The 70,266-nt window shown below is 50.5% G+C and overlaps 2 protein-coding genes across 2 annotated transcripts; both read left to right on the top strand.

The window, feature by feature from the left end:
* The first annotated feature begins 15,392 nt into the window (after positions 1-15,392).
* Positions 15,393-41,988, top strand: LOC143692487 (TOG array regulator of axonemal microtubules protein 2-like). The gene is made up of 17 exons (XM_077172719.1): positions 15,393-15,448; positions 20,344-20,390; positions 24,201-24,289; positions 25,226-25,403; positions 26,525-26,686; positions 27,309-27,441; positions 29,113-29,218; positions 29,955-30,190; positions 31,711-31,863; positions 33,056-33,173; positions 34,126-34,229; positions 36,025-36,229; positions 37,405-37,621; positions 38,704-38,790; positions 40,990-41,185; positions 41,327-41,402; positions 41,923-41,988. Exons 1-17 carry the CDS (start codon positions 15,393-15,395, stop codon positions 41,986-41,988), a joined length of 2,229 nt encoding a protein of 742 aa, XP_077028834.1.
* An 11,812-nt stretch (positions 41,989-53,800) lies between these two features.
* Positions 53,801-54,733, top strand: LOC129133322 (olfactory receptor 14J1-like). The gene has a single exon (XM_054653032.2). It carries the CDS (start codon positions 53,801-53,803, stop codon positions 54,731-54,733), a length of 933 nt encoding a protein of 310 aa, XP_054509007.2.
* Positions 54,734-70,266: the final 15,533 nt, after the last annotated feature.

The raw sequence follows: 70,266 nt of genomic DNA, 5'->3' as shown, positions 1-70,266 counted from the left end.
CCCTGCCACGCCCTCAGAGCTGTGCCACGCCCCTGTTTGCCCACAAACTGCCCTGCCATGCCCCTGTTTGCCCACTCCAGGTCACCCTGCTCCCCAGAGGCCTCTTTTAAAGCCCCCATCTCATGCTGCAGCCAAGAAAAACGCCTCTGAGCACCTGTGTGGACTAACAAGCACAACACAACCCACCTGCTAAGTGACACTATGGGGATGCAGCCCCATCCTGCCCCCAGGGAGGGGGGTTTAGGAGCTTAGAAATGCTCCTTGGGCCTCAGCATTGCAGGTAAATGAAACCCATTCTCTCTTCACATGGCAAAGAGGAAAACGGTTCCTGGATACCCACAGCATGGACCAGAGAAAGATGTTAACCCCAGGTGAATGACCTTGTTTCCCCACCTCCACAAGAACCAGCGGGACCCCATTGCAGAGAAGCCCAGGGTCACCAAGGACAGATGGGACACTGCTGGAGCCAAGAGTCTTGTACTCTGTTTGGTCTCTTTCCCACCCCAGTCCTGATCTTCCCCACACCCGTGCACCCCTACTCTTTCCTTCCCCACCCCATCCTCCATCTTCCCCTTTTTCCTTCTCACTCTCCTGTTTCCTATCCCTTTCTATCTGTCTCCTGCCCATTTATTGTTCAATAAATTCCTTGTTGTTGACTTTTTACATGATCTCCTGGATTGCTCATCATTCTCAAAGGAGAACCCAAAATACACATCAACCACAGCTTGAATCACATGCTGAGGAGCCTCACTTTATTTATGCCAACTGATAAGCATAAATCATAATAAATAGAACTTTAGTTAAATTCTACACCATGCACCACATGTCTTTCTCAGATGTGGTTGCAATCTGCTGTAATAGCAATTAAAAGGAAAAGCAATGAGAGCACCTTGACCACTGAAAAACAAAAGGTAATTTGGGATTATCACACTCTCTTTGAAAGTGTTTCCAATCTTGGTGACATCTTGTTAATGACACTTCTTATCCCATTGATGGTAAAGCCACAGCTTTTCTTTTAACAATACTCTATGCCTTATACCCAATTATAGTGCTGATTAAATCCCAATGGAACTGTCCTCTATCTGTTAGAACATACAAGTGTGAGCCCCAAATGGGAGCAAATGGCCAGCTGTGGATGTTGATGCCTGATTGACAGGAACAGCAAGGATTTAGTTGTGAAAATAATACTATTAACAACTAAGACATTTGCCTTGACTCTTAAGAAAACGTCAAGATCCTGTTGAAACCCCAGTGACTGTACTTGCATATGCTGGAAATGGATGTATCTGTATGAGAACTTGGTGTGATTCTATGTTTACAGAAAACACCACCTGAGAGACATGTGATCGCTCTAATAGCGATCTGTAGTTTTAGCAAAATGATGGGATGCAGCTCCCTCACAACTCAGCAATTGCTACAATCCAACTGCACACTGTGTCAAGTTTCATTGCCTGGAGTGAATCTGGCATTAGCAAGAACCTATTGCAATATGATGATCTGAGTCCACGCTGAAATGGATTACAGCATAACAAAGAAACTGCATTACCACCCATCGTCAGGCAGAGAAGATGCACCATGTCCTAGAAAGAGGGAAGAAAGATAGAGAGCATTGCTGGTGGGAAACCAGTTTTGGATGGCCACCTAGAGCAACTGGAATTTTGAATTTAATGTTGCATCCAACTGTAGTTTTGTTAGTTTTGGCTTTATTGTGTTCACTGCTTATAATCATCCTGTATACCCTGACAGAAGATAAACCAAATTATATCTATCAAACATGTAAACCACCTACAATGAACTCACCACATGTAATGTTACATAATTTCACTACTTCTGACCCATAAATGAGAAAACCTATCAATTAATTGTACCCTTACCTCTAATCTGCAATATGCCACATAGTTATGACAAAGACACAAGAGTTTCTTACCACTCAAGGAGATGGTAATGTTTATTAAATGTAGGCACAGGGTAAAGAGACTCAAAGCTGGGCACAGGATATGAGGTGTGACCTCACCACTGCCCAGCACAGAGGGACAGTCAGAGCCCTGGTCCTGCTGGCCACACTATGGCTGACACAGAACACCAGGATGCCCCTGGCATATGCCTGACCATAATTCCACCCTTCCCCACCCACCCTATGAAATAAAGAATGGGCATTTTCCTTGGCCCTCCTTCGTTATTAATATTTTTTAAAAAACACACTTTCTATAGTCTTTCCTTTCTATAGTACCATCCAGATTTCCTTTCCTTTCTATAGTACCCTCCAGATTAAGTTCAAATGGAGCTTTTGCCTTCCTGATGGTCTTTCTACAGGAGGTCAGGGCCGAGGGCTGGGACCCAGGGTGGGCTGGGTGGGAAAAGCCCTTTGGCACTTTGGCTCAGGGCTTCCTTGGGGATGTTAAGGGGAGGAACACAAGGTGGGACAAGAGAGAGCTGCAGAACATTGAGAGAGGAACAAGAGCAGGCAAAGTTGAGGGGCAAAGGCATTAAAAAAGCCTTTGTGCCCAGGGGCATCAGCATGGAAACCGCCAGGCCTCTGGGAGAAAGGGTGGCCATGCCCACAGGCCTTTGTGACCTGCGGTGACATCGGGCCCAGAGGCCATTGTGACCCGGGTGCATGTCATGGGCCTTGGGGCTGCCAATCCCTGCAGCGGCCACTCCCAGGAGAGCAGCTCTCTGAGGAGGCAGCAGCTTCTCTGGAGGCAGCAGCTCCCCTGGGCGGTTGTGGCCAGTGTTCACCACAATGTGGAAGAAGGAGGAGATGAATGCCCATGGCCAGCCCCGTGAGGGGCAGCCACTGCTGTACCAGCAGCGACAGGTGAGGGACAGGGATGGAGGGAGAGCCTGCAGTGGGACCTGGGGGAAGCCCTGGGGCAGAGACAGCCAGGCCTGGCACCAGGCCATGCTCTGCGGAGGGGACAGCACTGGGATGGCCCAGGCACAGCAATGCCCAGAGGCAGCGAGCCCAGCTGGGAACCTGGCCCGGCCTGGCTGCTGTGGCCAGCACCTGCCTTGGGGCCAGGCCTGGGCTTGATGAGGGACACTGTGCCCACACAGTCAGCTCCATCCTGTGCCTCCTCCTGCTTCCCACAGGTGACCCACAGGCAGCCACAGGCGGCACCTCAGGTCACCTGGACGACCATCACGCCCATCCCTGGGCCCACTCTGTTCCCCAAACCCATCCGGTCATGGAGCCCCACCTGGTCCTGCACATGCAGGGGCAGCCAGGAGGGCAGGCGCTCAGTGCCCCACAGCCGTGTCACAGGGCCACAGAGATTGTCCGTGTCGGACTTGCCACCTCTCCACGGCCCTAAGGTGACACTGGCACCTCCAGGCCAGCTCAGTGGTCAAATGTCCAGGATGTCCACTGGCAGTGCCAAGCTGCCCCCTCTGCCAGCAGCACCTGCAGCAGCAGCCTCATCCTCTCCCAGAGGCACAGCCCATGCTGTGGGCCCCATGGCCTGGGGCCAGCCAGAGCGTGTTCCACCTTCTCCATGGGGCACTCTGTCTGCAGGCAGAGCCCAGGGAACGCCTTCCCTGGGGAGCAGAACGGAAGGGCTCTGGCAGGGGTCAGGGGCAAGGCAGGGCCACCGCCTGCCCCCCGTGACACCTGCACGTGGCGCGCCGCTCCGCACTGGGGCCCGGCCGGCCTGGAAGCACCTGGGGCGCTCTGGGAAAGAGGAGGGCATTGAGGTGCAGGAAGGGCATGGTGGCCACACCTACAAAGACCTTTTTGGAGGCCTCAGCCCACACCCATCAGAAGACAGGTCCATTGTGTCCACCTGCAGTCACAAACAGTCAAGCACCCACCAAGAGGTGGATGCAGAGCCCCAGGAGCTGCCCAGTGCTTCCAGCTCAACCAAAGGCTCCACAGAAGAGGCAGCAAAGTGCTCTGAGCTCCCTTCCTCTGCCCAGTTGGCAGAGCAGAGCTCTGTCTCTGGAAACTCACAGCCCTGGGACACTCCTGTGAAGGGGCTGGAGGAAAAGCAAGAGGAGGAAGAGCTCCCAGAAGCACAGGCGGCAGGACAGTGGGACAGCGACCTGCAGAGTTTGTGGCTGGCCCTGTTCTTGAAGGAGAATGAGGTAGAGGCAGAAGCTTCTGCCCTGGCTGGAGATCCCTGGGACGGGGGCCACAGCAAGCTCCTCCTCACATCAGAGCCTGAGGAAAGCTCAGGCTTCTCAGCTTCTCCTTTCTCTGGAGGCTCCTGTGAGCAAAGGGCAACTCGTCAGCCAGCCAAGCATGCTGCACTTCGCAAGCAGCTGTGCATGGGGCCTGAGGATTTGCTACAACTTAGGAGCAAAAAGAGAGAGGAGCTGGAGAAGCTGGAGGAAGAGAAAATGCATGCAGAGCTCTTTGGAGACATCTCCTCCTCCATGAGCAATGAAGAAAGCCCCATGACATCCAGCTACAGCCTCAGGGATCCATCAGGTGCCACCTTGGAACCAGCTGCAGACTCCTTGGTGCCACTCAGCTCTTGCTGTGTGACCAGAGATGTCACAGCAGAGACACAAAACTGCTCAGAGCCTGTGTCTCCTGAGCTGTTTGCAGACTTGGGCTCTGACTCTGAGGACTCACCGTGCCTGGAAACTCTGCTGAAAGAGCTCCTGGAGAAGAGGGAGCAAGAAGTGGCAAGAGAGAGGGCCAGAGAGGTAGAGAGCCCGTTGTCACTCCCACCGCGAGACCGAGAGTTAGAGCCAGTGCCTACATCTCCAGACAGTGACCTCAGCGACCAGGGGCACGGCGAGCCTCTCCGCAGGGCTTTGCTCAAAGACCCGAATGTGTCTGTGGGTTGTGCCCTGCCTGCTGACCCTGCGGAGGAGGCAGAAGAAGCAGGCATGGAGGCTGGCCGTGCCCAGGCCGCCCCTGCCCAGGCAAAGCCCTGCGGGCAGGAGCCGCCGGCAGGAGCTTGCCCGGAGCCTGCCCAGCCCCTGGCACGCAGCGTTCCTGCCCGCCCCGCTGGCAGCGCAGCCGCCCCGCAGCCCCCGGCCCCGCGGCCACGGCGCTCCATGGCCAGGACGGCCCGGCGGGCTCTGCGCCGCCTTTTCTCCTTCAGCTGCCTCAGGGGGCAGCCAGAGCAGTGAGCCCGGGGCCCGCACCAGGACGATGCCCAGAGACGCCGGCTCCCCTGAGCACGCCCAGCTCCCGGGGGCAGCGGCCGGTCCCAGAGCCGCCGGCAGCAGGGACAGACCAACCCCGGGCACACACGCATGGATGGGTGGGTGGTGGCCAAGGCAAACACTTGCCAAAGGTAGGTCCTGCTGCTGGCCCCAGCCCCTCAGCCCCAAGCCAACAGCACGGCAGCCTGGTCAGGCAGAGCCGGCTGAGGAAGGGTGACAGCGCTGCCTCGTGCACTCCACACAAGCTGACTTTAGGCCTGGGCTGCATTGTGGGGGTGCATCCCCACCCTGCCCCCAGGGAGGGGGGTTTGGGAGCTGAGAAATGCTCCTTGGGCCTCAGCATTGCAGGTAAATGAAGGCAAACCCATTCTCCTTTCACAGGGCAACTAGGAAAGTGCCTCCCTGGATGCCCTTAAAATAGAGTGGAGAAAGGTGTAAACCCTGGATGGATGGCCTGGGGTCCTCACCTCCACAAGAACCACCAGGACCCCAGTGCAGAGAAGCACAGGGCGAGGAGGGACTGATGAGACACTGCTGGAGACAAGAGTCTTGTACTGTCCACTGTTTGATCTCTTCCCCAATCCACCCCACCCTCACTTTTCCCTCTCTTTCCTTCTCACTCTCCTGTTTCCAATCTGCTTCAATTTCTCTACCTAACATTTATTGTTAAATAAAATCCCTGGGTTTGACTTTGGTAGATGATCTCCTTGGCACCTTAATTCAATCAGAGCCGTCTCTCCATAAGAACATATTCAATGCTGGTGCAGAGTGGAAGAGTCTGGACTTTAGGCTGAACCTGGAATGCAGTCTGATCCAGTGTGTGTGGATTTATATTTTGTGCTGCGTGTCATGACAGATTTTAGTTCCTTAGGGAAACGCCCCTACCTAAAATATTCCCTCTTGGAGCTTTGTTCAAAGCCATTTGGACGACAGCTGGAGATAGAATTGTCTTTAGAGCTCATGTGGCAATCCCCAAATGTAAGAGGATCTGCTCTTCCTGTGCTCCACTCTCCTCATTAGGCAGTTTCTCCTGGAGGTGCACAACTGCATTTTTGGTGTCCGTGACTCCTGCCAATTCTCCTCCAGAAGATGGCAGGAGGCTGGATTTGCTCTGCAATGTCTTTTGGCACTGACAGCAAGCTGGGCATGTTATTTACAGAGGTTTATTGTGGCATTGCAAGGAGGGCTGAGGGACATTTGCCTGTGAATAGCAGCAAAATTTAAGACTCTGCTGTGTTTTATTTATGGCGTGTTTCCAGATGCTGGGCACAGAAATAATTTGCTTAATAAATAATACAAATAAACAGACACCCAACGCCTCGTGCTCGCAGCCCAGACAGCCACACACAGAGCCACAGCCTGCCAGGGAGCTGGAGGCTTTGCAGCAGTTCTGCTTTCATGGAACCCTTCAGGTTGGAAAAGACCTTCAAGATCATTGGGTCCAATTTTTGAATGAATCCCACCACATCCACCAACCCAAGTGCAATGCCTACTCATTTTTGAGCACTTGAGGGATGATATCTCCACCATTTCCCTGGGCAGTCCATTCCAATGCCTAACCATGCTTTCAGTGAAGAAATTTTTCATAAGATCCAACCTGGACCTGCTGTGTCACAGTTTGAGGCCCTTTCTCCATGTGCTTTTCTTTCCTGGGAGAAGAAACCAACCCTGACCTCACTCACCTCCTTTCAGTGGCTGTAGAGAGCAATAAGGTCTCCCCTGAGCCTCATTTTCTCCTTTTTAAGGTCTTCCTCAAGCCATTACTGTAATGAGTGACCAAGGGCTGGACAATTCCTTTTCCAGCTGTTTTCCTCTCTTACCAAAGCCCCATCAAGTATCCCAGGGCACAGTGAACAGCTCGTGACCCCCAGTGCTGGATGATGTGATTTCAGTATCTTTAGGCACCAGAGTTAACCTTGGAAAAATTATTCTGAGCACTAAAATCTGGGAATTTTAATTTACATTATCAGGCATTGGAACAGGCTTCCCAGAGTAGTGGTGGAGTCACCATCCCTGGAAGTGTTCAGAGGGGGTGTGGATGAGGACAGGATTTAATGGTGTTGACAGTTGGACTGGATGAACTTGGAGCCCTTTTCCAACCTTTGCAATTCTTCAATTCCATGATTTGGGTGATCTCCCAGGTCCCTCTGCCCCGGCTGCAGAAGTGATGTGTGGAGTCACCACTTTGGCCTGGTCTTTGGTTCCTGGAGCTATTTTAGGTGTCCCAAAGTGTCCAATGGGCTGTAGGAGGGAATGGGGCTCCTCTTGGCTCCCTGTCCTGTTGACCAGCAATATGTAAATGCACAGATTGGTTGACTAAAGTTTCAATAAATTCAGTGCCAAGGCAGCTGGATCACACTCAGGCTGTAGAGAACTGGATGATCTTGAAGGGTTTCTCCAACCCAACCCATTCTGTGATTTATTTCACCCTAAACCAGACGTGCACTTTGTTAGGTGATTCACACTCTAAACTCTATTCAGTTTGTTGATTAGATTGTCTTTAATTGATGATAATTAAATCAAGATGAATAAATTACAGACACCCCAAATTATGCAGATGAATCCCAGTCTTCTCCTGTGCCTTCTCCACAGGAAGAATTTAATTAATTTTTATCTTGTAAGGCTAAATAAAAATATCACCATATTCAACAGTAGAGAAAATGAGGTCAATATTCCTCTCTTATGTCTTCATGGATTGAAATGACTGGTTGGGAGAAGACACCAGGCCTGGCTAAGATTGGACAGATAAAAAACATATTGAAGGCATTTTTTCCTCCTCATAGGCACATTCTGGCTGGAGTTCCAGAGCAGTTTTTATTCCCTCCTATCCCTTGGAGAGAGCACATTTTCTCCATCCATAAGGATGAAGAAAGAATCGTGTCAAGAGCAGAGGGACAGTGGTAAATGGATAATAAATATTTTTACATGAACTGTTCCAGCTATGGCTGGGGTGAAATCATTCCAGGAGACAGCAGGAACAGCACAAAGTAATCTGGAATCTTCAAGAGTGCATGTCCTGGGATACGCAAACACAAAACACATGTTACACCAGGACAGGAAACTTCAAATGCTGCTGTTTAAAGTTTAAAGGCGTGTTGGATAGAAAAAGGAGACAGAGGGTGCTGAGAAATTCCTAGGAAAATGAAGAATAGTAGAGAGAAAGTAAGGAGACTGGAGAAACAAAGAAAAAGAGAATAATTCCTTTTTTAAACATTTGGTGTCTATTCTGGAGCCTTTCTTCTTCTATTTGAGGTAAATATTTAAAAAGATCTAAAAAATGGAGGAATATTCAGCATTGCCACGGGCTGGCACAGGAGGGGAGATTTCCCCTGGAGAGAGGCTCCTATTGCAGGCAGCTGCAGATCCCTCAGCTTTGGCTGCCCAGCAGCTGGAAATGCAAGTCCAGGAGCTCTGTCCATGGCCAGCCCCAGCAGGTGACAGCAAGGACAGGGCCCTGGCAGCTCCAGGACATTTGCAGGGAGCGCCTTCAGCAAGTGCTGGGGGCTGGGACTGGGTGCAGAAAAGGCCCTGGGGGTCTCTGCAGCCAGGCTAAAGGAACAAAGTTTTGTTATGAATAAGAAGCTTGACTAGGCCAATATTCAAACAGCAATCAATTTATTATTTAATATGGTAAAGTATGAGCAATACAGTGCTGGCTACCATGGGGGAAGTTTTCCCTCCAACTGCACACCGATAATTGAGGGTTACAGGTATTTATAGGGGTACTCATTGTTACAAGTTGCGGTGAGGAACCAACCACCAACAAGTGAGTCCAAATAAAATGTAATTTATTAATTGATAGAGCAAGTGATAATAGGCAAATTACAGCACTGGGTGCAGACAACAAAAGGCTTGCACCCACCCGGGAGTCACCGCTCCACCATCGGCCCACGCCACTCGGCAGTTCAGTCCTCCTTTTTATCTGTTGTTGTTGGGTGTCCTTCTGGCATTCTCTGCGTCTGCACCGAGAGTTGCTAGGGGGTCTTATTCTGCCTTCTGGTGGTCGTCTGGACGAAGGCTCCGGTCCTCTTCCTCGAGGTCTTACAATAGCCTTTACCATATATAGGCACATAGCTACATATAGTTACACATTTGCTTAGTTAGCCTTTCAACATATTAGCTTCTGACAGTTTGTGGTTTAAGCCTTATGACAGTTATTTTGCAATATATTAGCCCGTTATATTCATCTTGCAACATATTAGCTGGTTACGTCTATCCTTGCGGTTTTTTCTATTACTGGCTTTTCCCCCTCTTAGAGTCTTTTTAGACACTTGATGAACAAACTAAGACATTAACTCATTACACTCGTCAGCTTTTTCAGCAGTTTCTATTTCCAGTTTTTTTACTTATCAGCAATTTTTATTCCAAATTATTACATCACAGTTCTATACACTATTGTGATTTGAATTTCTCAGGATGTATTTTCAAAGGAGTATCCCCAGATGGTGGCGGTCCAGTTTCCAAAAGAAGAAAGACGAATCCCATCTGGTGGAGTCCAGCTCCCCAGATGTGGGTCCACCTTTTAATTGCAGAGACTATAAATCTAACAACAGTGATGTCCAGCTTCCCTTTGGTCAAAACCATAAATCCTTGAGGTGATGGTCATCTTCCTTTCTCAAACTGTTTTTCTCTGCTTCAATAAGGTGTGAGATAAGCATATTTCCTATATATATATTCCAAAGCTATAGTTTCAAGGATACAAGTAATATTCTAAAATTCTACTTCAAAAGGTTATTATTGCAGAGCTTTTTTATGGATTAAATGCAAGCAAAAAGCAACATCCTTAACACCTTAATTCCAATGCTCCTAAATCAACCAGGGTTGATTGCAAACAAAAGATAGGTTCAGAGGCCTTTTTCCATGCTTTATTTTCCTCAGTTATTATTAGAATTTGCAACTATCCCATTGTTGATGTCCACACATTTCGCATTTGCAAGTACACACTTCGCCTGTTTGTACTTGACATGAAACACAGCTTTGCATCTCACAATGGTAGCAGCCAAAGAGGATCCACTCTGGTGGGCTGTACTCCGGCGTTCCTATGGGACATGGGTGCAGCTCATCAGGCCCATGCTGCTCCCTCCCTCCCAGCCAGCTCCCGTTGCACAACAGCCAGCCCCTGCCCTGCCAAAAAGCAACTTGGCTGCAGCTGGCTGAGATGGATTCCCCCTCCTTCCTTCCCTCCCTCTTTCCCCTGTGCCAGCCAAAAGGGGAACCTCTGCTGCCTGTCTGGGTGCCAGCTTCGGGCTCACCTGACGTCCGGGTGTAGAACGTGTCCTGGAGGATCGTGCCGCAGCCAAAGTCGATGAGCTTCACCTTGCCCATGGCCAGGTCAACGAGGACATTCTCGGCCTTGATGTGGTGGTGCAGGACGCCGCGGCTGCTGCAGTGCCGCACGGCCTCCAGCACCTGGCGGAACAGCCCCCGCGCCACGGGCTCCGTCAGGAACCGCCGCTTGTGCAGGAAGTACCAGAGGTCCTGACAGCGCTGCGGATGCTCCATGACCAGCACGAAGCCCTTGAGCACCTCGAACCAGTCCAGGAACTGCATGACGCTGCGGAAGCCAGGCCGTGACACCATCCACAGCAGCGCCAGCTCCAGGGGCACAAGGGCGCCCTTGCGCTGCGGGGGGACTGCAATGCTGTCAGTGGGGCCGATGTTGCACCATGCCTCAGGCAGCCCCTGCCCTGCTGTGGCTCGCCATGGCCCCCCGCTCACTCCACACTCACTCCCCTCACAGCGTTCCAGCTGCTGCCCTGCCAGGCCTCGCCTCAGCCCTGCCCGGAATGCCCCGCCGGCTCCTCCCGCTGGCCCTGCTCACTCACCAGCCGCGCCCACTCCGAGATGTGCTCCTGGGACACTCGCTTGCTGGCTGCCACCCTTGGACCCGGCCCCATCTCTTACCAGGGTGCTGTCGGCAAGCCAGGTCCTGGAGTAAACGCTGCCGCAGCCGCCGCTGCCCAGCAGCGGGCCCTCCCGGTAGAGCTGCTCCAGGGGAGGCCTCTCCGCCCGTGTGGGCGGCACCGCGATCCCGCTCTTCTGCCTGGGGCACCCGCCCGCCCGGTGCACTGCTGCTTGCCGAGCCGCCCCGGGCTGCAGCGGCTCAGGGCCGGCGGCTGAGCTGGCGAGCGGCGGAGCTAGAAGCGGGGAAGCTGCCGGCCCCGCTGTCGGCCATGGGGCGGGAGCCGGGCGGCAGTAGGGCAGCTGTGGGCAGAGCCGCGGCAGGGGCTTCGTTCGGGGCCAGGGCCCTCGCCAGGTGCAGCCAAAAAACCGTGCTGCTCCGCCAGCACCAGAGCGAGCGGCTCTTCCAGCGGCACCAGAGCCAGGATGGTGAGACCCCGGCTGAGGCGCAACGGTGGGCCGGGCAGGGGCGGGCACAGGGCAGCCCCGCTGAGGGGCGCCTTGCGGGACGCGGCATCAGCCGGACTGGGAGAGGCAGAACACGGACGGCAGGGGATGGGACGGGATGGAAGTAGAATGAGTGTGAGAGGGAGAAGGGGATGGGGAGTGAGTGAAAAGTCGAGCGGAAAACCGATCGAGAGAAGCGCTGCTAATGCTGCCGCTGATGCTGCTGCGGAGCTGCCGGAGCTCACGGCCATTCCTCCATTGCTCCCACGAACCCAACTGAGGAGCCGCTGCGTGCCCCAAAGAACGAGAGAGAGAAACAAACAAATCACACCCCAAAGTAATTCCTATTAGAAAGGTAACCAAATAAAACAATGTAGCAATAAAGAAGAGTGTTGGCTTGTGGCTTCTTTCTTCTTTGTGTGAGACGAAGCATTTCATGGGGAAGAATATCCTCTTCTGACAATTTTGCCAGAGTGGACAGGAGCAGAGCATTTAATTTTCAAGTAGAAAAGGGAAATCGTGTCAGTAACGTCATCTCTTTTCATCCTCTGTTGACATAGTTGCAGGCTGCCAAAAGACATGGTCTGCAGTGTGAAACTTGGGGCCAAGTTTCTTTTTCTGCCAGAGGATGAGGAGGGGAAGAATCCCAGAATCATGGAGTTGTGGCATGGTTTGGCTTGGAAGCGATCTGAAAAATCCCATGGCTGCAACCCCCCTGCTGTGGCTGGGGACCCCTTGCACTAGACCGACTTCTCTAGAGCTCCATGCAGCCTGGCCTTGAACACTGTCAGGGATGGGACACGCACACCATCTCTGAGCAACCTGTTCCAGGAGAGTATTTTTTTGGAATCCCTTACCTAAACCGACTCTCTCCATTTGAGTCCATTCTCCCTTGTCCTGTCTTTGCCTGCCCTCATACTAAGTCCCTGTCCAGCTTTCTTGTAGGTTGCCCTCAGGTACTGGAAGGCCACAGCTCGATCAATTCTAAGTCTCTTTCCCAGGCTGAAGAAGCCGAGCTGTGTCAGCCTTTCCTTGCAGGAGAGGAGCTGCAGCCCTGGCACCATCTGGGTGTCCCTGCTGGGCCCCTGCTGCAGCGTGTCCATGTCCTTGCCGTCCGTGCCGGGGAGCCCGGCAGAGCCAGAGGCAGTGCTGCAGGTGCAGGGTCAGCGGCGGGGAGGAGACCCGGCCCTGGCAGTGGCTCCGGGAGCAGCGATTGGCGCTGGGCCGCCCGCACTGCAGAGAGCCGGGGCCCTTGTGCCGGCCCTTGTGCCCAGGGCGCCTTTCCCCGCCGCCCGCCCGCCCGCCCGCTCGGGGGAAATGCCCCCTGTGCCGCCCCTCAGGGCCGCCCCTCGCCGCTGCCCCAGGAGCTCCCGGCGCCGGCTGGAGGGGCCCAGGCCTCGGCCTCACCCTGCTCAGCCCAAGGCCCGGAAAAGCAGATTCAAACACCCACCCAGAAAGTGCCCCAGGATGCCAAGGTCAATCTTTTCTCTACAGCACGGGTTTGCTATCAGGGTCTGCACGGGATTATAAATCACCAGGAGAAAAGAGCATGAACAAGTTCTGTTTTGGCAGTACCTCAGGGCTTTGAGGGAGAGGGTTTGTGGTGCTTACTCACTCACAGGGACGCACAGAAAGTATGAAATGGTAAAAATAGCCCAAATCCCTTAGAACTTGGAAGGAAAACCTGTGGCAATGGAAGCTAGCACCTCAGAAACACCTGGTTTTGCTCCTTTCTTGCACCTGAGATCTTCCTGGGCAGGGGCAATTCTTCCAATTGCATCAGCGTGGCCATGGCTAGAAAGGGCAGGGAGCAGATGGATTTAGCTTCTCCTGCCAGCCCTGAAATGCCAGTTGTCATTTGTGTGCCCTGAGGATTCCGTTTCAGACTCTGAACTGGCGCAGCTGCTCCTTGGGCGCTGCTCGCACACAGGCGCAGCAGTGCTGCAGCAGCTGTCCCGCACTGTTGCAGGGTGATGCCATTTCCTGTTTCACCTATCCCAAACCCCCAGGTGTGCCAACCTTTCCTTTCCCCTTTGCCCTCCTGCTAAGAGCTGCCCATCAATCTTAACATTCCAGCAAGGGCATTGTGTGGTTGGCAGAAGTTCAAAAGATGCCCCTCAGGTCTGGGCTCATTGGCCTGTCCAAGTGTCTTTATCCCTTGAGCCTTCCCCTCCTCACACCTGGTTGGCCCTCACCTGTCCCTTCCCCTCCCCCTGTCCCTGGGGCTTAAAAGGACACGAGACCATGCGGCCGGGATTCTATTGGGAGCTGTTACAAGATTCAGAGGTCTACCATCCTGGAATAAAACTCTGGATTAAAACTCTACGATAGAATCCTCTCCTTTCTCTTCACCAACACCTGAACCTTTTCCACCAGAGGTAAACTGAGTTCCTACTATGCCTGGATTTGTTCCAAGTGCCCAGCTGCAGCATCCAGCCGGCCATTACCAGGTGGTAATGCCTGGGCTCATCTGAGCCTGGCTGCTGGGCCAAAGGTGGCAGCTGTAGTGTTTCACCTCAGAGACACCTTTGGCTGGCTGGAAGTTGCAGTCAGGCACTCGGAACAAGTCCAGGCATGGTAAAACTCAGTTTACCTCTGATGGAAAGGCTCCAGGCTAGGTGAAGAGGAAAAGGAGATGGATTCTGCAGAGGGTTTAATCCAGAGTTTTATTCCAGGGTCACAGATGTCTGAATCTTGGTAACAGCTCCACAGAATCCCGACCGCATGGTCCCGTCTCTTTTTAAGCCTGGGGAAAGGGGGAGGGGAAGGGGTAGGTGAGCCACCAACCAGGCGGGAGGGGGGGAAGGCTCAGGGGACAATGACACTTGGACGAGCCAATGACCCAGGGCTGAGGGGCATCTTTTGAACTGCACCAACCAGACGACGGCCTTGCTGGAATGTTAAGATCGACTGACAGCACTTAGCAAGGAGGCAAGGGGGAGGGGAAGGGAGAAGGTATTGCCACACCTGGGAGCTGAAACAGGAAATGACATCACACTGCAACAACAAAGCTTACAAACCAGGCCCCAGTATGATTAGCCCAGTGTCCCTGCCTAAATCCAGGTATGCTTGTATTAAAAAGGAGCAAACTATTCTAACTCACTTGCCTCCTCACTTGCGCTGCCATGGGGGAGCAAAGGGGGTGAGGGGCTCTTTGCAGATGAGGGTCTCCTCCATGTGCTCCTCTTTTTTTTTTTTTTTTTTTTTGTAGCTCATGGGGAATCCTGTGTGCCATTCCAACTCTTTGTTATCAAATGTGTGAAGGCATGGTGCTGCTGTAGCAGCAGCCTGAGTTCAGTGGGAACATGTCCAAAGCACTGGGTCCCACAGCAGTGGGCACAGTGAGAGACTTGCCTCTGCTGCCATGGCCATCCAGCCTGGGGAGAGCAGCTGCTGGGGCTTCCCCCATTCTGCCAACAGTAGTCTGCCTCCAGCATGTGGCCTGTATGGCCATGATTTTGCCAGAGTGTGGAAAATGCGTTGTTTGAATGTGTTTTGATGGTGTCTGACATCACCTGACTGGAGCAGTTTGGTGGGCAGGACGCCCTGAGGGCAGGGCCATGGCAGGGATGGGTGGCTGGCACTGGCACTGGCACTGGCAGTGTTATTTTCCCAGGCAGGCTCCTGGTACAGCTGTGGGGGAGGGCAGCAGCAGCTGTATCAGCCCAGCGAGCAGCAGCACATGGAGGAGACCCTCATCTGCAAAGAGCCCCTCACCCCCTTTGCTCCCCCATGGCAGCACAAGATGATTCCCCACAGGGGAAGGGCTGCTGCAGGCTGGAGACTCCTGCAGCCAGGCCTTGTTGCAATCTCCTTGCTGCAGCTGTGCCTGGAGGATGTTGGCCTGCAGCAGCTCTGCTGATGCCCGGGAATGCTGCTGGGCTCAGAGAGGCAGAGTGTGTGCAAAAGCTGCATTCAAAGCGCTGATGGCGAGAGCCCGGAGCCGCTGGCAAGGGCAGCAGCTCTTCTTCATTCTGTGCAGGTGAGAGCCCAGCCTTGGAGCCTGTCCCTGGGGACAGGGAAACGCTCTGAGCGTAGGTTTGAATTTTCAGGGACAGTCCAAATGAGAATTGCTTTGAGGCAGGTGTTGTAATGTTGGTTTTGGGTCTGTCTGCAGGAAAGAAAGCAGGAAAAAAACCCTTGAGCAACAAAGGAGAACTTTTCATGGCAAATTTACATCCTACAGATACACTGATCATATCAGCCCACTGAATACTGGGGGCATCTAATGCAGAGAGCAAAGCTTCTTTGAATAGATAGGAGAGATAAGACTTGAAGAAATGATTTTGCAGATGCAGAAAAGGGGATCAGACCCACGGGTCCCATGGCTCAGGCTTACTTCTGCCAAATCAAGCATGATCAGTTTTATCTTTTCTGTTGGAGTGTATTTCAGAATGACCTGCCTATTGTGATATTACTGCTAAGAAATTTGGAATTGTCAGGAACCGCCAAGATCAGAAATATTTTGAAGCAGATCATGTCTATGTTGGGCTTGGGTGTCTCTGCAATAAAGAAAGCAGGGAATAAAGCCATGGAACAATGAAGCAGAGCAAAAGTGGAACGTTTGGATGGTCAATTTGTTCCCTACAGCTATTGGCCAGCTGAATTATGGGGTCATCTACTGGGGAGTGCAAAGCTTCTTTAACTTCCACCTCCTGGTGCCATTGTTTGTGTCCCAGCACTTGGTTTGATGTGAAGACAAATAAACAAAATCCCACACCAACAAGCTGCAACCCAGAAGTGAGTGGGAATTACAGAAATAAAGGCCTTGAAAAGTAGCTTTGGAAAGGGTCTATATCCTAGACAGTGTGAAAGCCTCAGGCCTGGCCAGGCTGGGCTTAGGGCTGGCTGCCCTTGGGAGGGGAATGGAAGGGGATGGAGTCGGGGTGGGGTTTTGCAGCCATGGAAACGAGAGAACCATGGTGAGCGTGTCACAAAGGGGCAGCCCCAGGCTGGGCTGGTGCAGGTTGTGCTTGGCACGGCCCCAGTGGCAGCAGACGCGTCCGGCTCTGCCTCTCTGTGCCGAGCGCTGGCGATTGGAGTCACCCGGCCTTGTTCAAAGGCTGGCACCAAGCTCCCGGCGCTGACTGCTCTGAGAGCGTTCCCAAATTCCAACCCAGGCACTTCTGCCAGGCAGAGGCACGGGTTCAAACATGGATTTCACTGGAAAAGGAAAGACCCCTGAAGGAAAAGGTGAGGATAGAAAGGAGCTGAAAGGCTGAAGCCAAATGGAAAACAAATCCCACCAGATTTCAGAGAAAACTGGTCTGTGGTGGTCAGTGCTGGCTCTGTGTCAGAGTAGGTGGCTGACAGCTACAGATGATCCTGCAAGGATGCCCTGAGGCATCACAACATTCTGTCATTAGTTTACTCTGCTTTCTCCTTTTTGACAGTGGCCAAATCACTCATACTGTCAGCCAGGACAGGGACTGTGGCCACAGCTGACCACAGATTGGACACGGTCATGAGATGCAAGTCCCGTTGCTTTCTTTGCCATCAATGCCATCAACGTTAGGTCTCATGACAGATAAATTTCCTGTTCTTCCTCTGCTTGCCAGTTGGGCCCAACCCTGAGGATGGTATTACGGTGCACTAGAAACACCAATAAGGCCTGCCTGCTTGTGGGAAGGTTTTTGTGGTTTGCAGAACTAGCAGTCACAGCTAGTGTGGGTTTTTCCAGTGGATTCACAGGCCAGCCTTAAGAAAGAATATTTTTTTCTTTTTTCCCCTCTTGTCATTGGAGCTTTCCACCTTTACCTTCAGACTTGCTAACTCAATACTCTTCAGAAAAATTAAATGCAGGCCAGTTCCATGAGAAATAAAACCAAATAAATTTTCTCAATAATTAGAAATTATTCCCCTCGAGTGCCACACCCATTAGATTTGCTGATGATAAAGGTGGGAGTTCACCTAACTCACTTCTTCCCTTGTGAGTATGGCTGAGCCTCACACAGAGGTGAGGGGGGAGCTGGGCCAATCTCTGTTGGGAGGAAGGGTCTTGTGGCAGCCCAGAGAGGCTGTGCACATTGCCAGGGAACAGCTGTGCCCTGCATGTGCCCCTGCAAGGAGCTGTGCTGCTGCCAGTGCCCCTGGAGCTGCAGGGCTGCTGAGCTGTGGGGCAGGCAGAGGAGCAGGAGGGTGCAGGTGCAGCTGAGCCATTCCTGGAGAGCACAGGGCTCTGGGCTCCCTGCTGTCCCAGGGCAGCCCAGAGGCCAGGCTGTGCCTGTGCTAGCTCTGGGCAAGTGGCTCAGGGTTTTGCCCTGGCCTGCCTCAAGTGTCTGCCAGCAGGAGCTTGTTTCCCTGTGCAGCTGTTTAGAAGTTTGCAGGAAATGTGTCCCATGAAATATGGAGCTTCTGATGCTTTAGGTTTGCATGGTGGCCTCTGTTCTATTTTGTCTCTCCACTTTGCAGGCCTGACTGGTTACCCTCTTGCCAAGAGGTTTTCCCTGGCAAGTCCCTCCATGCTCCTTCCCTCCAAGCCGTTGCCTCCCATCCAGAAGAGCTCTCCTTCTACCAAGCCAGGCCCAACATGCAGCGGAGAGCAGGAGAATGGGGAAAATGGCACTGGCTGGGATGGGTCCTGGGTAAAAAAACAGGAGCTGATTTCAGAGGGAAAAGGATGTAAGGTAAGGAGACCAAAGTAAGTGCAGTGTGGTAAATGTTCAGGTGATATGCTGTGGGCAGAGCTCTGAGACCTTTTCCCTGACAGGAACTGACCCCCTCACTGAAGTTTGAACAGGTCCTGGTTTGGCTCTTTAGCTGGGCCAGAAATGATGGGATATGAAGGAAGGGTGTGCACCTGCCCCTGCTGCCCCCAGCCCATTCCTGGCCATGGCATGGGGGCCCTGGAGCAATGTGGGCAGGCAGAGAGCTTGCAGAGAGCAGCAGGGCAGGGAGCTCTGCTGAACTTCCTCAGTGCCAGGGAGCCTGAGATGATGGATGTGTGGGAGCTGGAGAGCAGCCAGCATGCCAAGAGCTCAGCAGCATCTGGGCTCCAAGGCTGCTGGGGAAGTGTAGGAGGGAAGGGCAGCAGCAGGAGAAATGAGGGGCTTGAGAAAAGCAGGTTTGGACATCCTGCAGAATGGCTTTGTGGGGACGTGGCTGGAGATGAGCACTGTCTGTGAGACACCTCAGGGGCAGGGAGAGAACAGTGATCTAAAGCCACTGCCATGCCATCCAAAAGGGCAGTGGAGGCAGGGGCACCTCAGAGCATCTTCATGTCCAAAACCTGGATGCCAGCTGGGAATGTAGGAACCCTTAGTGAAAAGTGAGCATGAGGGGAGAGGTGGCAAATCTGGGACATGGTCTCCCCCTCACCTCCTCCATTTTCATTCCCTATCCTGGTCCAAGCTGCTTCATCAGTTTGGCTTTTCCTGCCAGGTCCCAATTGAGGGCATATCTAAATGTCTTGAGGCATGAATGAGGGCAAGGCTGGATGCTTGACCTGAGCACTGTGTTCTACTCTTTCCAGGCTTCCTTGCTCTATTCCAGTGGTGGGGATATGAAGAAGGGGTCACTGGCACCACCTTTGATCCCCCCCATACGCAGGGCAGGCAGTCCCCCTGTGGGCAGTGCTGCAGGGTCTCTGGAAAGCTCTCCCCAGCTGGAATTCCAGGAGTCCCAGGAGATGAGGTGAGCCAAGGTGTCTGCTGCTGCAGTGTGTTGTTCACCTTACTCTTCCTTTCTTGTTGGGTTATTTTTCACAGCAATCTGTCTCCTGTATTTAGGCAAGCTTCTGTGTATTCACTATTTTGCCCATCCATGATGATCCAGCACAATGTCAAACCCAACACCATATGCCCCACGAGCAGAGGTGGTGGTGGGGAAGAGGAGGCAGGGCTTTAAAGCACCCCCTGATGGGTCCTCTGCTGGGCTTGGCTATTGAATCTCTCTGTAATTGTTGTGGTGACATTTGGGAACTGAATTGCATGGGTCGGATCCTGCAGATGTTTGAATGCTGTCATCCTTGACTGTCAAATTCTGCAACCAGGAGAATGTGCTTGGGCAAATATTGGCTACTGGAGAGGTGTCTGCAAAATCAGGTGCTGCTTCTGTAAACGTCAGGTGTAATGTGACTATGCCTGGGAGTCCACAGTGAAATGAGATGCCAGATAAATTTTTCAGTATAGATGTAAAATCTGATGTATAATCCGATTGATGTTTAATATTTTGATCTGGGCTTAAGATCAAAGAGGGCAAGGTGCTAGAGAAGAGGCATAGGACTGTACCTGATGGAAAAATATTGGCTTGGATATGCAAGAGAAAATGTCGCTGTTACCCTTATCCAAGTGTTATCAATAAAGAAGGAGTCACAGAAGTATCATGCCAATTGAGAATCTTCGGTGGGGCTTTTAAGGTGTGCAATCTGAATCTCCTCCCCTAGCAGCTGAGTTGGAAACAGCCTTTTTGTTCTTGAAAGAGCCAGCAGGTGTAATATCATTCTCAGGAGACAGCAGTGCTCTGATCCCATGTAGCACGAGGCTGTCACCAGGGTAAGGCACGGGCAGGCCAAGTCAAGCTTTGGCAGCTGTACAAAAGTAGCTGCCCTCCATACGGACTCGTGTCTCAGCTCAGCAGCTCTTGCTGCTTCAGAGAGGCTGTGGGAGCCACTTGGCTCCAAAAGGAGAGGCAGCAGAACATTGGGAGATCTGATGCAAGTTGAAGAATGACTGCTGTGTTTGGCCAGCTCTTTGTGACTCCAGCAACGTAAATTTTAAGGACAATGAATCAGCTCTGCATCCTGTTGGTTTATGGGTTGCATTTCCTCCTTCATCAGAGTGACCATGCTAAGTAGGTTTGCCTCCTTTCATGGTACACCCATTCCCTCCCTTCTCTTTCTACCTCCTCACATGTTCTTTTGTCCTCCATTTTCTCCAGGCCAAGACCCAGCAGCATAAACAAAGAGAAGAACTCTGAACTTGCAGGTAGGTACAGGGCATGTCTGTCCTAAAATGACCATTGTAGTCTTGACTCAGAGGTGATATTTGGAAATCTTGGTTAAAACCAATTATTTTCAAAATTTCTTTAAATTCATTTCAATTCTTTTGTGGGCTCAGTGGACTCTCCCAGAGCCCTGTCAGTGGGAGTGTTCTCTGGTGGTGTAGTGAAAATTCCACCAGTGTGAAGTGTTGAGTGGTACCTGTTGGCCCCTGAAATGCTGAGCTGGAAGAGGATACCTTCCTCTCCATCCTGCACATGCCTTTTATCTCCTGCAGCCTTTCTAGTGTCACAATTAGGGTAAAGAAAGCATTTATCATGAAATGAGAGATGTTCCCACTCCTTCCTCCTGCTTTTGAAGAAGAAAACCTTTCCTTGGGGCAGTTTCTGAGCCGAACCCTTTGAGATCTGAAGAGGATTCATGGACATTGCCTGGTTTTGCACTGGCAGAAATCTGGAAATTTCCTATGATAGAAAGTCCTGTTGAATTTTCCAATGAAGGAGAAAGAGCCTTCCAAATGGATGCAGCCTATGCAGGGTGTGAGTTTGTCATGCTGTGACAGCACAAGCCCACAGCCACCCATGGCAGGTTCACAGTGACAAATCTCTTGCCCAGCTCTCTCTGCCTGTGTCAGTGTTGCAGGCTGAGGCTGGGGCAGGAGATGCCTTCTGCCTTGTCCCTGTCCCTGCCTTGCCTGATCCCTGACAAGTGGAATTGTGCCAGACAAAATGCAGTCCCTGGTGCATCTGGGTCAGGCAATGCTTTCAAGTTGAAAGCCCCAATGACACTGTTGTTGTTCCTGTGTCATCTCTGGGTGTGTAATGATAGGAGAGATGAGACTTGGAGAAATAATTCTGCTGATGCAGAAAAAGGGATCAGATCCCCTGGTTCCTTTGGGGATCAGGGTTAGTTCTGCCAAATCCTGGCTATGGCCCCTTTGGAATGACTCTTTACTCGCTCATATGCAGCTGGAATGCTTAATGCTCACTAAGTAAGGTGACATTTTTGCTGGATCAATTCTGGACTAGAAATTATCTATCTCATTAAACCTTACCTGTCTCACTTTTATTACTGACCACGGCAGTGGTCAGGGTGAAGGAATCCAGGTTTAAGACACTCATCCTCCTTGGCTGCCATATGATTTTATTCTCTGTGTAGCCATGTAAAGAACTAGTTCTCTTAATTCTAACTGCTCTGTTGGAGAGTATTTCAAAATGACCTACCCTCTGCTATTTCCATTAGAAATATTTTGAGTTGACAGTATTAGCCAAGATCAGAAATGTTTTGAGGCAGGTCATGTTTATGTTGTGTTTGAGTGTCTCTGCTGAAAAGACAGCAGGGGATAATAAACCCCTGGAACAAGTAAGTAGAGCAAAAATGGAACTTTGGGATGAACACTTTGTTCCCTACAAAGCCAGGCTCACAGAATACTGGGCACATCTAATGGAGAAAGCAAAGCTTCTTTTGCATTTAAAACGTGGTGCCATTGTGTGTGTCCCAGCACTTCTTTTGTTGTAAAGAGTAATATAAAATCCCAAAAATGCAAAACCCAACCTGGAATTGAGTGGGACCTTTTGAAAACAATTACTTCCTTTCCAGTGTCAGACTCTAGAGAACACTGTGAATTTCCAACTGTTTGGAAGGAAAGGGGTCCTGTAGTAGTGGGGAGGCAAGGGGCACCACATGAACTAGTAGAGCCCTTCTCTCTTGGCTTGCCAACTCCATATTGTTCAGAGAAATTAAACTAATGCTCATTTCACGAAAAATAAAAAAAACAAGCAATCTTTTCAGTAACCAAAATATGCTTTGAATTCCTCACCCATTAGATGGGTTGATTGTAAAGGCATGAGTTCAATTAACTCACTTCTTTTCCTGTACCTGAATGTCAGCTTCTTCTGAGCCTACAGCAAACACCCAGAGGAAGAAGGGAAAGAGCTCTTGGTGCAAGATAGGAGCTGGGATGGCTCTGTTCCCAAGGGAACTGGCTGACCTGTTGGGCTTGGAGCCTCCTGTGCCGCAGCCCGGCCTTGGGAATGGAGGTTGGGGCTCCGGGGCGGCTCAGGGGCCTGGGCCCAGGAGCCCCAGCAGAGGCCGCGGAGCCGCGCAGGCCCCAGGGGCACTGCCAGGGAGGACAAGGACAGAGGGGAGGGGGGAGTTGGGCTGCTTGCTGGCAGCAGGAAGGGTCCTGTGGCAGCGCAGAGAGGCTGTGCACATTGCCAGGGAACAGCTGTGCCCTGCATGTGCCCCTGCAAGGAGCTGTGCTGCTGCCCCTGGAGCTGCAGGGCTGCTGAGCTGTGGGGCAGGCAGAGGAGCAGGAGGGTGCAGGTGCAGCTGAGCCATTCCTGGAGAGCACAGGGCTCTGGGCTCCCTGCTGTCCCAGGGCAGCCCAGAGGCCAGGCTGTGCCTGTGCTAGCTCTGGGCAAGTGGCTCAGGGTTTTGCCCTGGCCTGCCTCAAGTGTCTGCCAGCAGGAGCATGTTTCCCTGTGCAGCTGTTTAGAAGTTTGCAGGAAATGTGTCCCATGAAATATGGAGCTTCAGATGCTTTAGATTGCATCGTCGCCTCTGTTATATTTTGTGTGTCCATTTTGCTGGCCTGACTGACAGCAGTGGTCCCAAGGAGGTTACCTTGGGATCTGTAGTTTCCCTGCCAATATTCCAAATGCTTTTACCTTCCAAGGCCCTCCTTTGAAAGAGCCGCTATCTAAGTCTCCTTTTTTTTTGTTATGCTGACCATTCTGCAGGGGCAAAAAGTCCTGATTTAAGACAATGCTTTTTTTCTACTGCGTTGCCACTTAATTTATCCTCTGTGAAGCTGTTGTATAGAATTGCAACTAGAAAATTATGACGGTGTTCACAGGGGACTCAGGTTGAGGGAAGAGACGAGGATTTGACTCCATATTTCAGAAGGCTTGATTTATTATTTTATGATATATATTACATTAAAACTATACTAAAAGAATAGAAGAAAAACTATACTAAAAGAATAGAAGAAAGGATTTCCTCAGAAGGATTTCCTCTGTGTCCGAGCCAGCTGACTGTGATTGGCCATTAATTAGAAACAACCAACATGGACCAATCACAGATCCACCTGTTGCATTCCACAGCAGCAGATAACCATTGTTTACATTTTGTTCCTGAGGCCTCTCAGCTTCTCAGGAGGAAAAATCCCAAGGAAAGGATTTTTCATAAAAGATGTCTGTGACAGAAAATCAGCCTTTAGTCAGGCTGGCCCAAAAGTGGCCCAAGCTCATACAGTTTAGAATGAAAATCCTTGGGGAAAATGAAATATCTAGTGTCAAGAACACAGTTCACATTTGGGTAATACTCCTGCAATGCTCAGATTTTCTTTGAATGTCCTCTAAAATATTCCAACAAAAAGAAGACAATGTTGATCTAAGTGCATCCAGGTATTAGAACCTGGGGCTTCTTTCAGGAACTGGAAAGATGATGTTTACTAAAATCAGCATGAAAAAGGGCAGAAAAGAATCTCTGTCAAGAGCAATCTCTGTCTCTGCCCTTCTCTATCAGACACAGAGGCTCTTCAGCCTGCAGGGGCTGAGGCCTTCATCATGCAGCAGGTTTCAGTCTGCTGGCCAACAGAGCCATGTCATGTCTGCTGCCAGTAGCCCTTCCCTTGGGAGAGGGTCCAGGCATTGTACCTTGCTGCTCTCAGTCACAATCTCTGTGTCTTGAGAGCTCTGCACTCTGGAACCTGTCTTGCCTGTTGCCCAGCATTGCATTTTTGGGGGCTTGAAGTCTGCCAGAGATTGACACAAAGCTTTGCTTCCATTCCCAGGCCGCCCACTGAGCCAGGCCAAGGAGACAGATCATCCCACCAGTCCTGGTCTAACGAGGGACAGAGAGCTGAGGGACGGCTTTGGAAAGGTAAGGGATAAGGACAGGGGTGAGCAGACTTCCTTTCCAGTGGCTGTTTAGTGCTTGGCCCAAAATGTCACTGAAAATCATCATCTGCCACTCTTGGGGGATGGGGATTTCCTTGGGAATATATTGGACAGCTACAGAACCATTGCTTGGCTATTTCCAGTGGTGCCAAGGTCCCTGGTTTGGAGATGGTGCTAAGGTCATGCCAGAAGCATTCTTTATGTGCAAAGGCTGTTTTAGAGAAGTTCTGAATGACAGAGCAAGCTACACATCAGTGCACGTGGGCAAAGTGCACCCTTGAAAGCAGAGAAGCAAAGATTCTAATGTTGGGTGTAAGCAAGGCTGCAAAAGAAAATGGGAGAGGTTGATTTTTCCTGGTTACCTTTGTGGCTGTATCTCACAGCCCTCTCATTCTCAAGTTTTCTGCTCATTATCATCAGTGTTTCTGCAACTTGTTTTCACATGAATTCTCCTTTTGGTCTCCTGGTCTGAGAGACCAAGCCCTTCAGAGCCCTTCAGAACTGAGTCCTTCAGAAGCCAGGAAGTGAGAAACAGCTGCAATTCCTGGCCATGAGTGTTAAGCAACAGCTCATTAGCCCTCCTTGCTGGGTATTGCACATGGTTTTTATTCTCCTGCCATGGCCTGTAGGAACTGAACTGCCTGCTCACTGGCCATGTCAGCTCTTCCTGTGTCTTGGAGCACTCCTATGACTTTGATGCTTCAAGCAGGGCTTCCTGACATAGGTTGCAGTTGCAGCAGTGGAAGGTTGTGGCACTGAAGTGTTCCCCCTCACTGTGTGTAATTGCCAAGGTGAGGACAGGAGATGTTCCTCTGAAACTATTGGAATGTGGCTGGAGCTGCATTGAAGCCTATGGCACTCTGTGGACTCTGTGCTCCTGATGAGATGTTGTGTGTGGTTTGTGTGTCTCTGCTTGCAGCCTATGATGTATTTCCATTGCACCCAGATCCGTGCTGCTTTGTGCATGTTGGCTCAAAAGAACTTGGAGCAGAAGGACGCAGAGCTTTTTGAGAGAGAGATGAAGAATAGGAGACAAAGGAAAACATCCTTGCAGCCTATTCCTGAGACAGTCGAGCCTGGGGATGCAGCTGAAGCAAGTAAGTGGTGGCTACACTTGTGGTGGTCCTTTTTGACCACTTGCTTGCCCTTTGCACAGCGTTGCAATCAGACTGGGGAGCTGTTCTGCTTGCATCTGAGTGGAAGCTTGCTTGGGATTTAATTCTGTTTCTCAAAGGAAAATACAGAGGCATGAAGTGTCTTGCCCATGACCTCACTGAGTCAGTAACAGAATATCAGCTTCCTCCCTTGACCTCTAAAGTCTTTTAGAGTAGAAAACTCTGTCTTGCAAAGTACACTGGGGCTTCAGACTCTCTCCTGGAGAGCAGCCTCCAGGGAAGGGGAGTCCAAAAGAATGCTTTTCAACTGGGGTGCAGCCTGGAAGAAACAAAATTCAGCTCCTTGTAATGAAGACACCAGAGTTCCTTCTCCTGCCACTCCCTGCTGAGGAGCTGGCGCTGTAGAGCTGTGCTGAAGCCCCAGCCAGGGCTTCTGCTGTAGCCCCAGGAGGCAGCAGCGTTCCCGACTGAATCCCGGCTGAGGGGCTCTGCCTGCAGGGCTGTGAGCGCTGCCCGAGGGCGGCAGCGGGGCCCTGAGGAGGCAGCACTCAGCCCCAGGCCAGCACCCAAGGTTATCTGCACTTTCCTTTGGCAACTGCCCCTGCCAGCCTCTGCAACAGGAGAACAAAGGCAAAGCAATGCTGGGTTTCATTGTTTCTTAGGGAAAGCATCGCTGCAGTTTGGCTTTAAGCTAGAATAGGGTAGATTTAGATTAGACATAAGGGAGAATTTTTTTTATAATGAAGGGAATGAAAAGCTGGAAGGGTTTTCCCAGAGAAGCTGTTGTTGGTCCATCCTTGAAGGTGTTCAAGGCCATCTTACATGGGGCTCTGAGGAACCTGATCAGGATGAAGATGTCCCTGCTCACAGGAGTTGGACTAGATAGTGCTTAAAGGTGCCTTCCAACCCAAAATCTTCTAGGACTCTGTGCTCATTGTCCCATGTTAGTGTTATACTTGGTATAAAGTGGTATTTCATTGTTATACTTGAAGTTCTTTGGGATAACAAAGAGATGTTACGCAGCTCCAGCAAGTTTTCTGGCCCTTTCCATCATCGCCCTGTCCAGCATTCTCCCCTTACAAGCTCCTCTTTGGTCCCTGCAGCCTTTAGCCTACCACCTGTTGATGGCACAGCTTCTAGAGTGCAGAGAACACACCCTGGTGGTGCCTTGAAGAAGGAGGTCGTGAGGAAGCAGGACAATGTTCCCTTACTGCCCAATACACCCATCATCCATGGGGATGGCAGCTTCCAGCACAGCTCCTCAGGTAAGCCTGCTCCGTGGCAGCTTTTTCCACACGGGTTTGTCCTTGCACAAGGAGCACAAACTGCCTCCTGCCTCAGCCAGCACTGCTGGGATCTTGGCTCCATAGTCTGTCCTGAGAGTGAACAGCAAATCTACTTTTGAGTGACTCCAGCTTGGAAGTACTGGAGCAGTTGGTTCTTAGAGATCCATTGGAAAGTTGAGCTGAATAAAGTAGTGGTAAAGGCCTAATCTCTGGCTTTTGCCCATCCTGAGAGTCCAAACTACAGCACTGGTGCCAGGAGGCAGCTGGGACTGCAGGGATGAGCTGCAGGGCAGTCTGCCAGGCTGTGCTCACTGTGCTTGTATGAGAACCACCACGATCAGTTGTTCACTCACTATCTGGGCACCTGTGGCACTTGGGAGCTGGCGCTGCGGGGGCAATTGTCAGCTTCAGCCTGGAGCTGGGCCCAGCTGGGGGAGGCTGGGAGCAAGCAAGGAGCCCCAGGAGCCAGACAGCAGGGAGGCCTCTGAGCCAGCGCCAGTTTGTAGCACACGGAGCCCTGGCTGGGAGATAGGGCTGAGGCCGCTCCATGGCGGGGCCTTGCCCGGGGCTGCAGCGCCCATGGCCGACCCTCTCCTCACAGTGACCTCGCAGACGGCCCCTGGTGCCAAGCGCCGAGAGGAGCCGCTCCGTGGGCGTGGGCAGAAGGACAGAGCCTCTTCAGACCCACAGCAGTCCTTGCAGGAGGCGCTCTCCTTGCTGGGCAGCGATGACTGGTAAGAAAGGCCCCGTTCCCTCTGTGTCCCTCTCGGCGTTAAGGTCGGTCAGAAGCGTGTCTTGCTCGTGCCTCGGAGCCCCGAGAGCCCAGAGGGCCAAAGGGCACTGGTGAAACCCCTGCAGAGCAGGGAGAGGATGAAGATTGGAGAGCAGCCTTTTCTTGGCCTTGCTCTGCAGCAGTGCTGCAGCTGCAGCAGGTCCGTGCTGTTTCCTCGCTTTGCCTGCTGCTCCATGGAGCTGCAAAGGAAACCTTGAGGGAAGAGAGAAAGCTCTGGAAGGAGATGATTTGCTGGCTGAAGGCAGAAGCAGGATGGCAGCAGTTTTGAGTGTAGAGATGTGGGTGCCTTGGGCCACTGGCCCAGTGGGACTGAGTAAGATTCCTCTCTGCTCCCACTGCTGACAGCAATGGCAGGTGACAGGGTCTCCCTGTGACCTCCTGCATGGGAGTCCAAGAAGCAGCTCCAGGGAGTTCCTTTTTCTGAGAAATGGACTGAGTTGTGCTTTCAAGTCCCTCAGCCTGCCATTACTCCTGAAGGGCTCATGGCAGAAGAGAAGGAAAAAGAAAGAAAACCCTCTAGGAATCTTGCACTTTTGGAATTCAACTTTTTACCTCTCACTGCTTCATATGGACCTGAGATGTTTTGCCAATACTCCCAATGTGTCCCAAAATTATACACAGGCAGAAGGAGGTCCAGAGGTGATAACCCTACAAATTTTAGCTGATACTGGTTTTCTTTTTGATGTCTTTTTTTATCACTCCCTGGTGGATGCTTCATTCACACAGGGGTAAGGACTCCATTCACACTGGGATAAGCATGAAAAATCTGCCATGATGCATCTCCTTGTGGAATCACCTTTGTTTTGCCCTTTCACTTCTGCTTTCTCTTCCCCATTTCTCTTTGGTGCCCTGTGAGGTGCAGAGAGCTTCTGCAGGTGTGGGGGGTCTGGATGACACTCAGGGGTGCCTGTGGGATCGGTCACCAGCCCTGGGCTGCAGCCCTGATGCCTCACAGACCTTCCTGTAGCTGAGGGCTTGCACAAAGCAAGTGCTCAGAGACAGAGTTGTTTGCCCCTTTTAAATAACTTGTTGCTGTTGTGGGGGTTGTTTTAGGTAGGGGGTTTTGGGAAAAGCCAGAGTTTGCCCAGAGTTTGCCCAGGGGTGGAATCTCCTGGGTCATCCTGCTGCTTTTTTGGGGAATGTGTGAGGTGGAGTGGAGGGGGTGACAGAGAGGCTGAGATTGTAGAGTGGAAACTCAGCTCCAGAGTGGCAGTGCAGACTCTCCCTGCTGAATGCCTGCTGGGGCTGACAAAGAAGGAAAATGCCCCAATAACAGCCCGGTGGCACTGTGCCTCAGGGACAGGTACAGGGAGGTGACAAGAAACAGCAGCATGGCCCGGTCTCACAGCTTCTAGGAAGCAGTGACAGAGGGGCCTCATGTGCCAGAGATTTCAGAAGGGCTGTCTTCTTAAATGGCCACTCTGAAACCCCTCTCTTTGCCTCTTGGGTTTGTGAATGCTTTTGACAGCCACAGCATCCTGGGGCAACGCGTTCCAGGATTTCAATAAGCACTCCTTGAAAAGCACCTCCCATTGTTCAACTGAGCTGCCAGCCTGGTCATTTCAGAGGGTGCTGCCTTGGTGGAGAGAAAAATCAATCTTCTGCCTTTCAGGGAGCTGAAGGAGAAGGAACTCTTCACCATCAAACACCTGGCTGGGTCCCATTCAGAGGTCCTGCTTTGTAGACTTCGTGACATTTGCTTGGCAGTTACCAGCGAGGTGAGAACATTGTTCTGAATTGTCCTCCATACTTCATACACGGTGTGTAGAGTAGGTATGTGCTTGCTCATCTCCATGTGTGCTCAAGGTCTGCCTTCATTTCTGGTTTTAGACCTGATATTTCTAATGTCTGTCAGCTATCTGTAGGATCCGTGGGTACATGCAGCTGTATCTACTGGCAGGTCAGGTATCTGACACTCATCTTTGATTGTGGTGCCTTTATAATGCAATGTGCAAAGGCAGAAACTGAGACACTAATAACATTATTTTCCAGAGTCCCAATCTCTGCCCAAACTGTAATTCAACACTGCAAATTATTCTGTAGACCAGAGCCTGTGTTTTCTGTTTCCTATCTGAGTGCTTCAGCTGCTAGTGTTGCTTTTTTGAACAGGAGCACCTGACTCTTTAATCTTTATGACTTGTGCCTTTATGATCTGAAAGCAGCTCTTGCTTTAATTTTCTAGTAAAAGGGCCTAAAATCAAAGCTGTGGACATTTTAGAAGGGTTAAGTAGAACACTTTGGTCAAATTTTTTTTAGGCCTGCAGTTAGCAGGTCTGAGGCCAGAAATTGGTGCCAGAGTAAGTGCCTTTCTGTGCTTGTGCTCTCCTGCTCTTCTTGTACTTGTATGTTCCTCTGGACACAGTGGGATGTGTTGTCATTTCCTGGGACTTCTGTTGAAGGTAACTGGTTTTCTTTTCAAGGTGATTCTTATACTTCCCCTCATGACTTCCCCAGGTGACCAACCTCCGTTCCAAGGTGTCCTACTCTGCCATTGTCACTCTGGGAGAGCTCTTTGTGACCTTGAAGAAGGACATGGACTCTGAGGTGGATGAGGTTGCTCGGGTCCTTCTCCAGATGGTGTCCAACTCCCCAGAATTTGTGCAGAAAGCAGCCAGTCAGACCCTGGGGATCATGGTGGAGAATGTGACTCCTGCACGAGCAATGGCTGCTCTCATGGACATGGGAGTCAAGTAGGTTCTTCTTCTTTTAGTGATGTTCTTCACCTTTGTGTGTGTGGGAGGGAGAAGGGATGAGACAGAGAATGGGAATGGTGGCAGGGAAGGGTCCTGTATCCTGCATCTTCTGTGGACTCAGTGACTTGTTTCTCCGACCACCCTCACTTCTTTCCTCTTGTCACCTATTTCTGCCCTCCTGCAGCCTATTATTAGTTCTCAGAATCACAGAACTGTAGAATATGGGGAGTCGGAAGGGGCCCATCAGGACCATCAAGTCCAGCTCCTGGCCTTGCACAGAACAGCCCAAGGGTCACACCAAGTGCCTGAGATTGTTGTCCAAATGCTTCTTCAACCCTGTCACCACTGTGACCACTGCCCTGGGGAGCCTGTTCCAGTGCCCAGCCACCCTCTGGGTGAAAAACCCTTTTTCCTGATATCCAAACTAAAGCTCCTCTGACTCAGCTTCCTGCTGCTTCCTGGAGTTCTCCCAGTCCGTCAGATTTTCCTAGATATGGTGACTGGTGGGGAAGGGAAAGTGCCTGCAAGGGCCAAGGATAGAGCCTTGTGCTTTTGTGGGAAGAGGGACAATTGCAATTGCAGCTGTGGGCAGTGTTTGGTATTTCACAGCACTAACCACAGAGGCCCTGGGGAAAACCACCTATCCTCATGATGCCATTAACTTGAGAAATGAGGAGGGTCCTTGCTGGGGCATGGAGCACATGGGGGACAATCTGCTGGGTGTGGCACAGCCTGCACAGCAGGGGCAGCTCCTGCCAAAGGAGTCTTGTATGACTGTCCTGGCCTTAGAGCTCTACTTTCCATTCAAACTGATGTTTCGTGTTAGCCTTGAGATGATGAATCACTCTAAAGGCACCTTCACAGGCCGAGTGCCATGGGACAGTTGGAGCAAATGCTGCCTTAAATGTTGGTGCTGGGCCTGATAGTTCCCAAGAGACATTCTCTAGAACAGGACAGCCTGGCTAAACTGCCTGCCACCCTTTCCCCAGCTTTGGAATAGGGAAGAACATTCAGATGGATCCATTTCCAAGCCTCACAGAAGAAACAGGCTGCATTGCTGGATATTCTGCAACTTCATGGCCCACAATGTGTTTTCCCTGCATTTGTTATTTTCCAAAGTTCTGCAGATTTGGGGATAAATGGGTGGAAAGAGCCTCAATCCTGCTGCAGCTCTGTGTACTGGGTGCCCTCTGATGGGTCAGCATCAATTGTCCTTAATTTCTAAATTATTCATATGTCACCTATTTCTTTAATCTTTCTCAGAATAAATACTGAGAAAGAAATTGAGTATCAGACCGTGCAGGGAGGCTGAATTCCTCCCTCTTCCGTGCAGGCAGGCCTTGTGTACCATGCTAACTTTGTGTTTACCTGAGGACAGAACCTTCTGCAGGTGTCTGAAGGTGCAGGGAGAGCCCAGGCTCCTTCCCCCAGCAAGGGCAGGGAGCAGGCTCTGGCCAAGGCCTGTGCTGCTGCTGCTCCTGGTCCCTGTGGCCCAGGGTTTGCTCTCTCCTCCCCAGCAGCTGCCACGCCCCGGTGCGGAAGCGTGCGGCCGAACTCCTCCTGTCCCTGATGCAGAGAATTGGAGCCACCAAGCTCGCAGGCACAGCCAGGGCTGAGAGGCTGGCACACGTGGCAGGGAAGCTTGCTCAGGACTGTCACAAGGACACAAGGTAATGATCTTCATTTCACCTCCTAAAACAGCAAAACCGTTTTGTGTCTGGTTATAAAGATGAAACCACACAAGAGTGGAAACTAAAGGGAATATGAAGTTACCTCATGGTGTGAATAATGGAATATGCTGAGTTGGAAGGGACCCTGATGGGGTCAAGTCCAGCTCCTGGCCATGTGCAGTGACCCCAAGAGTCACTCCATGTGCTTGAGAGCATTGTCCAAACACTTCTTGAGCTCTGTCAGCCTTGGCACTGTGACCACTGCTCTGGGTTGCCTGGGCAAATGGCTGTACTGGGAAACCTGAGGTTGGCCAGCAAAAAGGAGCATTGCCAACTTTTTCCTGTGGCTTGAAGGATTCTTTACTGAGATCAAAAGAGCTCAGATCAGCCAGTCCAACAGTTTTGTTTGGCCTTAGGTGCACAACACAAAGCCAAAGTGTTGGCTAATGTTCATCACTGAAGGATCCCAAACATCCATTTCTCATTAACTTCAGACTTTCCTAGAAATATTTCAGAGGTCTTCAGCCAACATATTCAGTCTTTCTAAACCTGTTCTGCAGATTTCTAGAATGCTGTTATCTGTGGCTCAGTGAACTCCACATTTCTTCTTGAAGAAAACTGTGGCAAAATCAACCCAAACCACCAAAATCCCCTTCCTTTGATGATGAAATTCCCATGAATAGCTGCCAAGAACACCAGAGCAACTAGCTGCCCCTGTGCAAACACATAGTATAGAATAATCAATAGGATGCATGAGGTGTTTTGTTCTGGCTTCCCTGCCAGTTAAAGAAAGGCAAATTATTGTGCAATGGCAGCAAGACACTGCTAATAGGCTCTGACAACAAAGCAGATGTGTTTTGCTTGTTCCCTGAGATCCTTTGATGCCACAGAAGCACACCCACAGTTTCAGAGTGAAATGGTATTTTTCTGTTGCCCCACATTCTCCTCTTGCCTCTTGTGTTCAGCTGACAGCACTGTGCAGTGTCAAGTGAGGTAAATCTCCCTCTTTGCTGAGCAGGAAATGCCTTCTTGTGCAAGGATTGCACCTGATGAGTTTAAGGTATCAGCCTTTTCTGTTAACACTCTTCCTGTGTTTGTTCACTTTTCTTTTGTTTCCTTTCTTCCTTCATGCCTTCCTGCCTTCCTTTTTGCCTCCTTCCTTCCTTTCTTCTGTCCTTCCTTCCTTCCTTAGGCATTATGGACAGGAGATGGTGAAGATGTTGCTCAATCATCAACAATTTAAAAAGCTTTTGGAACAATCTCTTTCCACCCATGACCTGGAAGATATTCTGACAAGAATCAAGAAGGAAGTAAGTGCTTGGCAGGAGAAATGTCTCCTTTGTGCAAGTATTGCCACTGCTAATATGAGATCAAACATACCCAATCTGTCTTTAGCTCATTCTTCTTCTGCTGAATCATTTTGCTGCTGGGAATGAGCTGTTAATCCTCAGCCTGTTCATCTGCAGATCACAAAGGAATTGATATTATTAGGGAAAAAGTGGGGTTTTGAATATTTTCAATATCAGTCACAAAGAGGAAAGGGGAAGAGGAGAAAATGGGTTTACATTTAAGCGTAAGCCTCCACCATGCTCTCCCTACTCTGCCCCTGTAAAGGAATTAAGTGAGAATTGTGCTTCTGAACATAACAGAGTCTTTGCAAAGGACACTGGAAATAGTAGTACGAAGAAAATTTGCAAATACACAAAAGATGTCCAAGTCAATCCTAGTTACTTCAATTACTGTCTGTCTTTTGGGAATGCTGCCCTGCTGTCAAGCCCTGTGGAGCTGGAAGAAGCTTGGTGAATTCAGCAGCATCCAGTGGAAAATCCTTTGTTTGTTTGAAGGGATTTTTCTATCGACATTATAGAAGGGAGCCTGCCTTTGTGCAGGCACAGGGAGAGTGACTGTTGAACCAAATCTACTTCCAACACAATGGGCCAACCCCCAAAGAGTCCAGTTTGTTCTGCTGCTTCCTTCACAAACACTCATTGCCTGCCAGTTTGCATTATTTCCATTTATGCTCAAGACTAAGGAATTTGGGATTTTATATTGCTGCTCAGTCTGGTAGCACCCATAACCTGCCTTGGGCTACTGAAAACAAAGAGTTGGCATCACTGAATCTCTGGTCTGTTTCCATCTGTAAGTTAGGAAATGTTTCCCTAAGCCTTGGTAGCAGTGATCCTGGTTCTAATTTGTGTTTTCAACAGGGAATTTCCAATTTTATACTCCAAAGATTGATGGGGTTTCTCTATGTCTTTGTAGGGGATGGCAAACCAGAAGGGTGAAGGCCCATCTGTCAAGGAGCCGGTGAAGGAGAGGAACGGTGGCTCAAAGAAGCCCCAAGCCACGTTGTCTTCTAGCAAACGGTACTGAGCACTTTTGTTAGATGAGACAAAGCACATGACAAGCTTTACATGTCTCTTCCTCAGGAAAAACTTTCTGGCAGAGATGACCAGTGCCACAGATTGTTTCCTTTCCCTACAAATGCTCTAGGATAAAAAATGTCTACTTCTGCATTGTGCTGAACACAACTTCTCTGGAGGGGTTTCCACAAAAATGGAGAGACAAAAAGACACCCATTGGTTGCAGCTCAGACGATGCAGTGCAGTGGCAAGGGCAGTGTTGTGGAGGCTGGGAGAGGGCCAAGTTTCTGCTGCCTGACTTGGGACAAGTAAATTCAAACAGGGCTTTGTTTTCATCTGAGTGGAGTCTTTTTCAGATGGGTGTTTTGATGAGAAATCTCAGTCTGGAAGCAAGATGCCATTCCACAAAGATGCAGTTCTCATCCATGTGGTTTGGTCTGGCTGAATCATGGTTTTCTTACACTCAAACAGTATCAAGTTTGAGTAGTAAGGAGCAAGGCAATTCCTGAACAACTTCAGTCAACAGGTGTCTCAATGTGGACTTTTTGTCTTGATATTCCTGTCCTTCATGTAATTTGCTTGATGGACAGCATGTTTGGTTTATTTCCCCCTGTGCTGCAATCAGCATTTAAGACAGGAATTGCTCCTTGCTGTCTCTTTCATGGCAGTTGCAGAGCTGCTTGTACCTCTTCTCCTCTGATAACAGAATTTAGCTCTGTCCTGCTCAGCAGTGGCAGGAAAGTGACCACATGCCTCAGTAGCACAGCTAGCATCTTCCCGTGCTCATGGAAGAGACAGGTTGATCAGGAGAATTGTTCCCAGTGGGTTTGTTAACCTGTGCATCTAGGCTCTAGGGAAGCAAATGAAATGTGAGTGGAGTGTAGTTCTGGGATGTCTGGCTTCCGTTTTTATCTCTCTTACTGATTTTCTGAATCCTTCAAATATAGCCCTGTTTATCTGTTCAGATGCATCTGAGCTACTTTTCCAGATTGTCATGCCTGGTGTAGAGACACTTCTCCAGAGTGATGAGTTTCCTTATTCTAAGACACACACGTCCCTTATGAGGAAGCATTTAGACTTGGAAGCAGTGTCTCTCTTTCTCCACAAAGCAATGTGACCTGTGTGCCCTGGCAGCCATCTGAAGATAGATCAGATGCATCTCATCCTTGGTTTTCCTCAGTGAGCTCTGGCAAGAACATTACTTGCAGATTGTCTCCAGTAATCATTGTCATGAGGTCCACATTGTTCTTCAGACCCTCATGACTTCCCAGCTTGAAATCACATAATTAGGAAAGCTGCTCAAGATGTTTTGCTCACAATTAACTGAAGGTATTGTCTGTGGCTGCAGCTCTCTCCATAGAGAGCAGCAGGCACAACTTTCCCAGGCATTGTCCTGGGGAAGGCTGTGAGAAGATCAGAGAAAAGAATCAGAAACAATTCTTATCTGCCCTTGCTGCACCTGTTGTTGTGAACATGTGGAATGTGTTATAGAGATTTGTTTACTAAAGGGTAATTTCTTAATTGGCTACTGGTGATGGTGTTTTGGATTCAATTGACTAATCTGGTCTGTCTGTATCAGACTGTCTGTAAGGGCGATGAGTTTCTGTATAGTATAGTATAGTATAGTATAGTATAGTATAGTATAGTATAGTATAGTATAGTATAGTATAGTGTAATAAAGTGATTGATCAGCCTCAGCTTTCTGGAATCATGGAGTCAATGCTAATTATTTCCTCAACAGGGATGCCATGCTACAATAATTATCACCAACAGGTCCTCATTTGGTTTTATTTTCCAGGGTGAAATCTACCTCTGATGGACACCTCCTACACTGTGCAAAAGCCCAGGTCATGTCACCTCCAGCTGTGGAAGAAACAGAGCTGCTGCAGAAGCTTTACCATCTCCTGGAAGCCAAGGGGTTTCAGACAAGGATGGAAGGAGTGGAGCTCCTCCAAGACCTGTGCAAAACCAGCCCCCAGCTCATCTCCACCAACATTGTCCAAGTACGTAGGGTATCTTCACTGCTCCTTTCCTTTAGCTCCTTTCCTAAGCCTGTAGCAGTAAAGTTAATTCAGTGTGTCTTGGCACTCCATCCTGGCTGTTTGGGACACGCTGGTCCCTCTTACCCAGACAAATGTAATTCAGGTCCAGTCTTCAGGACAAGTTATTTCAGTCCAGCTGTATTTGTCCGGCAGGTGCCTATTGATGCTGTTCATCAGATGATGGCAGAATTTTCTGCTGGTGTAACTGCTGCTGTCTCCTACTCCCAGTTGGGTTAAGTGAAGGCAATCCAGCCCCTGAAAGCATGGCAATTGTTCTCTAGACCAAAAAAGGGTTTGCATAGGGAAGAGAAGTATCAGGCTGGGTTGGTTTACACCCATTTGGTTTTTCAAAAACAACACTTCTATATACTCCATCTTGTCTTACACAGGCACAACTCTGGCTACTCATTTCCATCCTTGTTCCTATTCCTCTTGGTAAAGACAGTGCTCACCCTTCTTGGGGGGTCTTTTTTTCTCTTTAGAAAAGGATGGAAACAGCTAAGGACTCATCTCTGCCTTCTCCTCCCAGTAGCTGCTTTTTCCCTTTTTCCAGGAAAAGGTGCCTGACAATGTGGCTGTCAAGGGACTGAACCTGCTCTAATGAGAGCTGTACAGCACATTCCATTTCAGAAGTCCACCTGTTACTTAGAGAAATGGTCTGGATCCTGGAAGAGTTGATCAGAGCCCTGCACTTCTCCAGACACTGGCTCTGAGACAAACAAAATAAAACTTAGATCTTCTCCAGCCATGGTTTTGGCAAAATCATAACTGCCCTCAGTACTTGAGGCAACTGTATAGAAAACCAGGCATTGTAAACATCTGCTTCCATTCAAAGCAAAGGTACTCTTTAGCATTAATAAATGGAATTGATTTAATGATTTAGAGATGGAGAGAAATACCATAGGGGCTACTCTGTCCCCAGCCCAATCTCTTAAAAACAGAAGAAAATCTTTCAACCATCATGAGGTTGCGCCACCATTCCAGTGAGTGGCCCACAGGAAAACAGTGAAATTGTGCAAGCGAGTGCTGACCTGACAGAAAGGATCACTTTCGTCTTTGACATTGCTGACTGCTACAGCCACTCTTCAGACAAGGACATTTGAATCCAGCTTTCACGTTGCTTGTTCTCTTCACAGATTTTTGATTATTTTGTCCTGAGGATATCTGACAGCCACAAGAAAGTGAAGCAGAGGGCGCTGGACGTGCTGGCTGAAATCACAGGAGTCCTGAAAGATGCCTTGAACCCAGTGATCATTGGTTTGGTGGAAGGAATAACAAAGAACCTGAACTCAAAGGATCCCAGGGTTCGTGGGGCAGCTGTGAAAGCACTGGAAGAATCCATTGCTCATTTGGGTAAGGCTGAGCCCTGGCAGGGACTCTCCTCAACTTCGTCTCTGTCTCTCCTGCACAAGAGAACGCTGAGTGCCTTGACAGCTGCTCTTGTCTGTGGAACACTCCAGCTGACACCCACCAGAAGCTGTGCAGCTGCAGTCCTTATGCACCATCCCCAACAGGCTGGAATGTGCAGCAGCATTTCCCAACAGTCCCAGGCTCCCTTGGCTCTGTGCCGCTTGTCTGAAGAGCAAGTCCTGGGCTACAGCTTTGCTACAGTTCAGAGGCAAAGGGGGTTTGGAGTGTGCTTGGGCCCTGTCTGACTTCCCAAATGAACAGCTTTGCTGTTGGCATGAAGGGACACTGGCCCATCAGAGCTTCTGCAGAGCAGCCACCTGGGAGGCTCTACATTAGAGGCATCAGCTGCCTATTTTCCACTTTTCTTCTTTGTCTTCTATGTTCAAAGGGGAACTGATGATTCACCAAGTTAATTTCATTAGAACAAACAGGTATAAACCCAGCTGTCAATGATGCCTTGTTCCACATGTTGTTTTGCATGGGGCAAGATGGCCACAGCAATTAACTACATAGGCAAGGGCTGCTCTAAATTCCTTTGCCACACAGATTTATGTCAGCTCTGAGAATGTTCACTGGGGGAATATGCCTGAAAAAAGGAGTGTTGAAGAGGCAGGTCTTCAAGAGGAGTTTCCACTTTCTCCTCCCCAGCTGCTCTGTGAACTCAGAAACTGCCTGACTCAGTGCCTTTCTGTGACCCAAGTATGGGCTTCTTCCTTTTTGCTCTGGGATGCAAAACCTTTTCACTGCTTCCATGTGACTGAACTCTTGAGGTCCCTGATGTGAAATGTTTTAACATAGCTCCTGCTATAGCAGACAAGTTTGGATTTACAAATGTGAAAGGAGAGCTTTTCTTTTGGAATTTTAAACCCTGCCAAGCAGGCTGGAAGGAAAGAAGAAAAGGATTCAAAAATCCACAGAAATGTACTTTATTTTATAAAATGGGGTTGGCCCTGCCCTTTCCCTCCTCACTGTCCTTTCTCCTATGACCTGAGAAAAGTGAGCAGAAACATGTGTTTCCCTTGTAGATCAAGTGTCACTGCTGAAAGAGTTCAGCTACCAATGGAATCACCTGAGTGGCCAAGCTCTGCTGGATGTCACCGAGCGTATCACAGGTATGGCCTCCCCTTCTGAGCCAAGAGCTCTGCCCAGGGAGTATTGACAGGGAATGCCTGTGAGCAGACAGCAGAGCAGCTCCTCCTCATCAGGAGGTGCTGAGCTTGTCCCTGCTGCCCAATAGCCCAGGCAGGTGGATTTGGCAGGATTTCCCTGGCTGCTGCAGAGCTGGGCAGATCTGAGATGGGGGCAGCGCTCGGCCTCGGGGCTGAGCTCTCACTGGGGCATCTCAGAACCACCTCCAGCAAAGGGAGGGGCTGAAAATCCCCAGCTGGTTCCTCTCTGGGAAGCTCAGGGACATCTGTGATCTTTGAGGGAAAATGGTGGCAAATGCTGTTTCAGGGCATCAGTTTGTTTTGTCCTCACAGAATTCTTGTTTTTCTCTTGGAAAGTTTTGAGGCTGAACCATGCAGAGCCTGGGGGTCACAGCTCAGGTCAAAACTCAACAGAGGCATCAGAGGCAGGGGTTCAGTGCAAGGCAGCCTCTGGGGCACAGGGACAGAAGCAGAGTGCTGAGGCTCCCTGCCTGTGCTGTCAAAGTGGCCTTGGACTGAGCCTTTCAGGGTGTGCAAACAGTGTCTGCCTGTGCCAGCGCTGTCCAAAATGCTACAAATGCAGCTGATAATTGATTCCTCAGAGGAGCTTGCTATGTCAGCAAGAGCCAAGGAAAGGAAAAAGGATAATCTCAATATATAGTAGAGAGGAGAATTGATCACCTTGCTTTACCTGGGGCTAAATCCACTGCTAATTATGCCAACATCTTTAAATGCAAGGTTTAATACACTTTGTGTCTCCATTAGGAATCTCAAAAGGGCACATTCGGTGATTGGGAATGTCAAAGGCCCTTTAAAGAGCAATTGAATAAAGTAGATCTCCAGCAATAGGGAATTTAGTTTAGCAGTTCTTTTGATCTCTTTTTCAAATAAAGGAATTAACCATAAATTAGGATTACTTTAGAAAGAGCAGATGTTGTCTCTGAGATTTAGTAGGAACAGACAGCTGTTCCTCACGTTCAGTAGTCACCGATGTCTTTAACTGCATTTAAACTCAAATTAATTCCCATTTTAAAATGGGTACCATAACCCTTTCCTGCTTAGCAGAATTGGTTTTGGGTACTTGCAGGAGCTCTTTCAATGTTGATGACTGCTGGTGGATTAACAGCACAGAGAAAATGAAGTCTCTTCCACCACAGAATATTAAATGGCTGCTAGATAACATTTTGTCTGATCAGAAAATAAGAATGGTCTCCAGAGCATTTCAGGTTTTGGTCTCTCAGCCAAATCTGCCATGCAAGAAGCCTGTTGGTAGTAAATTTTTGTCTGTGTTTGATATAGTTCAGTTCAGAAAATGGGCAGAGAGCACATTTCAGAGACAAAATGAGAAAACATTCGTGTTTTGGTTACATTTCAGTCCCCTGTGTAGCATTTTTCTTTCTCTATGCCCCTATTTCAGTGAACATTAAAAGAAAAAATGCCATTAACATTGGGAGGGGAAGTGGCAATAAAATGTGGAGATGCTCAAATGCCACAGGAATGGGATCTGGGTAATTCTCTAAGACACCCTGAGGTTTGAAACAGCTGTTTCTTGGAAGCCCCAAAAGCATTCTGCCAAAGACACCAGCTGGTCACTGATGTTTCTAATCCAGCTGTCAAGGAGCAGCCATCTCTGCTGGGCTGGAGTTTTGAGGTGTGTTCTAATCCTGCCCTTTGCTGTGTGCCACTGAGCACAGGGAAGAGCCAGATTAGACATTTGGAACTTGACATCAAAGTTACAAAAATGGAATCATCCCTTTATTAGAAATCTCTCCATTTCCTCTCTATGGTGCATTTCCAAATCTTCAGTGTGGATTTAGACAAGTTCTTAATGGAAATAAAAGGCAGTTGGACATTTCGTTCATTGTTCATGCAGAAAGAGATTGTGAAATAATTTAATAAATGTGCGAAGTCTGCCACAGGGACAAGGCTCTGGTTGGAGCAATTAGTCCTGAGGGGTTGGTGGTTCTGTTTCCAGGATGATCAGCTGCTTTGCCCGTTTCTGGATCAAGGGGCTCTGTGTGCTGTTTTGCTGATCTTGGCCAGAGAAGCTTGCCAGAAGCAAAAGCAGAGGTAGATCCTTGTTTGCATTGAGGTTGTGGCTAAGGAGCTGTGTCTCTGTCCCGGCAGTGCTTGTGCAGTGGGTCCATGCCAGGAGCCCTGCAGTCGTCCAGCGCGACGCCCTGCCCGTGCTCTGGTCCTTCCTGGAGAACAAGGCGCTGCCCGTGCGGAGCGCCAGTGTCCGCACCGTGGCCACCAAGCTCGCCTCTGCCCTCTACAAGGTGATGGGCACCCAGCTGAAGAAATGTGCTGCCAGCAAGCCTGCACACGTGCGGGAAAACCTCTCCAAAATGCTGGGCTGGTGAGGGCGAGATGTTCTCCAGAAAGCTGAGGAAGCGCTGAGTTGGACACCTCCGGATTTGCCTTTTTAGCTGTGCCAAAAAAGATGAAATCCAAAGGAAGGGTTTGCATCTGCCCCTGCTCTCTCCATTGCCCTTCCTAGTCATGGCATGGGGGGCCTGAAGCAGCTCCAGGTGGAGGACAAGGTGAAGGGAATCATGGCTCAGCCTCACACAGAGGTGAGGGGGGAGCTGGGCCAGTCTCTGTTGGGAGGAAGGGTCTTGTGGCAGCGCAGAGAGGCTGTGCACATTGCCAGGGAACAGCTGTGCCCTGCATGTGCCCTGCAAGGAACTGTGCTGCTGCCAGTGCCCCTGGAGCTGCAGGGCTGCTGAGCTGTGGGGCAGGCAGAGGAGCAGGAGGGTGCAGGTGCAGCTGAGCCATTCCTGGAGAGCACAGGGCTCTGGGCTCCCTGCTGTCCCAGGCAGCCCAGAGGCCAGGCTGTGCCTGTGCTAGCTCTGGGCAAGTGGCTCAGGGTTTTGCCCTGGCCTGCCTCAAGTGTCTGCCAGCAGGAGCATGTTTCCCTGTGCAGCTGTTTAGAAGTTGGCAGGAAATGTGTCCCATGAAATATGGAGCTTCAGATGCTTTAGGTTTGCATGGTGGCCGCTGCTAAGTTTGTGTCTCCATTTTGCAGATCTGGCTGGTTACAGTCTTACTGAGAAGTTTTCTCCAGACACTTCCGATGTTCCCTCACCCACAAAGTCCTCGCCTCCCGTCCAGAAGAGCTCTCTTTCCTCCAAGCTCAGGAAGAAGCTGCTGCCTGCATGAAGAGTGTTTGAAGAATAGGATTGATGCCTTAGGCTTCATAGTTACAGCTGTACATATGTTCTGATCTTTAGATGTAGTTTTGAATTAATGTGTTTTGATTGTATCTTTAAAATTTTTGACATATTTTTAACTATATATATTTTTGATGATGAAAAAAGTAAATAAACAAATAAAACTTAAATAAACCAAGAGGAGAACGTGATACCAGGACCTGCTAGCCTAGAGATTATGGGAGTGCAGCTCACTCAATGTGCCAGTGTCTCACCACATCCTTTCCTCATTGGGCCTCTCCTCTTCCTCTTTGGCCATGTTTTCTTTGTGTCATTTGTGCTGCTCTTTGTTACTTGGCATTACAACGGGGCCACCATTGACCTGTTTGGGGGACAATGGATCCAAAAGATCCTGTATAGTCAAAGGTTTTCTACCTAGGTGTGTTCTGTGCTCACCAAAGGCCTGAGCAAAGAAACAAAGAGAAGTGTGCCCAAATCCCAAAGCTTTGCTCCTTTGCAGTCTCCCACAGATCTGGCTCACAGGTGTCTTCAATCACAATTTCATAGGTAAGAAGAGGTCATGTATTTCACTGGCAAATGATGCACTGCTTTAGAAAAGTCACCTGTATGTATATTTACCTGGGACAGCAGTCCAGCTGTGTTGTTTGCACCTTGTTTGCAGAAGGATGAGTGCACTGGAAGGCCAATAACAAGTGACAAGGATTCCTCCAATCTGTACTGCAGCCTGGGTGCCATTCAGCCCAGAGCTAGGGCATCATTTGTTCCCATGGACCAGTGCTTGCCAGTGTAATGAATTCCTGCACAGCTGGAAGAAGCAATTCTGGATTCAGCTCCAGCTCTTGGTGGGCTGCATGATCATTGACAATGCTGCCCTTCCAGAAATTATTCTGCAGCTTCCTTTCATAATCATTTGAAGTATTAAATTTCACATTTCAATTTGCTTTGTCTTAGGGAAAAACCCTTCTGGCCCCAGTGCAAACTGTACTCTTGGTTGCCAGCTTCTGATGTCACACAATGTCACCTGGCTGCATGTGTTTGCTTTGCTCTGGGTCTAGTCCTGGCCTAATAAAGCCCAGGCAGGGTGGCACATTGCAGGGAAAACGGGTCCATGAGCTTATGGGGTTGCCATCAGCAGCAGAGTGAATGTGCCCTTTGGGGATTTCTCTGGAGACAAAATTAGGGACCTACTCCATGCCACAATATTCTCTTAGATCTTTCTGAAATATCCTAGAAAAGGCTGTGAAACTTCACATTTCCTTGCACACCCACTGCTTGAATAGGGGCATTTTTGTCCCTCCTCAAAGCCATTGTTCTTGCACATCAGAAACATGACCATCCACCAACAGGAATGATGCATGGTCCTCCTGCTGCTGCTTCAGAGGACTGGGAAGTGCAGACCTGGGTATTACCAATATGAGCACTTAATTAGCATTTCATGCTCCTTTGAGCTGTCCAGATCTCAGGGCTTTCTGTTTCAAAGCAGCCACTGCACCATCTCTAGGGAAGAACAGGAAATGGGAAACAGTGACTGCCAGCCCTGCAGGGGTGTGGGGGAAAACCTGAAGTGTCTGCATCAAAAGATGAATGGGAAGAGTGTAATTGCCAAAGCCATCCTTCATTAGGATAGCAGGACCAGTTCTTTACTGCATGCTTGCATGAAAATCCTTTGGGATCTCCTTTGTGTATCTCATGCAGAAAAGGAGCTCTTAATAATACCACGCTGCTTAAACCAGATTGGGATGTGGCTCTGTAGTGGTTCACAATGAAGCAGACTGCCTGCTTTGTCACTGCCAGCCCTGGTGAGCCTGCGAGGGACTGTAGTGTATCCCATGCCTGTTTTGCCTCCAAGCAAAGCTTGGTTTTCCTTATTAGTGTGGAGTAAATACAAGAATAATAAAATGGACAATTAAACTGGCCACTTTGGAGGATATGCTCATGCTTTCACATGTCAGTCCTGTACCTCATGCTCCCAAGGCTTGTTACTCATCATGAAATATTTTAACAAAAAACCTCAGCTCTCATGTTACATCTGAATAAAATTGCATAAGATCATCAAGAATTCTGCTGTCAGGAGCAAGACAAGAGCCTTCCAACACTCACTTGCAGCTGTCCTGGATTTCTGCAGCCCTTTGTGAAAAGCTGCTGCAGACAGTGTTTGGAGTTGGTTTGGGCCTTTATGAGGGATCAGTGGAGCAGTGTGCAGGGCTCTCCTGGCAGAAAACTGTTTGTCCAAGCCCAGGGACATGGTGCCGGCAGAAGCGGAGCGGCCCCGCTCCCAGCCCGAGAGTCTGTGAGCTGAGCCACGCCGGGGAGGAAAGACAGCGAGGGGCTCCAGCCCAGCTGCTTCCCCTGCCCTGACCGTTCCAGGGAGCTCTGCCATGGGAGAAAACCGACGCCGGACGAGCCACCGAGCTTCCATCAGCTGCTGGAACTGCTCCGTGACAGCTCCTGTTCTTCCCGAGAGAGAACCCGGCGCCTTCTTGGAAAACGTGTCATGGGGGGATTCTGTTTGTTAATAAACTGTTGGGGTTTTTCCACTTTCATCTATTAGTAATAACTTCATATTGCTGGAAAGGGATTGTTGGAACACTATAGAGGAGATGACTTATTGCACAATGTCCTGTTTTAAATTGTTTCAAACTGTGTGAGACAGATGGCTTCACATAGGAGCATGCCCAAGGCTGCTGAGGGGAAGGCACAGAGGAAGACAAACCCAGTATTTCTGAGGGAAACTCCTTGACACCAAACCAACCTGAGCTGTCAAACAGCAGACCTGATGTTTCAAGGCACGGGCCAAAGGGGAAAACTTTCAGTGTGTTTGGTGCAGGCTGGGTTATGCTCGAGGCAAAGGTGTGTCAGTGTGTTGGATAATACTCTTTTCAGGACCTAGAAATGTGACAACTGAGAGGTGTTTTAAAAACTTTTATTCCATTTTCAGTCTCATGAGAAGGGTGAGACAATACAGATCTTATAATTCACACCATCACAATCAGAAGCTGACTATTTCCTAATTATAATACCTTTTAAGTGTTTCTTGGTCTATCTGTTTTTTTCCACGCCATGTTGTAGATGCCTTAAAGCCAATTATTTCAAACTACCCCTTGTGGGTCCCACTACAATGCATCTTTCATAGCTTTATTTTTCCAAAGTCTTATTTGCAAGGCCATCTTTCGAAATTTTTTTCTAGCTCCATTTCTCTCTCAACAATATCTGTCCTATTCCATGGCATTTTTAAGTCAGCATTTCTTGTCTCAAGATTTATATACAGATTCATACTGTGTGGGCCTTCTATTAGGCTCTAAAAACTTTTTACATATCCTTTTTCCACATCAGTGCACTCGGCTCCTTCTCTCCTCATTGTGCATGGCAAGCACAGGGGCCCAGAGCTCCTGCAGAAACCATCACAGCACTCAGTGGGAGCAAACTTGTGTCCAGTCCTCACCTGGAGCTGTGCTGCCCAGCATTCCACCTCACTGGAATGAGGAACTGTTCCTGCTCTTTCAGAAGGAGCTAAGGAGGTTTGGCCATCAGATCAGCTCCTTCCCAGCTCTTGATTTGCTGCCCTGGGGGAGCTGCTGCTTGTGGCAGCACTTGTTTCACAGCTGACAGCCCTGCTCTGCTGGCCTGCAGCCATTGCAGGAGCCTTTGCTGGTGACATTGAACGTTTCAGATCTTCTTAAGGAAAGCTCAGGGCAGAACTTGTCAAAAGAGCATTGCCTGGGTGATGCTTTTAACATTGGATCTTTCCTCCACCAGTGTTCATGTCCAGGGGCCTGTGACCCCGAGTGGGTGCTGCCTCCTGAAATCCCAAACAGCACTGGGTGTCTCCCAGAGGCAACCTGCCACCACCTCCAACTCAGGCTGCCCTGGCAGTGCCAAGCGCCTCCTGCAAACTGACATCAGGAAACTGGATTGGTGAGTTTTGATTCCCATGAAAAGGGTTGGCATTCGTGTCCAGGGGCCCATGGCCCCAACTGCGCTGCCGCCTCCTGAAATTCCGAATGGCGCACAGCATCTCCCAGACTCAAGCTGCCAGCACCTCCAACTTGGGCTGCCCTGGCAGTGCCAAGCTCCTTCTGCAAAATGACATCAGGAAACTGGGGTGGTGAGTTTTGTTTCCAATGGAGAAAGGCCTGCGTTCAGCCCAGGGGCCTGTGGCCCCAGTTGGGTGGCTGCCTCCTGAAATCCCAAACAGCTCAGGATGTCTCCCAGATCCAACCTGCCACCACCTCCAATTCAGGCTGCCCTGGCAGTGCCAAGCGCCTCCTGCAAACTGACATCAGGACACTGGAGTGGTGAGTTTGGTTTCCCATGGCAAAGGGCTGGCATTCGGGTCCAGGGGCCTGTGGTGTAACAACTCCCCCAGGCCCCAGAGTCTCAGACCTCAGGCAGCCACTGGTGACCAACAGGGACAGGAAGGCAACAGGACCGGTCTGGGTTTAGCAAAACCCAGGATCCTTTATTGTGCCAGGGACCAAGACAAGAAACGAGGGGCGGAGGGTCATGGATTTTACATGAAAGGGTAGGGGTGGTGTTTAGGGTTGGGGTCCAATAGCAGGAGGAGCAGGGGACTGCAAAGGGGTGGATCAAGGAAAAAACTAAGGAAAAAAAATCAATAGAAAAAACTAAGGCAGGGACATTGCAGTAGAATTTACACTAATGGGAGTACAGGAAAAGAAGAACATTCTGGGGCCATTCCTTATTTGACAAAATGGAGTGGAGTGTTTCTTCCTGGGCTTCCGGGGTCACAGCCCACAGGATGGAGGGGTGGAATCTTCTTTAAATCACACCCCTCGCCTGATGCTCTCTGTCTGGGTAGAATCCCCACCTCCTGGGGCGGGGGAACCGCATACCTCCCCCTTTTTCTTTCTTTTAGAAACAGGGGAAAAATTAAAGTTATAGCGCTTAAATTAGTTAATACTTATGAGGTAACTTATAGATAGATTATGACAACTCATAAAGGGATTCCCAGGGACATAATAATGAACAGTAAAACACTATTAACATGACAATAACAATTATAAAACTGATAATTTTAGCTAAACTTGAGACAATAAACAATCTTAATGGAAAGACTAAACATGAAGGGGGTACACACAAGAAGATTAAAAGGTATAGGTAAGAAAGTAAGTTTAATGTAATAATTAAAGTAACACTTAAGCCTTTTCTTTCATTTCTTTGCTCTCAACTTAATACCCTTATTCTTAGTAAATTAGTCCTTCTCTTTTTTTGCTCACTCTCTTACTTTCTCTTTTTCCTTTTTTCCTCTTTCCCCTTTTTCTCTTCCCTTTAAACATCTTTCAAGTATTCTATACTATCACTTCTTGACTTACAATCAAACAGCTTATGCACACCTTCTTTTCACTTGCTTTTCACTCTAATTAAAACTTCTGTTATTTTTCTGCTAACAAAAAATTGTCATTTGCAAGATCAAGTACGAAAGTAAAACACATAATTTATAAAAACACAAAATGAAACTCATCATTTGTAAAAAACTTTTTAAACCAGTGAAAAATCAAGCATCAAATTAGACTTACACATTTATCATGAGATATTGTTTTTCTGCAGGGTTCCTTCCATAAAGGATAATAGGGTATAAAGAGTGTATTCTGGAAACTTGATTTTTCCAATTAATTAAAATAAAGAGATTTAAAAACTTAACATGAGTAATGGGAGTTAGGATTGTTTGTGTCATATTAACTTCTTGTAACATTAGTTGAGAACTATTTACATTTATGTATATATTAAAATGAAAAGAGATAATAATAGTCTGTAAAAACTAAATTAACATTAACAAATGAAATAATAATTCTGGTATTTAATAGCTTACATGAGTTAAATTAGTACTATTAAATCAAGCTACTCCTTTCTAATGAAGACTGGGGGGTTGGAAAAGGTTAATCAAACAAACATATCTTTTGTGATATAAACATGATCTAGAACTCGCTTAAAATTAAAATGATCTAAATACAACTGAAAATATATTTACCAGGAAGGGGGAATAAAAAGGGAAGTGTTAGGATTTCTACAGAAAACTTGCACAGTTACATTAATTTGCTGTCTGGAGCAGGCTTGGTGATGATTTCTCCTTCTCCACCAGCTGTGCTTGGGAGCGCTGGGTGTCAAACTTTGTTGAGTGCAGTTTGCCATGGCGTGCTGGAGGTGCCTGCCGCTGCAATCCATGGCGGTGGGCACTGGCACAGGCACAATTTGGTGAAACACAAAGTTTCTTTGGGGAGTCCGGATGGCAGTGGCCGCATTCAAAGGAGGCTCTCGATGCTGAAACACAGGTCCCAAACTGTTTGATGGACTGGCCTGGCTTTGGAGGGGCCCTATGGTGCCGGCAGAGGCAATGAAGTGGGAGATCCTCTCAAGAGAAGGCGTGGAAGCCCTGATGTTTGTGCTGGGTCACTGTAGCAAGTTGTCTGGGGCTCTGCTAGGACGGTTATGGGCATCACCATTTTGGGGAAGTAAACAAAAGAAGGTTTCTGCAGTGGGGTTTCTGGTTCCATCTTCCCTGGAACAGACGTGTCCTGTGATGGAGTGGTCACAACCTCCAGAGGTGGAGCCAGAGGCAAGATCAGGGCCAGGAAGAGAAGGTGAAGAGCAGGAGAACAGGTTCCAAGTGGTGTGGCCATCACCATCTTGGAAAGGAGGAACCAGGGTGGCATGGCCAACACTACTCTGGAGCAGGGCCTGGGGAGGGTGTGGGAAAATCAGAGGGGAAGAGAATAAGGTGTGGAGGAATGGCTACGTGACAGGGGCCACGTTCTGGACCAAGAATCGGGAGGATGCAGCTAATCTGGGTCTCTGCACCTGCAAAACACTGTGTCCTTGAGCATAGCTGTGGTACAATAACAAGCAGTGAGAGAGACATGAGAAAAGAAAGATGTAATCCCTAAGGTATGAGGAAGAGCTGATATTGTAGTATACCAATAGATTGCTTAGCTTGCAGAATATGTATGAGCTTATTACTTGTTGTGGATAAAAGTCTGATGCTCTCTTCAATAAATGAAGCTTGCTAAACACTCCTATTGAGCATCCAAGTTTCCCTCACCGCGACAAATGGCCTCTGAACAGGGACCCTACAGAGGGCTTGAACCTGCGAGCCATGGTCCGGTGCAGTATTCTGTGTCGGTCCCGATACAGCATGGGAGGCAAAAGAGCGGGCTCCGCATCCCTGAGCAACCTTAGAGAAGGGTCTCGGCCAGCGAAAGAGTGGGGTCCGTGTCCCTGAGCGACCTTAGAGAAGGGTCTCGGCCGGCGAAAGAGCGGGCTCCATGCCCCGAGCCACCTTAGAGAAGGGTCTCAGCTGGCCAAAGAGCGGGTTCCGTGCCCCGAGCCACCTTAGAGAAGGGTCTCAGCTGGCAAAAGAGCGGGCTCTGTGCCCCGAGCCACCTTAGAGAAGGGTCTCAGCTGGCCAAAGAGCGGGCTCTGTGCCCCGAGCCACCTTAGAGAAGGGTCTCAGCTGGCAAAAGAGCGGGCTCTGTACCCCGAGCCACCTTAGAGAAGGGTCTTGGCCGGTGAAAGAGCGGGCTCCGTGTCCCTGAGTGACCTTAGAGAAGGGTCTTGGCCGGTGAAAGAGCGGGCTCTGTGCCCCGAGCCACCTTAGAGAAGGGTCTTGGCCGGTGAAAGAGCGGGCTCTGTGCCCCGAGCCACCTTAGAGAAGGGTCTTGGCCAGTGAAAGAGCGGGCTCTGTGCCCCGAGCCACCTTAGAGAAGGGTCTTGGCCGGTGAAAGAGCGGGCTCTGTGCCCCGAGCCACCTTAGAGAAGGGTCTCAGCCGACTACGTGCCGCCATCTTGCAAGGGCTGCAACAGCGCTGACGACTAAATTAGAAGGTAATGGAGAGACAAGAGGCGTATGACCTTTTAAAATGCTTTTTACAAAAGCAGGGATTACAGGGTATTGACCTGAGAAAAGAACTCCCAGGATTGCTTCCATATGGAGTTGCAAAAGGGTGTTTTACAGATCTCATCTACATCCTCTTGTCCCCTGCCCCCAGCAACTAGGAATGGCTACGTGACAGGGGCCACGTTCTGGACCAAGAATCGGGAGGATGCAGCTAATCTGGGTCCCTGCACCTGCAAAACACTGTGTCCTTGAGCATAGCTGTGGTACAATAACAAGCAGTGAGAGAGACATGAGAAAAGAAAGATGTAATCCCTAAGGTATGAGGAAGAGTTGATATTGTAGTATAGCCAATAGATTGCTTAGCTTGCAAAATATGTATGTGCTTATTGCTTGTTGTGCATAAAAGTCTGATGCTCTCTTCAATAAATGAAGCTTGCTACACACTCATATTGAGCATCCAAGTTTCCCTCAAAGTGTCTCAAGGCATGCATGGGTCCCACTGCGGTCCATCCCCAACACAGGCTCCTCATGGAGTCCTTGGAGGACAGAATTGGAGGCCAGGATGGCTGAAAAACCTCTCAGAGACTCGGTGTGGAAAGAAAAATCCAAAGTACCTTAAAAACCTTGAGTATCTCAAGGCATTAATGAGCCCCACTGAGTGTCAGTACAAAGCTCTCCAGGGACTCATTAAAGCAGATAATTGGGGCCATGATTGCAGGAACCTCTCACAGAGTCTGTGTCAAAAGGGAAACACCAAGTACCTTAAAAAACTGAAGTACCTTGAAGTATTAATGAGCCCCACTGAGTGTTGTTACTGACAAAGCCTCTCCAGGGATTAATTACAGCAGATAATTGGAGGCCATGATTGCACAAACCTCTCAGAGACTCCAAGACAAAAGAAAAACCTGAAATCCTTTGAAAAACCTGCAGAGAGGCTCCTGGCACAGAGGCGGCTCCTGGCAAGGGCAGTGCTGCAGAGAGACAGCTCTGGGCAGGAGCAGCTCTTGTGCCAGCCCAGCAGGGCTGGGGCACTGCCTGCAGCCAGCCCGGGCACAGCACAGAGGCACAGAGGGGTTAAAGTCAGCCTGGGCTGGGAGCACAGGGCAGAGCTCACTCAGGGCTCACTAGAGCAGAAATCATCCCAGGTTTGATGCAGTCATTCCCTGGCTGTGGGAAGAGAAGCCGCAGTTCCTGCAGGGATCCCCTGGAGCTGGCACAGCCCAGAGCTTTTAGGACCTTTCAGGAGGACTCTCAGAGCTGCTCCAGGGCAGGGCTGTGGCCCTAGGGCAGGGCTGGCTTTCCCTGCTGCCCCAGCCCAGGCACAGCCCAAGGCAGCTCCTGTTGCCAGGCTCTGCTGCAGGGCTGAGCAGCCAGGGCTGCAGCCAGGGGTGCCCAGGGCTGTCCTGCAGAGCAGGGTCCTGCAGCCCAGGGCGCTGTGCTGGGGCAGGGACTCTGCTGCCTGCCAGGGACAGCTCTCAGCCAGCCCTGGCAGCTGCTCCCAGCGCTGGGCAGAAGCTCTGGGGGGAAGGAGCCGCCCTGAGCAGGGCAGGGGCTACTGCTGAGAGGGGCTGGGTGGGGCAGGGCTGCTCCCAGCTCCAGACCAGCTGCAGAGGGCACTTCCCAAAGAAGGTAAGCCTGGGATTGCTGTAAAGATCAGGAGCTTTCCTGAGAGTGTTTTCAATTTCGTTCTTGGAGAAGGATGGGAAAGTTGGGGTGATGGCGAAAAGATTTTTGCATTTTACACATTTTTCATATATTCATAGCTCTGTAACTTAATATTATATAGTTATAAATCTACAATCCTTACTTAACACTACTAAATTCCTAATTAACTATAATAAACTAATATTACATACTTATATAATTATAATAATTAACTCTAGTACATTTCCTAACCTTTCTCTTAGATTTTAGAACAATAAGCTCACTGTCTAAATACCTTCCTGAAATACTGTCTTATTATCAGGAAGAGAACCTTATTATCAGGAACAAAACCATTTTTTTAATTGACCAGAATGTGAGCAGTCATAACAAAAATTTTTGGCAAAGAAGCCTTTGGACCTATTCCAACAGGTTGAGCAGGGGGTGTGTAACACAATGGCCCTGTAACCAGGGCAACTGAATCTCCTATTGGATGTTCCTGTTAAATATCCTAATTAATCAACCTTAATAAATTGTTGAAATCAGGGACCGAGTGTGCCCCATCCCCATTGGGACACCTGGAAGCTTCCAATTATTGTCTGGTTTTTACTTTACTGTTCTAACACTGTTGCAAGGGTTTTTTTTTTCCTTTGGATTATAGACAGCAGGGGGATAAGAGAAGCAGAACAGGAATTGTTATCCCAGAATCCCAAAACATTCTAAATTGAAAGGGACACACAGGATCACCAAAGGAATGTTTGAACTTTTACAGAGAGTCCAGAACTGTAACTTTGGGTGGTCAGTGTCTCTGCTGGGAGCCTCCCAAAGGGCCCTCAGCCACTCCTCAGCCCTGCACAGCAGCAGCATCACCTTTGCAGGGCCCAGCAGGGCTCTCCTGAGCTGCCCTTGCCCAGCTGCACACAGAGCCTGCCCCAGCCAGGGCCCTGCACACAGGCAGGTTTCTGTAGGGCCCCAGCCAGGGCACACAGGCTGGGCTGGGCTCTGTGAGCGCTGGCAGGGACAAGGCTCCTCTCAGGAGGGAATGTCCAGGCCCAGGGAGATGCTCAGGGAAGGAGAGGGGGCTGAAGAGAGCAGGGCTGGGGCAGGAGGGCACTGTTGGTGTGTGGGAGGTGCCGGGCACAGCTGGGCACGGGAACACTGTCCTGAGTGCCCGGCTGTCTCTGCCCTGCCCTCTCAGGCACAGCACCACAACATCTGCTCTTGCTTCTGCCCTGCCCTGACATTGGCACTGTTATCTGCTGCTCTCAGGGAGGCTCTGGCATCTGCAGCAGCTGAGTCAGGCACTGCCCTTGGCATTCCTGCCAGGCAGGGCTGTCCATGGCAATGGGGTGTCCAAGCTCCCCTGGCACCTGTGGGGCTGTGGGCAAAGCAGTCCATGGCAAAGGGGAATGAGCTGAGCCCCCTCCCTGTGATCCCATCATGGGCACAGCCAGGGATCTCCTTGCTGTGCCCTGCCAGGCTCTGAGCTGCCCTCCTGGGTGCAAATCTGTGCCAGAGCCTCTGGGAGTTCCCTGAATGTCCCACGGGGAAGGGCAGAGCTGCCACAGCTGAGGAAATGCTGCTGGGTTTGCCCAGGAGCCATGAGTGTCCTTGGCACAAGGGGGTGCTGAGACCTTGCCCAGAGACCTTGAGAGAGGGTGAGACACTCAGGGATCCCTCTGCTCTGGGCAGGGCCTGGTTTATCCCAGGGTGACCCGGGAGTGTGATTGTGCTCTGATTGCAGCCCAAGGTGCAAAGCCAGGGCAGTTGGGAACAAGCCCATCCAGCCCCTCACCTTCCCTGAGCCACGGGGAATCCTTTGCCTCTCCCATCTCTCAGTGGCCAACTCTGAGTGCAGCAGAAATGCTGGCAATTTCTGACCTCAGAGAGCCAGGAATGATGTGTGGGTAGGAAAACAATTTCTAAAACCAACTCGTGCCATCTATTTCCTTTAGAACTAGGAGTGCAGATGCTACCAAGCCTGTCTGCATTAGGAGTGATTCCCCTGACAAATCCTTAACATCTAGTTTTGTCCCTCTGCCACATGGCCACAAACCCAGGGCAGTGGGGCAGGGATGGATCCTTGGGAGCCCCCATGCACAGCCCTGGCTGCTCCTGGCACACTCAGCCAGCACAACTGGAGCTCAGGCAGGGACCTGGGTGAAGGTTTTCCCAGAGCAGGAACAAGGCTGGGTGAGTCCCAGTGGGACAGTCTGCAGGGAATGGCCCAGGTTTGGCTCAAAGCAGCCTCTGCTGACTTGTCACTGTCCTTTCTCCATGAACAGGTGCCCATGTGCAGCCCCAGCAAATGTCCAACAGCAGCTCCATCAGGCACTTCCTCCTGCTGGCATTGGCAGACACGCGGCAGCTGCAGCTCCTGCACTTCTGGCTCTTGCTGGGCATCTCCCTGGCTGCCCTCCTGGGCAACGGCCTCATCATCAGCGCCGTAGCCTGCGGCCACCACCTGCACACGCCCATGTTCTTCTTCCTGCTCAACCTGGCCCTCGCTGACCTGGGCTCCATCTGCACCACTGTCCCCAAAGCCATGCACAATTCCCTCTGGGACACCAGCAACATCTCCTACACTGGATGTGCTGCACAGCTCTTTTTCTTTGTGTTCTTCATCTCAGCAGAGCTTTCCCTCCTGACCATCATGTGCTACGACCGCTATGTGTCCATCTGCAAACCCCTGCACTACGGGACCCTCCTGGGCAGCAGAGCTTGTGCCCACATGGCAGCAGCTGCCTGGGCCAGTGCCTTTCTCTATTCACTGCTGCACACGGCCAATACATTTTCCCTGCCCCTGTGCCATGGCAATGCCCTGGGCCAGTTCTTCTGTGAGGTGCCTCAGATCCTCAAGCTCTCCTGCTCCAAATCCCACCTCAGGGAATTGGGACTCATTGCTGTAAGTTCCTGTTTGGTATTTGGCTGTTTTGTGTTCATGGTTTTCTCCTATGTGCAGATCTTCAAGGCTGTGCTGAGGATCCCCTCTGAGCAGGGACGGCACAAAGCCTTTTCCACCTGCCTCCCTCACCTGGCCGTGCTCTCTCTGTTCCTCAGCACTGCTTCATTTGCCTACCTGAAGCCCTCCTCTTTGTCCTCCCCGTCCCTGGATCTGGCCCTGTCAGTTCTGTACTCGGTGGTGCCTCCAGCCCTGAACCCCCTCATCTACAGCCTGAGGAACCAGGAGCTCAAGGCTGCAGTGAGGAGACTGATGACTGGATGGTTTCAGGACCATTAAACTGCTGGTCAATTTCTGCAAATTACTTGTAATAAAAGTCGTCTTTGATACTTCTTGTTGGTTTCATTTTGGAGATTCTTTTTCTTTGTTTTACTTTTTTAATATTGTCCACAAAGAAGTATACTTGTTTGTGCCATTTCTCTCCATTCCATTTTGGTTCTCTCCAACTTCTCTTTTCCAGAGACTGTGTCAATGGGGGGTTGTGCTCTTGGTGTATTTACAGGAACTAAAGGATCTCCAAGCAGAGTTTTCTGCAGAGATGCCCTTTTGTTCCCTTCTCTGGAGCTGCAGCAGCAATGTCTGTGTGCAGAGCTGGGGCAGATCAGTGCCGAGCACAGCAGCTCTGCTCCTGCTGGCCACACCATTCCTGATCCAGGCCAGGAGCCATTGGCCTTCTTGCCCACCTGGGCATACTGCTGCCTCATGTCCAGCCTGCTGTCCATCAGTCCCTGCAGGTCCCTTTCTGCCTGGCTGCTGTCCTGGAACTCTCCAGCCACTCTGTCCTAGGCCTGTAGCACTGGGACCAAATATCAGGGCCTGGCACTTGTATTTGTTAAACCTCACCTTGTTGGATTCATCCCCTGGATCCAGCCTGTCAAGTCACTGTGCAGAGCCCTCCGACCCTCCAGCAGATCAACACTCACATCCAGCTTGGTGACATTTGCTAAGATGTCCTTGGTTCCATGGGGCCCCTCAGTGTCACAATGGCCTCTTGGTTACACCAGGCCCTGCACTGTCACACTGGTCTCCTTGGTTCCATGGGGCCTCAAAATGTGACAATGTTCTCCTTGGTTCCATGGGGCTTCACAGTGTAACAATGTTCTCATTGGTGCTGCAGTTTCACAGTGGCCCCTTGATTCCATGGGGCCCCAGGGTGTCACAATGGCCCCATGGTTACATGAGGTCCCACACTGTCATCATGGTCTCCTTGGTTTTGCAGTGTCAAAATGGTGAAACCCCTTGGTTACACGAGGCTCTGCAGTGTCACAATGGCCTCTGTGGTTGCACGAGGACCCAGAGTGTCACGGGGCACTCCCTGGGTCCATTTGGCCCCACAGCACCACAATGGACCCCTGGTTCTGTGGGGCTGCACGGTGTCACCATGGTCCTCTTAGTTCCACGAGGCCCTGCAGTGTCACAATGGCCCCAGAGTGTCCCAATCATCAGAGAATGACAGAATCAAATAGGCTGGAAAAGACCTTTGGGATCATCAAGTCCAACCAATGCCCTAATACTGCCTTGTCACCCAGACCATGCCACTGAGTGCCACTGGAGAGGGACAGTGACTCTGCCACCTCCCCCCTGGCCAGCCCATTCCAGTTCCCACTCACCCTTTCTGTGAGGAACTCCTTCCTATTGTCCAGCCTGAGCCTCCCCTGGTGCAGCTTAAGGCTGGGTCTTCTTGTCCTGCCCTCCAGCAGATCCACACTCACACCCAGCTTGGTGCCATCTGCAATTTGTGAATGCTGGACTCGATCCCCTCACCCAGATCATCAGTGAAGATATGAAACAGGACTGGGCCCAGCACAGATCCCTGGGGACAGCACCAGTGCCTGGACACCAGCTGGGTGCAGCACCATCCCCACCACTCTCTGGGCCCAGCCTCCAGCCAGCTCTTAAATCTCCCAGCCAGGAGGGAACCTGCCCAAGCCGTGGGCTGCAGCTTTTCCAGGGAATGCTGCCAGAGACAGAGTCAAAGGCTCTGCTGGAGTCCAGGCACACAACATCCACAGCCTTTCCCACATCCACAGGTGGGTCACCTGGGCATAAAAGGAGACCAGGTTGGTCAGGCAGGACCTGCCAGCCCTAAATCCACGCTGGCTGGCTCTGATCCCTGGGCCATCCTGTGGGTGTCCTATGATGGCACTCAAGGTGATCTGTTCCATAACCTTGCCGGGCACCCAGGTCAGGCTGACAGGCCTGGAGTTCCCCAGCTCCTCCTTCCAGCCCTTCCTGGGGATGGGCTCACACTGGCACCTCCAGTGCTCTGGGCCCTCCCTGCTGAGCCAGGACTGATGGTAAATGATGGAGAGCAGCTTGGGGAGCTCATCCACAGCTCCCTCATCTCCCTGGGATGGATCCCATCTGATCCCATACACCTGTGAGCATCTGAGTGGCTCAGCAGGTCCCCAGCTGCTTCCTCCTGGATTCCAGGGGGCTGTTCTGCTCCCTGTGCCCATCTACCAGCTCAGGAGAACACTTGTCCTGAGGACAGCCTGTCCTAATATTGAAAATTGAGAGAAACAAGGTGTTAAGTAGTTCAGCCTTTTCCTTATTTTTAGTTACTGTATTCTCTACTGCATCCAATAAATAGTAGAGGTTTTTCTTCTCCCTACTTTTGCTATAATTTTTTTTAAAAAAACCCTTTTTTTTCAGATGCCGCGAGGTTAAGTTCTCATTGAGCTTTCACATTTCAACTTTTCTTTCTGAATAACCCTTCAAAATCCTTAAATGCTTCTTGAGTTGCCAGTCCTTTTATCCCCCGAGTTCCCACAAAAGCTCCATGGGCAGCCAGGACAGCTCATCTTTTGCCACACTGGGACAGGCTGCTCCTTCCCCCTTAACCTACCTTCTTGCAATGTGTGTCCTTCCTGGACCCCTTTGTTTTTAAGGGCTGTTTCCCTTAAAATAAATCAGTACCTGATTTGATTCTCCACAAATCAGCATCCTCAATAGGCCAAAGTCTGCCCTTCCTAATTCCAGTGTGGAAGTTTTATTGCTGCCCCTCCTCCTTTCACAGAACATTGAAAACTTGATTATTTCATGGTCACTGTGTCCCAGGCAGCCTCTGAGTCCCACATCTGCCCCCAGCCCTTCTCTGTTTGTGAACAGCAGCAGACAGAGCTTTCCTTGGCAGTTGGAGTGATACCAAAAATTCAGTGAAACAGAAAACTCCTTAACCCCAGTGTAGCATTAAGAAGCAGCATTCTTTATTCAGCTGGATGCATGGGGGAGAGCTCCTCTCAAAGCTGTGCATTCTGAGTACTGGAAAGTTTGTGTTTATCTTCTGTATTTTGCACACACATTCATTGATTGTCCTGGACTAAACATACATATGATAATCATTTCCCCAAAATCATTGACATATTTCCCCTCCCCTTTACCCATGTGTTCTTCTGTCCTGGGGGTCTCTCTGGTGATCCCTGGTGGTCGTGGACCCCAATGTTCCAGTAGGCCTGGCTGAGCTGGCAGGACCCTGAGGCTGCTGAACTTGCAGTTCCCCTTCTCATACAATGGGCCTTGTGTGGTTTCCATAGGCCTGGGGATGTGGAGAACAAGCTCCAGGTGTGAGCTCACCTGGTGCAGACAATTGATCATCTGGTAACATGAGGTCACAGAGTGGGATATGACATCACAGAGTGGGGGATGTGAGGTCATTGATCAACTATGGCATCATAGACTATCTCTGTGACATCACAGAGCCAGCTGTGTGACATTAGAGAATGGGCTGTGAGCTCACAGAGCAGGCTGTGACATCCCAGAGGGGCTGTGTGACATCCCAGAGGGGCTGTGTGCCATCCCAGCAGGGCTGTGTCAGGTCACTGGGTTGGTCACTCGGCCCCAGCTCCCCCTCACAGTTTCTCCCAACAAGTCCAATGCTGTCCATGCCCAGCGGGGTCCCTGTCCCCCGGGATCCCCCCGGCACACCTGGAGCCACAGCCTCCACCAAAGGATGTTCCACAGGATCCACCCCAGAGCCTGACATGGGGACAAGGGGCCAGGGCTGTGTGACCAGGACATCAAGGACAGGGATTCTCCAGGTCACTGTGGCCTGGGTTGGGTTGCCCAGGGCAGGAAAGATGTCTGGCAGCTGGAGCAGGGTCTGGGAAGGGCCTCCAAGGTGGGGCTGGAGCCCTTGGGCTGTGAGCAGAGGCTGAGGGAGCTGGGCTTGTCCAGCCCAGAGCAGTGAAGGCTGAGGGGCTCCTCATCCCAGCCTGGCAGTGCCAGCGAGGAGGGGATGGAGAACACAGAGCCAGGCTCTTCACCGGGGGCCTGGTGGGAGACAAAAGCCAATGGGTGGGAGGGGAAAGAGGGGAGATCAGCCAGGACAGGAGGAGATGAAATGAGTCAGGCTGGTTTCAGCATTTCCTCAGCACCAAGAGCAGCCTGACCTCCCTTCTCCACCCACCACTGACAGCTTTGCAAATCAGGAATTGTTGGAGCTGTTTTGCACCCACTCCAGGATGAGCATCCTGATAGAAGAACTTAATTGTGTTTCTATCTGTCACAGAACCACATTTGTGTGAAATTAATGTTTGAATGGAAATGTGGATGGAGGACACATCAGACACTGCTGGGACTTTGCATGTCGCTCAGCGAAGAGTGAGATTGTTATTAAATTGTGTCCTGTTCAACTGGGGTCTGTTGGCCATGAAGAGAAACTTTCTGTGCCTCTGAGTCTCACCAGTTCCTGACCCCCAAAGGACACAAACCTGATGAGTTGTGGTTCCCACTCCAGTGGTGGCACTGGCACCTCCCTCTATCCCCAGAGCAGAGCTCCCTTGTCCCAGAAAGTCCCTGGCAATGCAGGGACGAAGGAAACAGGACAGGCTGTGGGGATCAGGGGCAGGGCATGGCCAGGGATTTGGGGTGGTTGTGAGCCCAGGGCAGGACCCGGCGCTTGGCCTTGGTGAATCTCATCCAATTGTCCTGGGCCCATGGGGGGACCTTGGGATCTGTGCTGGGCACAGAAGGTGTTTTCCATTGCTCTGAGACTGCCTGCTGTGTAAAGTGGATTTAATATTCAGCAAAGGAATGACTTTTGCATTTGATGGAGCTGTGCCTTCCCTTGGCTTTTTCGGCTGACAAGAAATGAACATCCCTCTGTGTCTCAGGCAGCTCCTTCTGCAAGGAAAGCAGGTGGGAGTTGGAGCCAAGGAGCTGAAAGCTGCAGGTGCAGCCTGGGCTGGAGGGAGCTCAGATTTGCACAAGGCTGCTCTGAGTGCCAGGGCTTGGATGGGGGAAATGGTGGGCTGGGGGTAGGGACAGAGTCTGATTGATTGTCAGCCATGAAGGGTCTTGATTTTCATATCTATTCCAACTGCATGAGGAGGTACTTGGATTCAGTGTCAATTGGAGATTGCACATATCAATGAATTAACAGGAAAGCAAAACTAAACAGGACTTAAAAAATCTTTTCTCGCTGTCTTTTTAAATATCAGGTATTTAGTTTGAATACACTACTGAGATCTACCTAACCACAGAGGATTTGAAAATTAAAATTAAATTATTCCCAGAGGCTTGGCTTGTTAAGGTGTTCTGAATGTTAATGAGCCCTGGGACACTGAATTCCTGCACTGAAGAGCTGAAGGCTGAACAAGCCTCTGGAGCAGTGAAATTCAGCAGCAGCCTCCAAGTTGCTGAGGATGTCAGCAGCCCCTACTGAAGCCATCCCTGCCCAGAGACCGTGGGGGAATGGGCAGACAAGGAGAGCGTCCCTGGGGCTGGGGCAGCACAACTCAGAGGCACCAGCGGCTCCAGCTGGGCAATGGAGTGTGGAATGTGGCTGGGAAAGCCCTACCTGGGCTGGGCCAAGCCGGACACACAAGCCCTGACCCCCATCCTGGAAACAACTCTCTCAATGAGACATTTAAAATAATTGCAATTGTCTACTCTGAGTTGTATGTACTGGAGAAATACCAACAAGAGATTCTCAGGAGCTGAAAACAACCAAACAGCCTTTACTGGCAACTTTAGAAAATCAGAGAAACTTTGGCAAAAGGTTTATTACAACATTCAATCAACAGAAAACACTTCTCAAAGCATTAATTTGTGCCATTCAACTTCAAAAATTCTAGGCCTGTTCAATTTTAAGTTGCTCAAAATTTTACAACAAGTGGGAATAGGAAAGATACAGGAAATCACACACACAGCTACCAACTCCTGGATTCCAGCACTGTTCCAATGGAAATTCCAAGAGGATGCAGGGGCAAGATGTGTGCTTGTCTTGTGGTCAGCCTTCAATAGCCCTTGGTCTCCCTGGGCCCTTCCCCCAGGTGGGGCTTGGGCTCATTTGGTGCCTCAGGAGCTGGGCTGGGGCTGCAGAGGTGGCTGTGGAGCATTGCCTGTGCTGTGCCAGGGACTGGCAGCCACTGCTGGGCTGGGATAGAGGCTCTGGGGGGATTGGGGTTCCAGGGCAGGGCAGGGCTGGGCTTCCAGGGCAGGGCAAGGCTGGACCTGCCCCCTCCTCCCCCACACACGAAATGTTTGGATCCGACAATCTCCTCCAGTCTCTCACAACAGGGAATGTTGGAGGTGAAATCCCAATTCTGGCCATGGGCACCTGGCCAAGAAGGGCAGTTCTTTTCCATAGGAAGGAAAGCACAGAGCTCCAGTGCTTGGAAGGAAGGTGAGAGCCTCACTAGGCCAAGGCCATCCAGACTTGTCAGAAATGACATATTTTGTCTGGGTCCTATCTTTGGATGTAGGTAATTTTGGAGATGGAAGCCCAATCTCAGCCATGGGCATCTGGAGAAGCAGGACAGTTCTTTCCCATGGGAAGCAAAGCTCAGAGCCTTTCCCAGTGTTTTGGGGACAGATTGGAGGTGACCCTTTTAAAACCAATGCAAGACAGACTTGTCCTGGCAATATTCCTCTGGGAACAATCTCTGAATACAAGAAAATTTGGAGGTGAAATCCCAATTTTGGCCCTGGGTACCTGGTGGAGAAGCAGAGTTCTTTTCCATTGGGAAGGAAAGCACAGAGCCCCAGCGTTTCAATAGCAGATGAGAAGAGACCCTCAACATTCCATGGTCATTTGGACCAGTCAGGCAGTCAACGGGAGGCCAGACCAGCCAGACCTGTTCCGTGTTCCCTTGCTTTTATGAGGTCCTGCAGTATCACCATGGTCCCCTTGGTTCCATGGGGCCCCGTACTGTCCCAGTGGTGCTTTGATTCCATGGGGTCCAGCAGTGTCACAATGGACCCTTGGTTCCAGAAGGCTCTGCAGTGTCACACAATCTCCGTGGTCCACAGGCCCCACAATGTCACGGGACTCCTCTGTTCCATGAGCCCTGCAGTGTCACAATGGACCTTTGGATCCTGGGGTTTTGCAGTGTCACAATGGTCTCCTTTGGCTCCACAGTGCCACAGTGGACCACTGATGACATCAGGCCCTGCAATATCACCCTGGAGCTTTGGTTCCATGCAGCCCTGCAGTGTCACAAAGGCCTCTTGGTTTCACCAGGCCCCACAGTATCACAATGGTCCTCTTGGTTCTGTGGGGACCCCCAGGGTCACAATGGTCTCACTGTTTCCATGAGGCCTCACAGTGTCACAATGCTTTGCCTATTCCATTCGCCGACATAGCACCACAATGGTCTCCATGATTCCATGAGTCCCCTCAGTGTCACAATGGTCTCCTTGGTGCCATGAGGCTATGCAGTGTCTTAATGGACTCCCCATGTTTCCATGATGCCTTGCAATGTCACAGTGGACCCTTGGCACCATTGTGAGACCATGGGGTCTCGCAGTGTCACAATGGCCCCTTGGTTCCATGACACCCCAAAGTGTCACAATGGTCTCCACAGTTGCATGAGGCCCCACAGTGTCACAATGGTCCCTTGGTCTCACAGGGCCCCACAGTGTCACAATGGTCCCTTGGTTCCATGGGCCCTGTGCTGCTGCATTCCCCCCTCCCCTTCTCAGGCCGCCCTGCCAGCTGAGAAATGCTCCTTGGGCCTCGGCCTTGGCCAACAGCCCCTGGGCTCAGCTCCTCTGCAGCTCATCACAAACACTGTCTGCTCCAGGCACTGCTGCTGCCCAACCAGCTCCTGCTTTCTGGAGGAGCAGCCCTGGGAACTGCTTTTGTTCCCTCAGTGGCACAACATCCCTGTTCTCACCCTGCCAAAGAAAGCTGTTGGTGCCAAGTGTGGCCAGGATGAACCATTGCTGGGACTGAAGCCCCTCTCTTGGGGCCCTGCAAACAGCGCTCCAAAAGGAGCCCTTGGAGCTCTCCTGAGCCAGCGACTCCCTCTGAGTGGGGCCTCTCCCAGCCGGGAACTCTCCCGTTTGCTGCACTTGGGGATCCCCAACAACGACAGAGCCTGGGCCGATCCCCCCACTCCTCCAGGCTCAGCCCTTCCCCCACTGGGGGGATGCCAAAGGATCCACAGGGAGCATTTCCTGCCCTCAGGGGAATTTCTCACAGGTGCCTTGCACTGACTCTTTGTGTCTGTGTGCACACAGGAGTGCCCGTGCTGGGGAAATGTGGCAGAAATGCTGCTCTCTGAGGGGTTTGAGTGCCCTGGACAGCTGAGTCAGTCAGGCCTGTAAGTGAGGTTAAGTCATGAGGTCTACGTGAAATCAAATGCTGCTAAGAGTTGTTCTTTTGCCAAGGTATTAAGTTTAATTTAATTTACTAGCTACGTTGAATATTAAATGGTATTCCTCTGTTAAATTGCTAAGTCATATGTTTTAAGTTAGGTTAAATAGTGTTAAGTGCTGTTCTTTTGCTAAATTGTAAAATTGAATGTATCAGTTAAGAATAAGGTATAAGTTAGGTCTTGTTAAGTTTGAGCTCTGTTAAGCTTTTGGGCCATATTCCTTTTATCCTTGCCCTCAGTGTCCTTTTGTCACACACACACACAGGGACAGTTCTTGGTTTGTTTCTGGTTTGATTGCCTGGATTTGGTTTGCTTTTGTTGTTGCTTTGTTTCCTTGGTGTGCCTGAAGTGTCCAGTCAGGAGCAGAGTGACTCTTGCCCAGGAACTTTGTGCTGATGTCCCTTAATATTAAATCTCTTTTTGCTGATCCCTTGCTGGGGATTTTTTCAGCGCTCTCAAGGCCTCGTTGGTACCAGGGTGAAGGAGCCCTGGCCCAGGCTCTGGCCCTGGGGGACACGGGGACGCTGCCGGGGGGTCCCTGTCCCCCTGTGCCACCCCCAGGGCCCCGGCCCCCGTCCCCGTGTCAGGCTCTGGGGTCGATCTCGTGGAACATCCTCTGGGGGAGGCTGCGGCGCCGGGGGCGGGGGGACCCGGGGGGACAGGGGACCCCGCTGTGCACGAGCAGGGTTGGACTGCTCTGGGGGGAACTGTGAGGGGGCTGGGGCAGAGTGACCTCCCCAGTGACCTCACACAGCCCCTGTGATGTCACACAGCCCCTGTGATGTCACACAGCCTCCTGTGATGTCACACAGCCATCTGTGATGCTGCACAGCCCCAGTGATATCACATTGCCTCCTATGATGTCACACAGTCCCCTGTGATGTTACACAGTTGCTCTGTGATGTCACAGAAGACTCTGATGTCAGAGTCACACTGCGATGTCACCATTTGTTCTGTGATGTCACAGGCTGTTCTATGATGTTACACAGCCACCCAGTGATGTCACAACCCCTTCCCTCATGTCACAGAGCCACCCTCTATGATGGCAAGATCTGCTCTATGGCCTCACATTATGATGTCACAGACAGCTGTGGGATGTCACAATCGCCTCAGTGATGTCACAAAGCCCTCTCTGTGATGTCACCCTACCACTCTGTAATGTCACAGCGCACACATTGGCCTCACACCTGGCTCTATGATATCATACAGCCATGCCATGATGTCACAGAATGCCCTCTATAATGCCATAGCTGTTCAATGACCCCACACCACAAACTCTGTGGTGTCATAGCCCAATCTGTTGACTTCAAAATTGCTGCCTAGAACACTATATTCTAATTATTGTTGTAGCTCCTGAATTGTGGAGTAAATAACTGTGGTTAAGATCTTTCTGTCCGATCATGATCAGAATCAATTGGAGCTCTATTTATATAAATTTGTCTGGTGTTCGATCATTAATCCTGTGGGACAAATTGGGTTGAAGTTCAATTCCACCTGTCCAATCTTTTACACATAAACCTTGGACAAATTCATGGGCTGGGATTTGATCCACACACTCCCAGTCTCCTCTCTTAGAGGGAATTTAAGAAGTCTAGGGGCCCTGCGGGGGTAGAGGATCCATGGTGGCTCTTGAGTGTCATTTATGTATCTAATGACTCAGCAGGAGTTTCTCCAATAAAGAAATAAAGCTTTTGCCTGAAGCTCCCACTGTGCCCATGACAGGAACCCCTGTGAGTGTCTGGGCGTTCCCGGCCCTTTGGCAGCCTGGGGACTCCTGGGATGTCACCATGGAGCCCCCGTGAGTGCCTGTGACAGATGGGTGCCTTTGCAGCCCAAGGTGCCCTGGGATGTCACCATGGCATGGCTGTGACTGCCTCTGACCACAGGGCTCTTTACCATCCCAGAAAGGCCTGGGAGGTCTCCATGGAGCCCCTGGCTCTGCCTGTGACATTCCAGCTCTGGAAGAGCCTGGAGACTCTTGGAAAGATCCCATGGAACCCCTCTGAGGGTCTGTGACGAATCTGATCCTTAGCAGGCAACCATCACCAGCCCCCTGTTGCTATGGTCAGTTTCCATGGCAACCATCACCAGGCCCCTGTTGCTATGGTCAGTTTCCATGGCAACCATCATCAGCCTCCTATTGCTATGCTAAGTCCCTTGGCAGCTCCATGGAGACCTCATGCCAGGGCTGGTTGCCATGGAAACCAGCTCAGGCCTGCAGCCAGAGCCCGTTGCCATGGCAACCATTGGCAGCCCCATCCCCAGGCTGATGGGATCCCAGAAGCACAGAATTGGCTGAGCTGGGAGGGACCCATCAGGATCCTCCAGTCCAACTGCTGGCCCTGCACAGGACACCCCAACAATGCCAGCCTGGGCCTGGCAGCGCTGGCCAAACGCTGCTGCAGCTCAGAGACCCTGGAGCTGGGACCCTTCCCTGGGGAGCCTGGCCAGGGCCCCAGCAGCCTTGGGGCAAAAACCTTTTCCTGACATCCAAGCTGAGCCTGCCCCGACTCAGCTGCAGCCGCTCCCTCCACTCCTGTCCCTGGGCACCAGAGGGAAGAGGTTCCCACAGCCCCAGCCAGGGACCCGCTCCCAAGGCTGCTGCCATGGCCACCAGGGCTGGCACCAGCTGGGATGCTCGGTTTCCACGGGCCGGGCTTCAGGAATGGGATTCCCCAATTTCCTGCTCCCGCTAAAACCGCGCTGCCCTCGCTGCCCTCCCGCCTCCCATGGAAAGCACAAAAGGCAAAGATCCCGGACTGGTTTAAGAACAATTTACTGGGAACAGCAACGGGATAAGGAACAAACAGGAACAGAAACAATATTGATAACAGAAGGGATAAATAAAACTGTTTACAGGGAAAACTACAACACACCTCACAGGGTCTGCCTGGCTACAATATTTCTTGCCTGGAAAGGACACCCTTCTCCTCAGGGAGAGAGAGAGAGTCCCTTTCCTGTCCCTGGCAATGATCTGAGGTGGGACTGAATGTAATGACAGGGCCATGGCCAGACCCTCATGTTTTTCAATGCCACATCAGGTCATTGGCAAAGGGCAGGAAAAGGTACAGCTGTCTTCCCAGCATGGATCACAGGGAAAATGGATCACCAGGGATCTTTCCAATCTGGCTTCTCCCATGGGGGATGAAGCTGGAGTGGTGCATGAAGCTGTTCCTGCAATCGAGGCACTTGCAGGGCTTCATTTACTGGTGGCTCCATTGGTGTCTTGTCAAATGAGAGCTTCTGGTGAAGCTCTTCCCACACTGGGGACACTCGTAGGGCCTCTGCCTCTCCCCAGTGTGGATGCGCTGGTGCCTGATGAGGGTGGAATTGTGCTTGAAGCTCTTCCCGCAGTCAGGGCAGTAGAAGGGCCTCTCATCCGCGTGAATCCGCTCATGCAGGTGGAGATTTGAGCTGGTCTGAAACCTCTTCCCACAGGTGCTCGTAGGGCCTCTCCCCAGTGTGGATGCGCTGGTGCCTGATGAGGTGGGGGTTGCGCTTGAAGCCCTTACGACAGTCAGGGCAGAGGAAGGGCCTCTCCTCTGTGTGAATCTGCCGGTGCCTGGCGAGATCAGAGCTGGTGTGAAACCTCTTCTGACACTGGGGACACTCGTAGGGCCTCTCCCCAGTGTGGATGCGTTGGTGGTTGATGAGGGCAGAGCTGCAGCTGAAGCCCTTCCCACACTCCCCACACTCGTACGGCCATTCCCCACTGTGGATCATCTGGTGGCTGATCAGGGTGCTGCTCTGCCTGAAGCTCTTCCCACACTCCAAGCACTTGTGGGGCTTCTCCCCATTGTGAAGCTGCTCATGGACCACCAGCTCTGAGCTCTGGCTGAAGCTCTGTCCACCTTCCTGGCTCAGGGTGGGTCTTTCCTCCTCAGAGCACCCTGGGCTGGGTTTTGAGCCCCTCCTTCTGTGGGATCTCTGGGGCTTTTCCTCCACGTTGGAATTCTGCACCGTGGAGCCATTTATAATGGCCTCTTCCACGAGATTCTGCTGTGGGGATTTGTCCTCCCTGGTCTCCATCCTCAGCTTCTTCCCTGGGGGAGGCAGGACAAGGAGAGGATGGGATTTGCCTCCGTGCCAGAGGGAAGGGGAAGGAGATCCCCCCAGTGCATCCCCAGCAGGACGGGGTTGGCAGCAGGGTTGTCCTGGAGCCGGGGGCTGTGCTGGGCTGGGAGATGGAGCAGGAGAGAGGGGGAAAGGGGCACTGACTTCCTCCTCACCTGACTGGGGCTCCTGGGGCACCGTCTTCTTCCTCACAGCCTCCTCCTCCATCTGGCCAAGTTTAAGGGATGGAAAATCCTGTTTTGAGAAGAAAACAAGGGATAAGTACATTGAATTTTGTACTGGTTTGAAGGCAAACCTGGGGAGAGTCTAAACCAGAATTACAATTTAATAAGAAAATTTAGATCAAGGCAATGATACAGAAACACTGCCTTAAACTGACAGAGTCAGGATATACCCTGACACCCTGCTGGTCAGGCTGGTGGCTGCAGTCCCATTAAATGGTGGCTTCAGTCCTGTTGGAGTGATGAACGTGATTCTGTCCAAGCAGTGATCCTGTAGAAGGGTCTGGTCTTCCTCTGAAGGTCCAGGGGTGGTTCTGGAGCTCTTGTCCTCTGGGAATCCAGTAGGCAAGCTGCTCCTGGTGTTGCAAGGCTCAGCTTATATGCAGGTAGGAATGCTTGGATCCTCCCCCTGGGCAGAGCATCCCACAATGGGAGGATGGAATTTGATCAGTCCTGCAGTGACACTCAATGGCCCATTCCCAGCAGATATCTCCCCTGGAGGGCGTTATCAGGGCTGAGTCATGGAAGAGATCAAGAACACTGCCCCACCTGTTTATAGCAGTTGATGAAGATGGGGATTGAAAACATGCATTTGGTTCCATCTTACATTGCAGCCTGAAACAGTGGGGGAATCCCTGCTCAGGGGGTGAACACCACCCCCCTTACCCAAACTGGCTCAGGTGTAAAACCCCCACCCCAGGAAGGCCACACACACAGGGGACAATGTCACACTTGCCCTGCCCCAGGGCAAATGGCATCTCTCTAATAATTTCTTAACCAGATTGCAAAATTATTTTGGCACAGTGAGTTCAGGGCACTGTTCTTTGACCCCAGTTGCCTTTGACAACAGCATGGTTCCTTCCTCTGAGGAGGTTGTGGGTCTCTCTGGAGGAACTCTTGGAAACTTGGATGCAGCTTCGTCTGAGCGACCTATGGGGGAACTGATGAGGAAAATGGCTGTTGTGGGACTGGAGTGTAAAGAAAATACTTTGTTGTCCCTACTTGAAAAGTTTGTTAAAATCACTGGAGGAAATGGAGCAAATGATACCAGCAAGACTGACAAGGTTCATTCACCACATGGTGAGGAACACAAGGCTGCTAAAAGTGCCACAAGAAGCCCAGCTCAAGTAGCTAAATTCCCAAATAACTACTGAATTCCCAGGCTTGGGTTTTTTCCAAATGTGAGCATCATTATTCTCTTCATCCCTGTCACCTTTGTGACAGCTACACAGAGCTTTCCCTTCCTTTTAATAATATCTGTATTGGGCCGAATTTGCACTTTTCTTTAATTGTAACCTGCCAGCAGCTGAGCTGGAGCTGTGCAGGAACCAAGGAAACTTGGAATTGCCACAGAATTGCTTCTATTGTCAGCCGGTGCTGCGGCGGCCATGGGGCAGAGGGGTGGGAAAGGGGGCTCCGGGCTGGCAGTGGAGGAAATGCCGGGCCCGGGGGCTGAGCACAGGGCTGAGCACGCAGAGATGGTTTTGTTCTTGCTGAGCTCGCACTGAGCCAAGGCCTGTCCTGCCCCTCATTCGGCCACGCTGGGGAGGGGCTGAGGGTGTGAGGGAGGTTGGGAGGGGACACAGCCAGGACAGGAGATCCCAGCTGACCCCAGGGATACCCCAGACCATAGGACATCATGATCAGTGCATGAAGTGTGGGGAACAAGGAGGAAGGGGGCACATTTGCAGTCAGGGTTTTGTCTCCCCAGGTAACACTTAGGCAGGATTGGGCCCTGTTTCGCCAGTGGGCATGGCCCCCACCAAAGACACAGACACCAACTTAACTTAAGGAAAAGTGTAATTAGATAATGCAAATTTGCAAAAAATTACAAAAATATTAGGTACGCAAAGCAAATAATCATTAGTCAATAATTCCAAAAGAGAAGATGTTGAAATGAGTATGACACAACTGTCCATTTCTGGCTGCAGGCTCTGGAGATTCTATCTCTGCCTTCAATCAGGGTTGCATTCCCTAAAGAATCCTGGTACCAAATCCTGCTTTCAAAGGCTGGAACAGTGTCTCAGGTTTAGCTGGGTGTGTATTCAATTACCCTTTGTTAAAGGTGGGGCAATTATCATCTGTTGATTGAGCAATTTACTTTATCTTTTCCACATGAATCCTCCCTCCAGGGAGATATCTTCTGTTAATGGGCCATTGAGTGTCACTGATAAAAATTCCATCATCCCATTGTGAGAAGCTCTGCCCAGAGGGAGGAGCCAAGCATTCCTACCTGGATATAATCTGAGAATGTGAACAACAGAGTCAGCCTTCTCCCACAGGATTCCCAGAAGAGCAGCTTTCAGCTCCACTGGATCCCAGAGGAAGACCAGGCCGATCGACGCCACAACTGGACCTTCAGAGGAAAACTCCACCCTTCCACAGGATCACTGCTCCAACAGAACCACACCTGTCACTGCAGGAGCACTGCAGCCACCATTTAACTGGAGTGCTACCAACACTCTGACCCACAGGGTGTCAGGACGTATTCTTACTCTGTAAGTAGTTTTTAGTACTACTGCATGTGTATTTTTAATTTTCCTTCTGAAGAATTGTTATTCCTATTCCCATAGACTTTGCTTGACAGACTCTTGTTTTGAAAATTATAATTCCAAGTGAAGGGATTAACATTTTCCATTTCAAGGGAGTCTCCTGCCTTCCTTAGCAGACACCTGTCTTTTCAAACTGACACAATGCCCTGGGGACAGCCAGGCAGGTGAGGAGGAAGTCAGTGCCCCTTTCCCCCTCTCTCCTGCTCCATCTCCCAGCCCAGCACAGCCCCCGGCTGCAGGACAACCCTGCTGCCAACCCCGTCCTGCTGGGGATGCACTGGGGGGATCTCCTTCCCCTTCCCTCTGGCACGGAGGCAAATCCCATCCTCTCCTTGTCCTTCCTCCCCCAGGGAAGAAGCTGA

The sequence above is a fragment of the Agelaius phoeniceus genome (genome assembly GCF_051311805.1).
Source record: "Agelaius phoeniceus isolate bAgePho1 chromosome W unlocalized genomic scaffold, bAgePho1.hap1 SUPER_W_unloc_1, whole genome shotgun sequence".
NCBI lineage: Eukaryota > Metazoa > Chordata > Aves > Passeriformes > Icteridae > Agelaius > Agelaius phoeniceus.
This window is presented reverse-complemented; position numbering and strand designations above follow the sequence as displayed.

Excerpts from the sequence above, each read along its gene's own strand:
- LOC143692487 (XM_077172719.1), top strand. The coding sequence starts at position 15,393 with ATGGCGAGAGCCCGGAGCCGCTGGCAAGGGCAGCAGCTCTTCTTCATT. Across the intron at positions 24,290-25,225 it reads TGAGGGACGGCTTTGGAAAG|CCTATGATGTATTTCCATTG; the intron begins GTAAGGGATAAG and ends CTCTGCTTGCAG. Across the intron at positions 29,219-29,954 it reads GCTTGGCAGTTACCAGCGAG|GTGACCAACCTCCGTTCCAA; the intron begins GTGAGAACATTG and ends TGACTTCCCCAG.
- LOC129133322 (XM_054653032.2), top strand. The coding sequence starts at position 53,801 with ATGTCCAACAGCAGCTCCATCAGGCACTTCCTCCTGCTGGCATTGGCA.